This window comes from Spinacia oleracea, chromosome 3 (assembly GCF_020520425.1).
Source record: "Spinacia oleracea cultivar Varoflay chromosome 3, BTI_SOV_V1, whole genome shotgun sequence".
Taxonomy (NCBI): Eukaryota; Viridiplantae; Streptophyta; class Magnoliopsida; order Caryophyllales; family Amaranthaceae; genus Spinacia; species Spinacia oleracea.
In genome coordinates, this window is record NC_079489.1 from 97,147,169 (window position 1) to 97,219,257 (window position 72,089).

General features: G+C 38.7%; 2 protein-coding genes and 1 pseudogene across 2 annotated transcripts; all 3 read right to left on the reverse strand.

Annotated features, from left to right (window-relative positions):
- Window positions 1-18,338: 18,338 nt before the first annotated feature.
- On the reverse strand, window positions 18,339-19,802 carry LOC110795927 (uncharacterized). Its single transcript, XM_022000963.2, has one exon. The coding sequence runs from the start codon at window positions 19,800-19,802 to the stop codon at window positions 18,339-18,341; it is 1,464 nt and encodes a 487-aa protein (XP_021856655.2).
- Window positions 19,803-21,357: 1,555 nt separating this feature from the next.
- LOC110795926 (pentatricopeptide repeat-containing protein At1g11290, chloroplastic-like) lies at window positions 21,358-55,884 on the reverse strand (annotated as a pseudogene).
- Window positions 55,885-63,714: 7,830 nt separating this feature from the next.
- Window positions 63,715-64,440, reverse strand: LOC110795925 (uncharacterized). Its single transcript, XM_022000962.2, has 2 exons — window positions 63,818-64,440; window positions 63,715-63,730 (listed from the first exon to the last, which is right to left on the reverse strand). Exons 1-2 carry the CDS (start codon window positions 64,438-64,440, stop codon window positions 63,715-63,717), a joined length of 639 nt encoding a protein of 212 aa, XP_021856654.2.
- Window positions 64,441-72,089: the final 7,649 nt, after the last annotated feature.

The window sequence follows — 72,089 nt, forward strand, 5'->3', positions numbered from 1 at the left end:
CAAGGTCCGTCGGCTGCGTCTGGTAGTCAGGTGATGCCCCTTGTGCCTCGTTATTCTTCGATAGGTGCGTCGTTTGAGACGCCTGTTGTCATAGGGGGTGAAGGTTTTCATCCTCTTGCTTCGTCGTCGCCTCCAAAGCCTTTTAAGGTGTCGTCGACTGCTGTTGCTGCTGCTAGGCCTCCTGCTGCGTCGGCCAAGAAGTGTCCTGCTGACAAGAGCTCTGTCGAGGATACGGTTGTCACTCTGCCCCCAAACTTCTTGGGCGATGGGGAAGGTGCCGTTGTCTGGCCGTACGCGGACCGATTGATTCTGCCTTCGACATATCAGCGCTATCATGAGGTCGTGCCCCTTTCTGTCGCGTCAGACGCTGCTGAACTTAGTGTGCGGGTATGTTTGTTTGCTTTTTGTGTAACTTTATTTAGTTTACGGTATGCGGACGTTACTTGACGTCTAGTGACATTTTCTTTTATCTTCGCAGGCATCTCAGGCTGCCTTGGCCGTGCATAGGCAATGTTCTTTGTTGTGCGATGAGCTTACTAATTTCACGAATCAGGCGGCGGTGGCAATGAAGGCGGCGACTTCTTGGGAGGCTAAGTGGAGGGCTTCCGAGAGGAAGTTGACCGACCTTGCTACGGTCGTTAAGTCGAAAGACGAGCAGCTGAAGGGTAAGGACGCTCAGATCGCTGATGCGTCGAAGGAGTTAGAGAGAGTAAAGGGGGAATTGGCCTCGACTATGGAGGAGATGGAAGGGCTGAAGATCTTGTACGATTCTTTGCAAGAGGAGTACAAGGATTGCGAGGCGTTGGCCGTGTGGAGGACGAGGGCGCAGATGATGTTTTCATGTTTGAAGGGGGAAACCAGTGTTTGGCCATGCCAGAAGGAGGTGGATGATTATTTGGCCAATGGTGGTACCCTCGATGAACTGTCGGTGCCGGTGGTGGACGTAGAAGAGCTGGCGATGGAAGCTGACACTGCTGGTACAAGCGTAGCTGCCGTCGACGCTACTCCTCTGGATGAGGGCGTCCCTTCTGCAGATCAATTAGAGGAGGTTCTCATGGATCAACGCGAGGAGGATGTTCCTGTCGTCGTTCCTCAAGAGTTGGTTTTGGCAGAAGTGACGGTTGTGGCTGACGTCGTCGTGCCCCCAGTCCAGGAGCAAGAGACCTCGACTCCCGCCCAAGAAGAGCAAGTGTAATGGCTGGTTGGTTTTTGGCCCTTTTGTGTAATAGTTGGTAGTTTGAATTTCTGTTGGTTTTTGTGTTTTGCTTGTGAATTTCTTTACTCGTCGTTGATGGCGACGACGAGGTGGTTTGGATAACTTTGTGTTTTATTTTCGTAACTTGAATATTTTTACTCGTCGTCGGTGGCGGCGGCGAGGTGTTTGGATGATATTTGTGTTTGCATTTTGTAGGTCGTGGCCCCAGGGGTCTTGTAGTTTGTAATTTTGCGATATAAGTGTGTTCTTTTTTCTCTTGTGTGTGACTCTCCTGCAAAAAGAAAACATGGGTCGCTAGGAGGATTGGCCGTTGGGGATGCCAACGACCCTCCGATGCCTAAGTCAGTAATGGTTCCGAAAAAATAAAGCGATAAAAAGAAATGACAAAGGTAAAAACGATGGTACGACAACTGATAAAACTGGATACGACGAACGTTTAGAAGTGATAGAGTTTAAGTTGTGTAGCGTTCCAGCTTCGGGGGACTGACTTGCCGTCTTTGGTGGCGAGTCTGTATGCCCCCTTTCCGACGATTTTGTCGATTAAGTACGTGAAGGAAATAATGCCCTTGGTCCAAGTATGCATTCTATGTTAAGTCTAATAAGTGCGGTTCAGTATTAATTAACAAGTTAATAATTCAGTGAGATCAAGTGAGCTGAATGCCTAGCTAGAGGCCGCTTCAGTTCAAGTGGAATTAATGATATTAATCCACAGCTTACTCTTGACTGAACCCGTAGGGTCACACAAATAGTACGTAAACGGATCAAGTATTTAATGGCATTAAATACTCTATCTATGGATATTCGGAATCGATGGATCTTGGTTTCAGTGGGAGCTGAGATCGTCACAAGCAAGAAATGAATACTCCGGAAACGATGATATTGCCGGAAACGGAAATATGGATCGTATCGGAAATATAAATATTATCCAAGTCGTAGATGTTGCCGGAAACGGAAACATGGTACGTATCGGAAAATATTATCGGAAATGGAAATATTGCCGGAATCGGAAATATTGCCGGAAACGGAAATATTGCCGGAAACGGAAATATTGTCAGAATCGGAAATATTATCGGAATCGGAAAATAATTCCGGAAACGGAAATATCAAATATTTATTCGATACGGAAATTGATTCCGGAATCGGAAATATTAAATATTGTTCGTATCGGAAATGAATTCCGGAACCGGGAATTTAATCGGAAGCGTATCGTACGAATAAGCATCGGACGAGGCCTGCCGGACGAGGGCCCAGCACGAAGCCAGGCCATCGCCCAGCAAGCCAAGCGCGCCACACGAACAGCCAAGGCCACGCCAGGCCCAGCGCAAGGCCAGGCCCAGCAGGCCATGGCAGCGCGCGCAGCGCGCGCAGCGATGGGCTGCGAGCTGTGCTGCTGCTCGCGTGGGCTTGCGGCTCGCGTGGGCCGAGCGGCCGTGTGGGCTGTGCGCGGGCATGGCCTGCACGCTCGTGGGTCATGCTCGTGTAGAGTTTGTGTTCACATACGAAACCTAAATTGTGTAGGATTTGTTTGATGATTAAATTCCTAATCCTAAAAGGATAAAATTAATTAGTTAGAGTCCTACTAGGATTCTAGTTTAACTAATTAGTATCCTAATAGGATTCCAGTTCCTTTTCCATACCTCTATAAATAAGGGCCTAGGGTCATTATTTGCAGAAACGATTGAAGTATTCAAAGGGTAAGTTTTTGAAAGAAAAATCAGCCATACACTTGCAAACACGTAGCCGAAATTCCTAGTAACCTTAAGGGCGATTCTAGTTGGTCTAACTTGAGGCGGATCCGGACGTACTGTGGACTATCTACGGAGGGACGACATTTGGAGTCCTAAAGACTTGTTCTTGTTCGGTTCGGGCGCAGCTAGGGAAGGCACGCTACAACATGTACGCATCAATTCTATGCTAAATGATTATGTGAAAATAGTATGTTTTCCTGGCTTTATTGTTTTTCCGCATGATTTATGAATTCTCATATGTATCATAACCTAACAGTGGTATCACGAGCCTCTTATTATTTTCATAATCTAAATTGCATAAACATGGTTAAATATTACAAATTTGCAAGAATTAAAAAGGGGTGTTTATTTTCGTAACTGTTAATTAATTGCAAATTGCGTTTATTTAATTATACGTACGCAGTTTTTCAGCAGTTTCTTCGTTACTCATCCAAATCGAGTGATTTTTGTGTCAATTCCACATGTAAAAGGCATTCTAAAATTCTCAAATTCGAAGCCTAACTATGACTTTTCGGAGGTTTTAGTTTTTCGAATGCAAAATTTCGTAAATTTAAGATGTTAAATTAAATATTTGCGATTCTTGTTGATAAATCTTGAATTTTTGATTGACCTACTGTATATGTTTAACAAGTTTGAATGCCTAGCCTTGTTAATTATGCAATCTAATTTGTAATTATGATTAATTTGTTGAAAATTGGAATAATTTAGAATTAATTTGATTTTCATAATTAGTTATAATTTAATTAGATACCTATGATTAAAAACCACCATAAAAATTGTAAATTTATGTTAAATATTAAATTTTTATGACCTAGACTTGAATCCATGTTAATCGGAAATCAATTAAATAATAAATTTTCGATTTTTCGCCCTAAAATTATGAAATTAATATTATTATTAATTTGTCAATAATTTTGAATATAAATTTTTAATTTTTTATGCGATTCGCTCATATAACTTGCACGCACAAAGCAATGGACGCTACGTGTTACCCTTAAGAGGTGTTGTATAGTGCGGGCATGCGACGACGAGCAAGGGAGCTCGTCGCCCATGCGGTACGAATGCAGCGAGCAAGGGCATGGTGCACGAGCACAAGGCAGCAGCCCTGCCTTGTGTCGTGGGCTGTGAGCAATGGGCGCATGGGCAAGGGCGAGAGCAAGGCACGAGCAGTCGCGTGAGGGCAGCAAGCGTGCTGCGCCACAGCGCGCACTACCTCGCGCAAGCATGCGGAGCCTCGCGCGCAGCGAGCGCTAGTGTGCGTGCGACGAGCGCTGCGCCCAGCGATGGCGTGCAACGTGCTTGTTGCGACGTGCGACGAGCGCTGCGCCCAGCGATGGCGTGCAGCGTGCTTGTTGCGACGTGCGACGAGCGCTGCGCCCAGCGATGTCGAGCAGCTTGCTTGTTGCGACGTGCGACGAGCGCTGCGCCCAGTGATGGGCTGCGGCAGCATGCTTGTTGCGTCGAGCGCTGGCGCGCGCAGCGAGCACTGGCTCGCGTGTTCGATGGATGCCTTGCGATGGGGAGCAGCAGCGATGCGACGCAGCGCATGGGCTGTGCGCACATGGCCAGCGATGGCTGTGTGCGTGTGGCCCATGGGCGTGCGTTGCGTGGGGTTGTTGCGTTGCGATTAGATCGTTTTGAAATTGTAATTTGAGATTTTCAGTTTACGTAATTTTAATTAATTTTAAAATTAATAATTTAAATTATTTTCTTGGATTTTAATTTTGAATATTGTAATTATAATAAATTTTATTTATTCTAATTATTTTACTAAAATTAAAATCATGAATTAATTTAAATACGACTGAAATTAAATTAAATTTATGGATTCAATTATAAATTTATATGAGCTTTAAATTTTAATTAAATTTGTATGTTTCCGGTTAGACTAGAAATAAATTTTTATGTTTAAAATTAGTAAAACATATGAATTTATTGGTTTAAGTGGGAGCCCTTTTTAGTCATAAACTCTTGATTAGGTCTACAAATCCTTAAGGTTAAAACAACTTGATTAGAATTAATAAGGACTGAATAATTTGTAGATTATTGGTGCCCTTGATTAATTGCTGCAAATGTTTATGTGATGCATAATGTGTTTTACTAACCAGCTATGTGGGCCATTCATGATAATGAATGGGTGAATGGTATATATTGTATATGTACTGTTTTGCAGGTTATGAAGTGACTAGTATGGCCCAAATAGGATAGAAAATATGGTCTGCGTACCATTAATTTGAATGTAATTGGTCTAAAGTACCAAAGTTGTTTTTCAATTCAAATATGGTCTGCGTACCATCAAATAGTTGTAATTAGTTTTAATTATAGCTTATCCTATTTGAAGAAAATGGTGCCTCCCACGGAGATTTTCAAGACGGACTTTGAAGTTAAAGCTTCAAGATGATGTCGGGCCATACTAGATCACATTTATCTTATGCATGTTTTAAGTTATTTATTGCTTTTAAATATGTCTTAAAATGCATGAGATCAAAGTTTGATTATGTTGCATGATTAAGGATTTTAGTTCACTTAAAATCTAACCAAAATAGTAAGAGCCTTAAGTTCCAAACTTAAAAATTGAGTTAAAAGGTGTCATGCCAAAATATACACTTGCTTAGATATCCTTTACATCAATCTAGTAATAGTTTTCGCTCAGTGAGGTGTTACTTATTGGTCCTAAAGGGGCAAGGTACACAAATAATTGTGAGTACATGTTGGTTTTGGTGAAACTCAACGATATAAGTAAGGAGTCCTTTTATGTCGTGGCAAAATCGATAGGTTTACCTAATAAGTTCTTAGACTTACCTATCAACCAAGAATAGTTTCTAGACTATTAGCAAAAGGCTTTTGCTTACCTAAGATGTTTTAGGATTAAGTCGACAAACTGTGCTTAGTTCTTTAATGATTTTAGGATCTTGGAATCATTTTATTCACACCTGCCGGAACTCATAACTTGAATAAAATGCTTAATGAACATTGAATTATGCATGTATCACTACTAGAAAAAGGGTTTATAGCGACAAACTTTTTCGTCGTTATAAGTCTAAAAAGTCGTCGTTAAAACCTTTAACGATGAACAAAGTTCGTCGTGAGTTTTGTCGTAATAGCTTCCGACGTTATTAGCATTAACGTCAACGTTCGTCGTTAATTTTACACGACGAAATTATTGTTTGTCGTTACTTATTAACGACAAGATTGTTTGTCGTTATTTATTAACGACAAAATGATTGTTTGTCGCTATTATGTATTCAATGACGTCGAACAAACAACAAATAACGACCAACAAAGTTGACGTAAAAAGAGAATCAAATTGACACAAATAATTTTAATTATCGTCCAACAAACTATTTCGACGTTAATGTAACTATATAAAATAAATATATTTTTCGTTAATATGAAAAGTATGTATAACCTGCAATTCATTCAAAATCATAATAAGTATATAGAATAATAAACTAAATTTTCATTAAACGTAACCAATCACAAAAGATTTATAATAAACAATTTCAATGTTAGTCAAAACAACCAAACTAGTAAGATCAAATAACTTGGTTTGTACTAAGAGTTAAATCTCAATAATTCCTTGTTCTTAAACAAAAAATAAGAAAATTTGCACCAAATATCCAAAACTGATGTGAAGCAGCTTTGACCTATTTTTGCATTTCTGATCCACATTGTGAAGTTGGAATAGTAACATTAAGTTGCGAGACCAATGTCGCATCCAGATTGTGAAGTTGGAATAGTAACCCTAAACCCTTAGACTCTACCAAGCTAACACGTTCCTTCATTTCATTGTTCTCAGAATGTACTTCCTCCATGCGATTTGCAAGAACTTCATTCTGCTTGTTGGAGATCTCGAGATTTTGATTTAAAAACCTGTTGTACTGCCTAGCAGAACAAAAAGAAATTACATTAGTAACACGAAGAATACATTTGCAAATGGTTTGACAAATCTTTGTGCTATGTATGAGTCAATGAATGAGCTTGACATTTCCTTTAATCTACTGAACAAGGCACTTGAACTGCACAGTAATGAGGTTATAAATATAGATGCATTTTCCTCCTTCCCTTATTCTTCCATCTGTCATGTCATGCATGTCTCTGAGCAGAAACCTTAAGCTAAAATTTCAGTAGTTCTTACTGCAATGAAAACTGCTTGTGTAGTAATTCTGTCTTCTGACTCGTTGCTTTTCTTGTTTCATAGTATAAGTTTTTACCAAATTGTTAACAACCAAATGTGCTTCGGCTTGCAGCAATAGAGAAATAGCTACTAGCATGTGCCAAGATTGGCTTCATTCGGCTTACTAGCTACACTTATTCAACTGACTATTCAAATCCACAAGAAAATTAAATTGGCTAGCTAGCTAAGTACAACTTCAACAAGATTGTGTTAATTATTCAGTAAATCTTGGTACAGAGGATAAACGTTGGCCGGTTGCCCTCCAATTCGGGTTCAGAAGTTAGATTGTCCTACCATCAGCTATGAATAATGGAACTACTCTTGTATACTCCATACCTGGCCAGTTGTATTATTGCGCTTCGACTTTTTTAACAGTATTTCAAAAGTGTAGCTTCTGATACTTTTAGCACATGCCAATTTCCAACTATGTTGGTTTAATTATCTCTTGTTGAGTAATCAAGGCTTGAACTAGCTCCATCTAATTCCTATTTCTATTAAACTGCACTTCTGCTACTAGGAGTAAATAAAAATAGAGAATTTTCAAAATTTGCATTTTCTTTGAAGTTAAAAAAATACAGAACTGATACAAACTTCTTGAAAATTCGAAGCTAAAAAATACATAACTAGATAATTACTCCAAAAAAATTCTTTAGTACCACCAAAACTGCCAGTTAGGGCCAATTGTTAAAAGTTCGTCTTCTTTCATAAGAACACCTCTTGATAGCCTAAACAATTCAATTGCTACTGTACTAATTTTGGGACATCCATTGATATCCAAAACAAAAAGCTTCTTGAAACCCGCAATCATAGATTTTGAATTAAACCCACCAGAGTAATTCCCTACTCAGCTGATGCAGTGAGCAACAATATAGGGAATTTATCCAATTTGAGTTTATCCAGGCCAAAAAAGAAAAAAAAAAGCTAAAAAGCAAATTTCTGGAATTTGAGGGGAAAAAAATAGAACATGGATGAACAAATACTGGAAGATCTTCAACCGTTCCCAGAACTATATTTCAGCAATATAAAGCATAAAATCAACCCGAAATTATAGCACAAATTCGACAATCTAAGCACAAATTCGAAATATAAAACATAAATTCGACAATTTAAAGCATGAATTCGACAATTTTAAGCATAAATTCGACAAAATAAAGCATAAATTCGAAATTTAACGCACAAAATCGAAAATAATTATGAAATATGAGAAAACTTGCACTAGTAATCGCCTGTACCTTGTGAGAGACGACAAAAATCCACTTGAAAAGGAACCAAAATCCTTTTCTCTTTAGCTTTCGGTAGACAAACCCAATCAAACTAGCTTCAATCCTTTTCTCTTCATCTTTCGGTAGACAAACCAACTGAAATTCTCAGGCCATTTCAGTGATTTAGGAGAAGAATTGGAAGAGAATTGTGGAAAAAGAAAAATAGCAAGCTCTTGGATCTAGGGTTTAGGAAGAAGAAGATGAGCGAGTAGAGCCGCTCTGAATAAAATAGAAGCGGTTTTCCATTCTAATTTTTTTTTTTTGGGAACTCAATGTCAGGCTCTAATCCGGCGTCTTTCTTTTCACTCTTAGCAATAACGACAACTGTTAATTTTGTTTTTTAGTTTTACCTAATTGAGTTATAACGACGGTTGTCATATTAATAATATAACCTTATTTCACTAATTACGACTAAGTCATAAGTTTGTCGTTATAAGTGGTAGAGTAAAGCTATTTACGACAAAAATTTTAGTTCGTCGTTATATATTTGTCGTTAAAGATAGAAATTCTAGTAGTGTATGCTGGAATTTAAAGTTTATTAAGAGAAACTGTGGATGATTATTTATTTGCTTATTCTTTTCAATTGTAGTTTTAACTATGGCAAACAACAATCAAAACATCATGGGTTCTGAGTTTATGGTCAAGCTGAACCTGGCAAATTTTCTTGAATGGGAAGCTAAGCTAGTTGAAATAGTCAGACTCAATGGACTTGAGTATGTACTATCACATCCCATGCCAAGCTACTATGCCAGAGACATGACCCCTGAGAGATTTTTCGCCTGGGATGCGGAGCTCAAAAAGGTTATGAGTCTCATGCTGAACAATATCCCTGATGATTGGGCTAGATGGTTTTTAGCCTATGAACCTTTTACGCTCATCAAGAATCTGAGGGATATCTGTCGTGGAAACACGGAGGACAGGGACCTGAACGTCCATGAGTTGATTGAATCAATGTCTGGTCTAAAGGTTAGTTCTCCCAACAGGTGTTATAGGATGGAAGTCCAAGAAACACATGTTCAGCTCCTTCGCACTAAACAGAGGGTAGGCGTCCCACTGAGGTTCCATGTGGATCTTATGCGTTCATACTTTGATCGCCTAAGTCTACTAGGAACACCAATAAGCGAAAGGATGGCAGTCTCTATCTTGCTCAATTCACTACACAGTGGGTTTGGTCGCTTCAAGCAACTATACCTAAGTGAACCAAGAGAAGAAACAGTTGCAGAATTTGTTCACCTTGTCAGAAAGGCTGAGATAATACTGGACTGTGAAGCCAAAGATTTACTCAAGGCTAGAAGGAGACCGTTCAAGAAAAGTGGAAAGTCCAAGGGCAATGCTAAATCAAAGCAGGACAAGTCCACATCAAGCTGTCTTTATTGTGATGGAATAGGCCATTACAAAAGAGAATGTCCAAAGCTAAAGGAAGATCAGAAGAACGGAACAGTCGTTCCATCTTCAGGTATTTTCGTTATAGACTGTATACTTGCTAATTCAACTTCTTGGGTATTAGATACAGGTTGTGGCTCACACTTATGTTCCAATCCACAGGGACTAAGAAGAAGTAGAAAGTTAAGCAAGGGTGAAGTCGACCTACGAGTGGGAAATGGAGCACGGATTGCTGCATTAGCTGTAGGAACTTATTATTTGTCGTTGCCCTCCGGGCTAGTTTTGGAACTGGAAGAGTGTTTCCATGTTCCAAGTCTTACGAAAAACATCATTTCTGTTTCTTGCTTAGATGCTAAGGGATTTTCCTTTTTAATAAAAGACAATAGTTGTTCGTTTTATTTTAAAGAGATGTTTTATGGATCTGCTAGATTAGTCAATGGACTTTATTTATTAGATCACGACAAACAAGTATATAACATAAATACCAAAAAGGCCAAAAAGGATGATTCAGATCTCACCTATCTGTGGCATTGTCGATTAGGCCATATAAACTTGAAACGCTTAGAAAGACTTCAAAAGGAAGGAATTCTAGAACCATTTGACTTAGAGGATTATGGTAAATGCGAATCATGTTTACTTGGCAAAATGACAAAGCAACCTTTCTCTAAAGTTGGAAAAGAGCAAATGAACTATTGGGTTTAATCCATACAGATGTATGTGGACCAATGAGTACAAATGCTAGAGGTGGTTTCAGCTACTTTATCACTTTCACTGATGACTTCAGTAGATATGGTTATGTCTACCTAATGAAGCATAAGTCTGAATCCTTTAACAAATTCAAGGAATTTCAGAGTGAAGTAGAGAATCAATTAGGCAAGAAGATTAAGGCACTGCGGTCTGACAAAGGCGGTGAATATCTGAGCTATGAATTTGATGACCATCTGAAAGAATGTGGAATTCTATCAGAATTGACTCCTCCTGGAACACCACAATGGAACGGTGTGTCGGAACGGAGGAACAGAAACTTGCTAGACATGGTCAGGTCAATGATGGGTCAGGCCAAACTTCCATTAGAATTTTGGGGACATGCACTAAATACAGCTGCACTCACTATAAATAGAGCTCCGTCTAAAGCTGTCGAAAAGACTCCATATGAGTTATGGTTTGGAAAGCCTCCAAATGTGTCTTTTCTTAAGATTTGGGGATGTGAAGTATACGTCAAACGATTAATTTCAGACAAACTTCATCCAAAATCTGACAAATGTATCCTTGTGGGCTATCCAAAGGAAACAAAGGGGTATTACTTCTACAATACATCTGAGAACAAGGTGTTTGTTGCTCGAGATGGTGTCTTTTTGGAGAAAGATCTCATTTCCAAAATGACAAGTGGGAGAAAAGTATACCTCGAAGAAATTCGAGTTTCAACAACAAACTCTAGAGAATGCTCAAGATGACATTCAGGATGAAACTCAGAGATCTTTAGAAGAATCTGGTGAGAATCATGGTCAATCTAGAAATGTTACCCCGCGTAGATCGCAAAGATATAGATCTCAACCGGAAAGGTACTTAGGTATTTTGACGAACGAGAGCTATGACGTTCTATTACTTGAAAGTGATGAACCTGCGACTTACAAACAGGCTATGACGAGCCCTAGCTCCAAGCAATGGCAAGAAGCCATGCAATCTGAATTAGACTCCATGTCTGAAAACCAAGTATGGGATTTGGTCGATTTGCCAGATGGCTACCAAGCCATTGGAAGCAAATGGGTTTTCAAACTGAAAAAGGACAAGGATGGGAAACTTGAAGTTTTCAAAGCTAGATTGGTTGCAAAAGGTTACAGGCAAGTCCACGGTGTGGATTACGATGAAACCTTTTCAGCAGTTGCAATGCTAAAGTCTATTCGGATAATGTTAGCAATCGCTGCATATTACGATTACGAAATATGGCAGATGGATGTCAAAACTGCTTTCTTAAACGGCGTTTTAACAGAAACTGTGTTTATGACACAGCCTGAAGGGTTTGAGGATCCAAAGAATGCTAAAAAGGTATGCAAGCTAAAGAAGTCAATCAACGGATTGAAGCAGGCATCCAGGAGCTGGAATATACGTTTTGATGAAGCAGTCAGTGACTTTGGTTTCATCAAGAACGCAGACGAATCTTGTGTATACAAGAAGGTCAGTGGGAGCAAAATTGCTTTCCTAGTATTATATGTCGACGACATATTACTTATCGGAAATGACATTCCTATGTTGAACTCTGTCAAGATTTGGCTTGGGAAATGTTTTTCGATGAAAGATCTAGGAGAAGCACAGTACATATTGGGCATCAAGATTTACAGAGATAGATCTAAAAGGATGATTGGACTTAGTCAAAGCACTTATATCAATAAGGTGCTTGATAGGTTCAAGATGGCGGACTCCAAGCGAGGCTACCTACCCATGTCTCATGGAATAACTCTAAGCAAGACTCAGTGCCCAAAAACACTTGATGAGCGTAGACGAATGAATGGGATTCCATATGCATCATTAATTGGTTCAATAATGTATGCTATGATATGTACACGCCCGGATGTTGCGTACGCACTCAGTGCTACGAGCAGATACCAGTCAGACCCAGGAGAGGCGCATTGGACTGCTGCCAAGAATATTCTGAAGTACCTGAAAAGGCACAAAGATGACTTCCTGGTCTATGGTGGAGATGATGAATTAATTGTTAAAGGTTATACGGACGCAAGTTTCCAAACCGACAAAGATGATTTCAGATCACAGTCTGGGTTTGTCTTCTGCCTCAACGGAGGTGCAGTAAGCTGGAAAAGTGCTAAGCAAAGCACCATTGCGGATTCTACAACTGAAGCGGAGTACATTGCTGCACATGAAGCAGCAAAGGAAGCTATATGGCTAAGGAAGTTCATAGGTGAACTTGGTGTAGTCCCCTCAATTAAAGGACCAATAGCCCTGTATTGTGATAATAACGGAGCTATTACACAGGCAAAGGAGCCTAGACACCACCAGAGAGTCAAGCATGTACTTCGTAGATTTCACCTTCTACGAGAGTTCGTTGAAAGAAAGGAAGTCGAAATAAGCAAAATTGGAACTGATGACAACATATCAGATCCATTGACTAAACCTCTGCCGCAGGCGAAGCACAACTCGCACACTGCAGCTATGGGAATCAAGCATATTGGAGAATGGGTTTGATATCCTTGTTTAATGTTTTAAAGTTTTAGAGTTTAAATCTTTGTAAAACATTATTGGTTAATCATTCACAATAAATGAAGAGAATTCATTTTTCCATTTAATTTGTGGTTTATTAAATGATGAGTCCCTTCAATTTGGCGATATATTCAAGATAGACTGTCAGGACCAGTCCTGTGACTAAGAAATGTCTATCAAGTGAACTTGAATGTCAAAGGTTGAAAATGGTCCCTAGTCGGAGTTTTCTATAAAATTGGACGCATAGAAAACGTTAGACGATTAGAATGCAAGATGACTAGTAGTTCTGTTTCTTGAACTATGTGGACATGGCAATGTCATAATCATTTGCATAGATACTTACTTTGGGAAGACTAGTATCGGACAAGACATATGAAACTTTACTGTAAGAGATGAAAATCTGTCATAAGTAAATTTCATTAAAATTATTAGACACTAAATCCTCAATACCTGAGTGATTTGAGATTACTTGTTTGAGAACTGGTTGCTTTGACGTTGACCAACCGTCGCACCGTAAAAGGAGGCTATAAAGGCAACGCTCAGGTAATCACCTATCAAACGAAGTCTAATCTCAAGATCGCAAGATTGGGATTGTCCTCCCATAAATCGGGATGAGATGCTTAAAAGTTGTACAAGGCCACTCGGAGAGCTAGAAACTGTGAAATGCATGGCCGTGCTCGGATGAATCATAGGCTATGATTATCTGTTTATTTGATCAGTTGAACTCTGAAACCGAGGAACACCTCTGGACATAATAAGGATGACAACTCTTACCTTATGTTCAAGAGCAAGCATCGAGAGACAAAGGAATTAGGAAATGCACACTTGTCCCTAAGGACAAGTGGGAGACTGAAGGAAGTAATGCCCTTGGTCCAAGTATGCATTCTATGTTAAGTCTAATAAGTGCGGTTCAGTATTAATTAACAAGTTAATAATTCAGTGAGATCAAGTGAGCTGAATGCCTAGCTAGAGGCCGCTTCAGTTCAAGTGGAATTAATGATATTAATCCACAGCTTACTCTTGACTGAACCCGTAGGGTCACACAAATAGTACGTAAACGGATCAAGTATTTAATGGCATTAAATACTCTATCTATGGATATTCGGAATCGACGGATCTTGGTTTCAGTGGGAGCTAAGATCGTCACAAGCAAGAAATGAATACTCCGGAAACGATGATATTGCCGGAAACGGAAATATGGATCGTATCGGAAATATAAATATTATCCAAGTCGTAGATGTTGCCGGAAACGGAAACATGGTACGTATCGGAAAATATTATCGGAAATGGAAATATTGCCGGAATTGGAAATATTGCCGGAAACGGAAATATTGTCAGAATCGGAAATATTATCGGAATCGGGAAATAATTAAATATTGTTCGTATCGGAAATGAATTCTGGAACCGGGAATTTAATCGGAAGCGTATCGTACGAATAAGCATCGGACGAGGCCTGCCGGACGAGGGCCCAGCACGAAGCCAGGCCATCGCCCAGCAAGCCAAGCGCGCCACACGAACAGCCAAGGCCACGCCAGGCCCAGCGCAAGGCGAGGCCCAGCAGGCCATGGCAGCGCGCGCAGCGCGCGCAACGATGGGCTGCGAGCTGTGCTGCTGCTCGCGTGGGCCGAGCGGCCGTGTGGGCTGTGCGCGGGCATGGCCTGCACGCTCGTGGATCATGCTCGTGTAGAGTTTGTGTTCACATACGAAACCTAAATTGTGTAGGATTTGTTTGGTGATTAAATTCCTAATCCTAAAAGGATAAAATTAATTAGTTAGAGTCCTACTAGGATTCTAGTTTAACTAATTAGTATCCTAATAAGATTCCAGTTACTTTTCCATACCTCTATAAATAAGGGCCTAGGGTCATTATTTGCAGAAACGATTGAAGTATTCAAAGGGTAAGTTTTTGAAAGAAAAATCAGCCATACACTTGCAAACACGTAGCCGAAATTCCTAGTAACCTTAAGGGCGATTCTAGTTGGTCTAACTTGAGGCGGATCCGGACGTACTGTGGACTATCTACGGAGGGACGACATTTGGAGTCCTAAAGACTTGTTCTTGTTGGGTTCGGGCGCAGCTAGGGAAGGCACGCTACAACATGTATGCATCAATATTATGCTAAATGATTATGTGAAAATAATATGTTTTCCTGGCTTTATGGTTTTTCCGCATGATTTATGAATTCTCATATGTATCATAACCTAACAGTACGGTCCTTCCCAAGCTGGTGCGAGCTTACCTGCGTTTAGTTCCTTTGTATTTTGGAATACCTTGCGCAACACCCAGTCGCCTTCCTTGAACATTTTTACTTTGACGTTTTTGTTGAAGCATTTTGCCAAGTCTTCTGTGTTGTCGAGATTTTCACTAAGTTCGACGTCGTTCTGTTCTGGTGTCATGAGTCCATATCGTGCACTGGGCAGTGTCACTTCAGGGGGTAGTACTGCTTCGCACCCGGAAACGAGTGAGAAGGGAGTCTGTCCCGTCGCCGTCCTAGGCGTCGTCCTATTGGCCCATAGGATGGATGGCAGCTCTTCTGCCCATCGTCCCTTCTTATCGTCCAGCCGCTTTTTTAGTGATGCGATGATTGTTTTGTTGCTGGATTCCGCCTGTCCATTTGCTTGGGGGTATCTTGGCGTCGACGTCTTTAGCTCGATGTTCCACGTCTTGCAGAAAGCCCCAGTCTTGTCGCTGATGAATTGGGATCCGTTGTCGCATATGATTTCTGATGGCACTCCGAATCTGCATATAATATTAGTCCATATGAACGAACATACCTCTTTGTCTCTTACTTGTTGGAACGCACATGCTTCTATCCACTTAGAAAAATAATCTGTTAGAGCTAGCATGAAGACCTTTTGTCCTGGGGCGACGGGTAGTTTTCCGACGATGTCCATCCCCCATTTCATGAAAGGCCACGGAGTTAAGGTGGGGTGTAAGAATTCAGATGGTTTATGTGTCATACCTGCGTGTCGTTGACATTTGTCGCACTTAGCTACGTACCTCATTGCGTCTTTGAGCATTGTTGGCCAATAGTATCCGTTTCTTTTGATTCTGGTTGACATGCTTCGTCCTCCTTCATGTCCGCCGCATTCTCCTTCGTGGTATTGCTTTTGTAGTTTTTCCCATTCTGTTTTTTCTGCGCATCGCATCAATATTCCGTTCGCTGATCTTTTAAATAGTATACCCTGCAAAATAACATATCGTGACGCTTTGAAAAGTATCTTCCTGGCCTCGAGCTTGTCGTCGGGTAGGGTTTCGTGTGTTAGGTAGTCGAGGATGGGCTTGGTCCAGCTGTCTGTGTTTGTGGATGATAGGACGAGGTTGGCATCTTGTGGTATGTCTTTTTCAATAGCGGGTGACAATAGGTGTACTAGGGGTATGGTCGGGAATGGTGACTTTCTGAGTGCGGATCCTAGATTGGCAAGGGCGTCGGCTTGCGTGTTCAAGTCTCGTGGCACTTGTTTAATGGAGAGGGGTTTGAATTTGGAGGCTAGCTTTTTTGCTTTTTCGAGGTATAAGGTCATTTTCAGGTCTTTAGCCTCATAGTCGCCGTTGATCTGGTTGACGATTAATTGTGAGTCGCTAAATATTTTGAGTCCGCTTGCCCCCAATTCTTCAGCTAGCGTCAATCCGGCGATTAACGCCTCGTATTCTGCTTCGTTGTTTGTCGCTTTGAAATTGCAACATATGGCTTGTGCTATCATGTCCCCTTGTGGTGACTTTAGCACGACGCCTAGACATGCACCGCGAAAGTTAGACGAACCGTCGACGAAGAGTGTCCATACCTCTTCTACGTTATTGATGAGTTTGACTTCGTCGTCTGCTATTTTCTCCAAGTCGGGGCTAAAGTCTGCCACAAAGTCTGCTAGGGCCTGCGATTTCACCGCCGTTCTTGGTTGGTATTTGATGTCGAAGCTTCCTAGCGCCATCGTCCATTTCTCCATTCGACCTGTTAGTTCTGGTCTACGCATCACAGACTTGATTGGATAATTAGTCATCACCACTATTTGGTGAGTTTCGAAATAATGCCTTAGTTTTCTGGCTGCAGTAACGAGTGCTAAAACGAGTTTTTCGAGGGAGGAATACCTGGTTTCCGCTTCTAATAGTGACTTACTTATGTAGTAAATAGGTAGCTGTTGCGTTTCATCTTCTCGAGCTAGGACCGCGCTGACTGCTGTGGAGCTGACTGCTAGGTAGAGTTGTAGGACTTCGCCTTCTTTCGGCTTGGACAAGAGGGGTGGCGACATCATGTATTTTTTGAGGTTTTGCAAGGCTGTTTTGTGGTCGTCGGACCAGCTAAAACCTTTGTTTTTGCGCAAGACGTCGTAGAATAGACGACACTTGTCCGACGACCGCGAGATAAAACGATTTAGCGCCGCCACTCTTCCTGTCAAGCGCTGTACCTCTTTTATGTTCCTGGGGGATTGAATGTTGATGATTGCGCGCACCTGGTCGGGGCTGGCCTCGATTCCTCTTTGGGTGACGATGTAACCTAAGAATTTCCCTGCAGACACTCCGAAAGAACATTTAGTTGGGTTAAGTTTCATATCGTATTTCCTTAATATGTCGAAGGATTGTCATAGGTGTTCGACATGGTCGTCAGCTTTCCTTGATTTTACGAGCATGTCGTCGATGTAGACCTCCATCGTGTCTCCAAGTTGGTCTTTGAACATTTTGTTGACCAATCGTTGGTACGTCGCACCTGCATTTTTAAAACCAAAAGGCATGACTTTATAACAATAAATTCCTCTGTCTGTTACAAAAGATGTTTTCTCCTGGTCGTCTGGGTGCATAAGGATCTGGTTGTATCCGGAGTAGGCGTCCATAAATGTTAGTAGCTCGTGTCCAGCAGTGGCGTCGACCAGGGCATCGATGTGCGGCAGCGGGAATGGGTCTTTAGGGCATGCTTTGTTGATGTCTGTGAAATCGATACAGACTCTCCACTTTCCATTCTTTTTACTGACGACGACGACATTTGCTAACCAATCTGGATACTTGACTTCTCTGACTTTCCCGGAGTCTATCAGTTTTTGGACCTCTTCGTCTATGATTTTATTTCTCTCAGGTGCGAATTTTCGTCGTTTCTGCTTCACTGGCTTAAAGTTGGGGTCGACATTGAGTTTGTGGGTGATGACGTCTGGACTGATTCCTATCATGTCCTCGTGCGACCAAGCAAAGCAGTCCGAGTTTTCTCTTAGGAATGACACTATCTGACTTTTGATGTTGTCAGGCAGCGACACTCCGATCCTTACTACTTGTCCTGGCTTTGTCTGATCTAGTATTATCTCATCGATCTGTTGGTCGTCGGGGTCGTCTACCGTCGACCCTGGCTGTAATTGCTAGATGGATGACTTTGATGGTTTCAGCGCCGTTTCATAACATTTCTTTGCGTCCCTTTGTTGTCCTTTGATTTCCATGACTCCCCATTTGGTTGGGAACTTGATTGACTGGTGGTATGTCGACGGCACCGCCTTCATTTTGTGGATCCATGGTCGTCCCAAAATGACGTGGTATGCTGATGGGCAGTCGACGACGTTGAACTTGGTCATCACATTAACACCTTCTGCGTATGTAGGCAGCGATATCTCTCCTACTGTTCGTAGCGATTCTCCACTGAATCCTACTAGGACTGTCGACCTTCTGATTATACTCTTTTCGTCTAGTCCCATTTCTTGCAGAGCCTCTAGGAACAATACGTTTGCTGAACTGTCGTTGTCGATCAGTATCCTTTTGATGAGGGCGTTGCCTATTGGGAGCGATATGACTAGACCGTCATGATGTTCCTGTTGTGTGTCGGTTGAATCTAAGTCGTCGAAGGTTATTATCATCGCTGCTAATGACTTGTCGAGTGCTACTTCGTCTTCGGTCTTCCCCTCTTTGACGGCTTCAGATTCGCCTCTGTTGATTTTTTTAGCTGCAGAAGAAGTTAGTCCACATATATCTGAACCACCAGAAATAACGTTTACCACTTTTTCGAACGTGGGCGGGGCCGGTCGGTCGCCGCTTGGTGCTGGGTTGGGTTGGGAGTTGCTGTCCTTGTTGTACGTCTCCTTTCCTTTGTCGCTCAGTAGGTCCTTCAGGTGGCCTCTTTTCAGTAGATACGCTACCTCCTTTTTGAGGGAGATGCATTCCTCGGTTGTGTGGCCATTGTCGCGGTGGAAGTCGCACCACCTGCTCATGTCCTTCGTAGAGTCTGGTCTGTCGCTCTTCTTAGGCCATCTGACGGTACCACCTACACTTTGAAGGGCGTTCACCACGCCTCCGATGTCGACGTTGAAGCCATACTCGGAGATAGGGGGATAAACGACCCGTTCATTCCTGTAAACACTGTTAGTATCATCATATTGATTGACATTTTGTACCTGATTCTGGCGGTTGTATGGTTGGTGTCTCCAGCTGTTGTTCCTTGGGGTGTACGACCTCCTGTCGCTGCTGCCCCCTGCTGGTCGCTGAGAAACCATTCGTGTAATCTCGTCGTTTTCTATCCGCATCTGGGCAGTGGCCCTCGATCTGACCTCTTCGAAGGTTGCACAGGGATATTTGGTTAGTTCCCGGTACAGCTCCGAGTTGGGGACGAGACCTCTCTTGAATGCTTCGATGGCTGTCCTGACACCACAGTTTTTTATACTAATTTTCTCACAATTAAAACGGTTAAAATAATCGCGTACCGACTCGGTAGGTCCTTGGACCAACCGATAGAGGTCACTTGTTTGTTTCTCCAACTGGCGACTGCTGGCGAATTGTTGGTAGAAGGCGTTGATGAGGTCGGACAGGCAGAAGATGGATCCAGGGGTTATGTTCATGAGCCATTCCAGGGCTGCTCCGTCGAGGGTTCCTCCGAAGGATTTTCACATGACGGGCTCGACCAGGTCGTAGGGGATGCCGATCTTCCACATTCGCTGCTTGTAGAAGTTGACGTGTCTGTATGGATCAGACGTTCCGTCGTACAGGGTGGTCCAGGTAGGGAGTCGGAGCTGGTGTGGTACCGTCACCCTAGCGATTGCTTCACAGAATGGCGACGCTGTATATCCATCGGTCGGTCCGGTTTCCACGGGCGTGGGTGCCCCCGGCAGTTTGGTCATCAGCTTCATCATCAACGAGCATCGCTTCTTCATGTGATTTTCCATCTTATTTAGGCGCTTGGTGACGGGGTCCAGTGTTGCTTCACCCTCTTCCCCATGTGGCTCCTCGCCGTCGGACAGGTCCTCGGAGTCGTCAGTCATCTCGAATATCAATTTCTTCGGTTTTGCACCTGGCTTGTAACGCGATTGATACTTGGTACTTTTCACAGATTCGAGCTCCTTCTGGAGGTTTTCAATGGAGGCCCTTTCTTGGGCCAGCTCTGCTTGGGCCTTCTCGTAGGCCGCTTTCATCTCTGCGAGCGTCATCTCTTCAGTAGTCATGGTGTGTAGGGAGATTTTGTGTGAAACCTAGTTAATGTCCCCACAGACGGCGCCAAACTGTTTATGCCAAATTTCGTCTAGGGGCGACCTTTGGCTTGGGTCGACACTAACTAAACGAGGATTAAATAAAGGAAGACAAAAGAGACACGACACAAAGAAGTGTTGACGCGGAAAACCCAAGAATAAGGTAAAAAACCGCGGATAGCTATGAGGCTATCAATCCACTAAGTTTCCTATATGATTGTTTGCGTATTATTCTAGAAATCAATGTAACAAAATTAAAAGGCGAATACAAGAGTAATATGAATGCTTTTATAGCTTGAGAGTATGAGAGCTTGATTTAACCCCCCTTCTAATATCCTGCTGCTAAGCTTTTATATGCAGAAGATAACGGCTCCATTGGTTGGGAGAATCCCTATCCTTTAGGGATTTTCCCCTGATCGTCGCCCATGACCGTTTCTGGTCTCCAACGTCCTCCGTATTCCTTGGCGACTCCTTGGACCTATTCTGCTTGTGTGGCGGCGTCAGCTACCTTGGGCTTTGGGCTTCTGATCTTGACCTATTTCCACTTATCTTCTTCGTCGATCGTTGCTACTTCTTTGTCGCTAGTATCCTGTCGCTAGTCTTGTGTCGCCTGGACCCTCGTCGACTATGGTCACACTCGACGTGTTCATCCGACGCGATGTGTACCTGTGATATGACGATACCTGGAAGACACGACATGATCAATCGTCAAAGCAGTTATGTCGTTAGTACAGAAAGTGGGATAACAAACATATTGCACCAAGTACCCCTGAGGTTTGATATTATGCATGAAATACCTCAACCATTGTGTAGAGTTAAAGAAAGGCTATGAGCATTACCAAAGTTTTGACGGGAGAGGTTTAGATTAAAGGTTCATAACAATCAAATGATCATGAAATTAAACTACATACATCCAATTACCTCAAAGAATTCATTTTATACTAGTTCTCAAACAGTAGTAACAGAAGGTACAAAAGAGAAGACCGTGTTTGATGGTGCAACCATGAATATATTTCAGCTGTTCCAATGCACCAGCATTCACACAAGCAGGTAAAACACTCATTGTTAAAAATTCAGCTGAAAATCCATCATTTTTCATTCAGATAATTAAATAGACACAGAGCATCGAAATATCGTTCATGGATTACAAATCCTTTAATCATTGAACTCCAAGAAACCTCAGTCTTCTCCATTACCAAGTCAAAAACTTTTGACAACTTCTAAACTATTATCACATTTACTATACATATCTACCAAAGAATTCTGAACTTAAACTTGATTATCTAAGCCATTTCATATGCCATTTGCATGGATTTTCTTCCCCCAATTCATGTGATTTCAACTCAACAGTTGATGGTAAGACTGCAAGTCCAGTGTACAGGTTCATTCTTATTCCTTCATTCCTCATTTTCACCAATAATGCCATGGACTTTCTCGTATGCCCATGTCGAAAATTGTTGAAATCATCAAGTTCCACACGACATGATCCTTTTAAGACATTATCTTGAACATCAAACTCGCATTCTTTAAGCTACCTAGTTTGGAGTACATAGTCAACAATGCAGTGCTTGCATCTAAATCTGGAATAAGGTCACTAATAACAATTATACCATGAACCAACACCCCTAATTTCTAGGATTTCAGTTTTGTGCTAGCTCTCAAAAGATTGATCAAAGAGACCGAATTCGGCCAAATATTCTCCTCCATCATTTTCTTAAACACCCCAAAACAATTCATAGGGCCGGGTTCATATTATGTTAACTAGATCTCAACTATCAGAGAATTCCAATTATCCAATTCTCTCGAACAGTTTACGTGCATTTTCAAACTCACTAAATTCACAATAAAACTCAGCTAAACCCTCTTTCACTTGCTCATTAACATCAAACCCAAGTTTAATTTAACAAACGCCCATGTATCTTTCTACCACAACGAACATCGATTACACGCTTACAAGACCTATTATCAGAATCGTATGAAAATTCATCTGGGTACATCGAATTTGACACCATCTTTGCGTATAGAAAAATGGTTTGTGTAAATTCACTAGATTTTGCAAGAATTTGAAAGAACCCTGTTGTAAATTTTCGAATTTGGGTTGAAAATTGAATTGAAAACGTGCAAAGAGGGGCTATGGAGGCCAAGATTACTATATGATTCAACACTTGCGATATGGTAATCCCAGAGAATTTCTCACTATATCACTCTTTGTTTTAGGGATTCAAGGTCACTCTAATGGTGTAAGAGAATAGAGAAATGTCGAGGAAGGAAGTTAATTGGGAAGTTAGGTTTTGAATTTTTTTTTGGTTATGTCGCCAGAATGGGGAAGTAAAGGAAAAAAGGTAAAAACTGACTAACGAAAAGTTAACATCCGTAAGACAAAATGGCATTTTGAGATATTATATCATATGCCAGCGGTATTTGGTACATTATGGAAAGTTTAGAGGAATTTAGTGCATTAAGCTAAACCTCACGGACATTTCATGAAAAATCCATTTTTTTTTGTTTTAATGTGAGGAGATCAATTTCTCATGGGAGTTTGCACAGGTACCTCGATGGCAATCTCTCACGGAAATTTTTTCCATACCCAAGACTCGAATCCGAAATATTGGTTAAGGAGCAAGAGAGACCCTTAGCTACTCATACCAACCTCAATCGGTATTTAATTGTTTATTTTGGAGAGGAGAAAAGTCAAGTTTAATTCGGAGTTTGGAGTATGTTTTGTACATATATGGAAAGAGAGAGAAAATAGGAAAAAGTATGTTATGTTCTTGAAAAGGATCTGCCATATTGTGGTAAAAGCTCTTTTTAGCAACTTCTACGATCAGCGATCACTTTTGAATTTGTCGTGGTCAATTTCTAATTATTTAATTTTGCCGTTTTCTTCATGCAATGTTCTAAATTTTGGGTTTATCTTCCTATTCTTTTCTGCTCTCCTAATTAATTGATTTTGCCACTTTTTCCTTGGCACTTTCAATCACCGTAAAACTCCAAAGCATGCACCTCAAAGGCTCCAAATTATCCCATTAAGGAAATATCACAAATTAAAACTGGTATGAGAGGTTCAGAAACCCATTTGCATACCAATTCTCAGAATATATTCGAGCAATTTGCTTGGTTTGTAAGATTAATAATCAAACCATAATAACGCTTAAATTAAACACACAATACGATAAACAATAAGATAAATTAAAAATTAAAGGGCAAATAAGCTATCATTACAAAAATTTGTATCTTTTATGACAACTTAATAACGACGGGTAAAAATCTCGTCGCAAAAGGACTTTTGCGACGGGGATAACAACCCAACAAAGACGGGAACAACCGTCGTAAATGTTTTTTATGACGGGTTAACGACGGGATTTTCCATTAACGACGACCCCCTTTTATGACGGGTTCACGACGGAAAATCCCGTCGTTAATCAACAATTATTGGCCTTTAGAGACGGGATTTCCCGTCGTTAATAGTACAATTTCTTTTAGTGTATAATAAAGAACAAGAATTAAGACAAAATCAAGTCATGATCGAAGGGCGATTATGTTAGCATTGCTCGAGTCAACATTGAATTCGAAGTTAATTTAAGATATTATTGATATTATTCCGTCAAAAAAATATATTATTTAATTAATCCCACTTACATGGACCTCGTCCACGCTATAATTAGCGTGAACCAGGGAGTTTTTGTAAATTAACGTGAACCGGGTAATCGCCGTCTTCTATTATAGAAAATATAGGTTATGTAAAGTAACTGTATTTTCAGAATAGTAACTATGAAAAAATAATAATAAGATAGTCATTTCAATAAGAATAATTATTCTATCCAAAGAGTAACCATATCATATAGAAATGTAATTTGAACTGTAAAACAATTACTATAAAAAATAAGAATAATTATATATTCATTCTTGCAGACAAAAAGAGTATATTATAGAAACTATAGGTTCTGTAAAGTAACTATATATTCAAAATAGTAACTATGAAAAAATAACAATAATATAGTCATTTCGATAAGAATAATTATTCTATCCAAAGAGCATCTATATCATATAGAAAAGTAATTTTAACTGTAAAACAATTACTATAAAAATAAGAATAATTATATATTCATTCTTGCAGACAAAATAGTAAATTATAGAAACTATAGGTTCTGTAAAGTAACTATATCTTTAAAATAGTAACTATGAAAATAATAATAATATAGTCATTTCGATAAGAATAATTATTCTATCCAAACAGTAACTATATCATATAGAAAAGTAACTTTAACTGTAGAACAATTACTATATTATAAAATAAACAATATGATATATAGATGCTTTAGAGGTCATATAGTAACTTTTACTATTATATAGTTACTATTGTATATCACATAATCACTGAAATAAAAAAGAGTAATTATATCAAAAGTAACAGTAATTACAACTCCTGAACAGTAATAAAGAAAACATTAACTACTTGGTTAGTTGTTTTAGCTACGACATTCTAATTATTTGCATCTATTAAATAAACCAGGTTAAAATCAAATATTTTTTGAACTAAAAAATACTAATCGACACGTCCACGTCTATTTTTTCCACCAGCACGTCATCTCCTTCCTCTACCACGTCCTTGGTTTCCATTGTTGTCAGGATTTTCTTATTCTCTTGCTTTTGTTTTCCTTGCAAAATTTATTCTTTGCACGACTTTAATTCTGGGCCATCATCTTCGTATTTCTGAATCAATAATATTTAAACTAAGTTAATGATTTAACATTTAAATATGAAAAAATAACATAGTAACTATATATGTAAAACATATAGTTTCTATTATGCATCATATAGTAACTCTTAGAATTAACGATGGTAAGATACTCGCAGAATTGCCGATATAGTTATTATTATTGTTATAGTCATATAGTTACTGTCATAATAATATAGTCACTTTTATTACTAATAACATAGAGTACAAAGAAAGAACATAAAAAGAACATAAAAGAACATAATGATAACATAGTAACTATTTAAAACATATAGTTACTATTATACATGATATAGTATCTCTTAATTAATATTAATGATAGTCATATATAAGCAGGGTTGCATATATAGTTATTGTTATGATCATATAGTTATTGTGATCATAACATAGTAACTCTTATTATTAATAACATCGAGGACAACAAACAACATAAAAATAACATTATAATATACATAAAACAATATACCAAACATATAGTTACTATAATACAAGATATAGTACCTATAAATATTATTGATGGTCATTTAGTCACAAATTTGCAAACATAGTTGGTGTGATAATAATATAGTAACTCGATCCATAATATAGTAACCACATCACTAAAATTGTAGAATAACATAAAAAACATGCACATAACATAATAAACTAACATAGTACCTATTTCAAACATACAATAACTATTCAAGAAAATAAACATATGGTAACAAATCATGATAAAATAAACATAATACATATTTCAAACATATAGTAACTATATAAATATATAGTAACTATTGAAGAAAATAAACACATGGTAACAAATCATGATAAAATAAACATAGTACCTATTTCAAATATATAGTAACTACATAAACCATATAGTAACTATATAAAATATATAGTGACTATTATTATAATATAGTAACTATTGTACACATATAGTAACCATTATAATCATATAATCACTATCTAAGAAGCGGACAAAAATATAATCTAAATAACATAGTACATAATGTAATCGTATAATAACTATTATTTATCAAAAAGTTACTATAAACTGTTCATAACATAATAACTATTTTAAACACATAGTTACTGTTTTAAACTTATAATAACTTTCTAAAAAATATAGTAACTATTTTAAACACATAGTTACCGTTTTAAAGTTATAGTAACTTTTTAAAAAATATAGTTACTCTAAAAACTACTACTAACATAAACACAACGAACATTCCAGTGACAAAAATACTATTTCGCAATGTAAATTAAAGGTGACTATATCATTTATATACTAACTATGTGAAACACTAACCCTAATTTCAACAAAATAACAAACATTTCAAATCACTCAACAAAATAATAACTGTTGTACACATATAGTAACTATTGTACACATATAGTAACCATTAAAATAATATAGTAACTATTGTACACATTTAGTAACCATTAAAATTACATAGTACCTCTTTAAACCATATAGTTACTATATTACTCATATAGTTACTATTTAAAATCGTGAAGTCACTGATCAAATTCGCGAAGTGAAAACGATATTTCGGTAAAACACAAACATTAATTTCTCCAAAACCACAAATATTTTCAATTTTACATAAAAATAGACTTAAACTTCTTTAAAAAACAACAAACCGAGATGTGATCTCTAAAAATTCTAGCAAAGATTTGTAGACGAGCGCGAATTCTTCGTTTCGATTTCGGCAACGACGAACCTCCTTCTTGATCTACTACTTCCTCCAATTTTTCCTCATCTAATAGATCCGATTATAAGAATTATAAGATAATTACGAAGAAAATCGAACAAAACCTAGAAATTTGGGCTAAATTTTGAAAAGTATTGAGAGAAAATGAAGAGAGAGAAAATGAAGAGAGATAAATGAACATAATGTAGATCTGAAATTTTGAAAAATAAAAAAGTTTAAAACGTATATAAAGTGGGATAGACACAAATCGCATTGAAACTCTATAAAACACATAGTAACTCTTTAAAATAAATAGTTACTGTAATACGCATATAATTACTATTTAAAATCACAAAATAATTGTCACGTGACAGTTACACATGTTGCCCATACAAATTACTCCATTGCCCTAGTCCACGCTAACTTAGCGTGGACCAGGTTTATATTAGTGTAAATATTATTTAATTCGGAGTAGTGTTTTTTGTACAATTGAACGTGCCCTCTGTAATGATAAAAAAACAACCTATTTACATATAAAATCTAGGTTTTTGGACTAGCCGTCGCAGTCTTCTTTGTTGTTCTTGTTTCCTATTTTGCTTTATCGAGGAAGTATTATACTTCATCTGTTCCTTAAAAATTGCATGGTGGTTGACTTTACCCTTTTCAATGCATACTTTGACTTAATATCTCGAATTATGTAAAAAAAAAAACTTATAAAAGTTGATGTTTAGAAGATATATATATCGATACAAATCTAAGAAGATCTCACATGACTATAATTTTTCTTAGATAAGAGTTACAAACGGTGACTAAAGGTTTAGTATGAATAGCGTAAAAAAATAAGATGGTGCGATATTTATAGAACAGAGGAAGTATGATATTCTGGCTTACAGAATATTTTGTTGACTATCTCTATTACATAAGGGAAGAGGGGAGGGGCATTTTGGTAATTCCACTTTTCGTGTCCCCCTAGGAATAGACTACTATACCCCCATCCTTCATTCCAAACCCTAGAAATTGTTAAACGTATTTTTCTTTCGTTAATCAATTACAAAACAAACAAAATAAATAAAAATAAACCAAAGGGGGAGAGAAGAACGCCGCAGCGAAGGCGATTTTCCAACCATCAACTAGACCAATGCAGTAGCTATCTATGTCGCCGCCTCCACCGCTGGAGTTACGCATCGCTGCCTCACGCAACCGGTGAGGTCCAGTTTATTAGATCGGTCGATGTTGAGTGAGCCCACACCGGTGGAGCCCATACTACGCCAACTAGGTTGTACTGGTAAAAATCCTAGAAAGTTCAAATTTCAAATTCGAGTGAAGTAACGAATGGATCGAAACGAAGAACAAGAGAATCAGCGTAAAGTAACACACGAAAGAACAAGGTCAGTAATCGTGGATTTTTCTAACAATTTAAGCATGTTTTTGTTAATTTTGTTGATATTTATCGATATTCTTATTATTTTCGATTTTTCAAAAATAAATAAATTATTTCGATTTGATTTGTAATGACCTTAATTTCTTTTGTGCTGTGATTTATAATAATGATTTATAATAATAATAATAATTCTATTTTTGAAGTGCATAAATTGGATTTTGGTGAAGATGATGATGATGGAGGAGAGAGAAAGGGATATGACGTTTGGCTTTCGGATGTGGTACATACAGGTTAGCGGGTGAGGAGAATACACCATTGCCAAAGATTGATAAAGTAATAAGAGTGACCATGTTTCAATTCAATTTCCTATTTTTCCATTTAACCGTTGTACTATAGTCATGTAATCTGGAGATCTCATATAAGAAAATTTCAGACCCATACTCGAGAAACAAGGTGACGAAATTGTAAAGCATTCAAAAAAAGATTAACGAAATCTGCCCTAAATTCAACAAAATCGAATGAAATAGCAGTAAAAAAAACATAACAAAAGAACCCTAAAATTATCAGAATCGAATTCGCAACAAAAAACACGCAAATATCATAAAATACATAAAATCAAATGGAGAACCATAAATCAACCCTAAAAACAACCAAATCGCACAAACATTATAAATTAAAACAATTCGAAGAAAGCAAAGAGTGTGAAAATTGAATCCCTACAGCAATGAATGAATGAAGCGAAGGCAAAACGTCGAGGGCAGCAGGAGGTCGACGAATTTTTCTCTCTCCCGCCCTTTCTTTTTCTCTCTGTAGATCGGGGTTAAAGACTGACGAAAAATCGAAAGATAACGCGGTATCCTTAAAGGCTGAAGTCTGAAGCACCATTGAGAAGTTGCTTTGAGGAGAGAGAAAATGGATCTGATTGTTGAAAGAGGAGGGAGAAAGAGAAAACCAGGTCGAAGGAGGAAAGAAATGAATGGCAGAGCCAAAAGAGAAAAACGGAAGTAAAGAAAGGAAAAGATGGGAGGGCATAAACGTCTGCACACTTTCCGCAAGTTAAAGACAAAAAATAAAATAAGGCACAAAATTATGAGTAAGAAACTGATAGGTTATGATACATATGACAAAACATAAATCATGCGGAAAAACCATAAAGCCAGGAAAGCATATTATTTACGCATAATCATTTAGCATAGTTTAGATGCATACACTTTGTTGCGTGCCCTCCCTAGCTGCGCCCGAACCGAACAAGAACAAGTCTTTAGGACTCCAAATGTCGTCCCTCCATAGATAGTCCACAGCACGTCCGGAATCGCCTTAAGCTTGACCAACTAGAATCGCCCTTAAGGTAGTATAGATTTCGGCTGATTAGGGGCAAGAGAGTGGCTGATTTTTCTTCAAAATCTTACCTTTAGAATACTTCAATTGCTCCTATAAATTATGACCCTAGGCACCTATTTATAGAGGTATGGAAAAGGAACTGGAATCCTATTAGGATACGAATTAATTTAATTAGAATCCTGCTAGGACTCTATTAAATAAACTTTATCTAATAGGTTTAGGATTTAATCTTTTATCGAATCCCGATAGCTTTAGGATTCGCACACGAGCATCGCACGAGCACCGTACACCCGCGCAGGCCTTGCGGCCCACGCTGAGCGCACAACGCCTCGGCCCATGCCCGCTGCCTGTGTCCGCGCGCGCGCCCAAGGCCTTGGCTGGGCCTGGCTTGCGTTGGGCCTGGTCGAGGCTTGGCGTGTGTTGTTGATGCGTGTGGCTTGCTGGGCGACGGCCTGGCTTCGTGCTGGGCCTTCGTCTAGCGAGCCTCGTCCGATGCTAATTCGTACGATACGCTTCCGATTAAATTCCCGATTCCGGAATTCATTTCCGATACGAACAATATTTAATATTTCCGATTCTGGAATTAATTTCCGTTTCGAACAAATATTTAATATTTCCGTTTCTGGAATTATTTTTGGATTCCGATAATATTTTCGATTCTGACAATATTTCCGTTTCCGGCAATATTTCCAATTCCGGTAATATTTCCATTTCCGATAATATTTTTCGATACGTACCCTGTTTCCGTTTCCGGTAACATCTACGGCTTGGATAATATTTATATTTCCGATACGATCCATATTTCCGTTTCCGCTAATATCATCGTTTCCGGAGTATTCTTTTCTTGCTTGTGACGATCTCAGCTCCCACTGAAACCAAGATCCGTCGATTCCGAATATCCATAGACGGAGTATTTAATGCCATTAATTACTTGATCCGTTTATGTACTATTTGTCTGACCCTACGGGTTCAGTCAAGAGTAAGATGTGGATTAATATCATTAATTCCACTTGAACTGAAGCGGCCTGTAGCTAGGCATTCAGCTCACTTGATCTCACTGAATTATTAACTTGTTAATTAATACTGAACCGCATTTATTAGACTTAACATTGAATGCATACTTGGACCAAGGGCACTATTTCCTTCAGAAACTGGTTTTGAAAGATCTCCGGTTTCTTTGATTCTTTCTTAAGTATAATATTATCAAAGAAAATATATATTTCAGGTACACGGTTTCTTATATTTTTCCTAAGAAACCACCCTTCTAAGATAATTGGTTTCTTTATCTAAGTAACCTAATAAGTGACTTATGCGGTGCCCAAGCAATGGTTCCTTATCCCATTTTTGTAGTATTGTGGGGTGATCTTAAAACACTGTTTTGAATCCGATTAGGGCCAGAATAGTCGAATTTCCGACACTTTACGAATTCAGAATCACTTTCTAAAACATATCCAATAAAGCAGAAACAATTCGAAAATTCACGAAAAAATTCGACAATTATAACAAACATATAAACATGCTAATAAGGACTTTGAATACATGTAGCTCATGATACCACTGTAGGGGTTTACAGTTAAATACATAACATGATAGAGGAATAACCGCGAAGCCAGGAAGCATGTATAAAGTACAGATCAAGCATTTCTTACGTTTGTAGCGTGTTTTCCCTTTGTTCAACGAACACGAACACGAACAAGAACTCCAAATGTCGTTCCTCTACTTGGTTCACCGACACATTCACATCCGTCTTGAGATTGATGGCTTAGACCTCACTCAAGATAGTTTAGCTTTTGGGATGAACACTCTAATGGAGGCACAAAGAGAATTAGGGTTTCTCTTGGCTTAGGTTAAAATAATATGATACTATTTCCTTTAGTCTCCCACTTGTCCTTAGGGACAAGTGTGCATTACCTAATTCCTTTGTCGCTCGATGCTTGCTCTTGAACATAAGGTAAGAGCTGTCATCCTTATTATGTCCAGAGGTGTTTCTCGGTTTCAGAGTTCAACTGATCAAATAAACAGATAATCATAACCTATGATTCATCTGAGCACGACCATGCATTTTACAGTTTTTAGCTCTCCGAGTGGCCTTGTACAACTTTTAAGCATCTCATCCCGATTTATGGGAGGACAATCCCAATCTTGCGATCTTGAGATTAGACTTCGTTTGATAGGTGATTACCTGAGCGTTGCCTTTATAGCCTCCTTTTACGGTGCGACGGTTGGTCAACGTCAAAGCAACCAGTTCTCAAACAAGTAATCTCAAATCACTCAAGTATTGAGGATTTAGTGTTTATAATTTTTAATGAAATTTACTTATGAAAGATTTTCATCTCTTACAGTAAAGTTTCATAGGTCTGTCCGATACTAGTCTTCCCAAAGTCAGTATCTATGCAAATGATTTTGACATTGCCATGTCCACATAGTTCAAGAAACAGAACTACTAGTCATCTTGCATTCTAGTCGTCTAAAGTTTTCTATGCGTACAATTTTATAGAAAACTCCGACCAGGGACCATTTTCAATCTTTGCCATTCAAGTTCACTTGATAAACATTTCTTAGTCACAGGACTGGTCCTGACAGTCTATCTTGAATATATCGTCAAATTGAAGGGACTCATCATTTAATAAACCACAAATTAAATGGAAAAAATGAATTCTATTCATTTATTGTGAATGATTAACCAATAATGTTTTACAAAGAATTAAACTCTAAAACTTTAAAACATTAAACAAGGACATCAAAGCCATTCTCCAATATGCTTGATTCCCATAGCTGTAGTGTGCGAGTTGTGCTTCGCCTGCGGCAGAGGTTTAGTCAATGGATCTGATATGTTGTCATCAGTTCCAATCTTGCTTATCTCGACTTCTTTTCTTTCAACGAACTCTCGTAGAAGGTGAAATCTACGAAGTACATGCTTCACTCTTTGGTGGTGTCTAGGCTCCTTTGCTTGTGCAATAGCTCCGTTATTATCACAATACAGGGCTATTGGTCCTTTAATGGAGGGGACTACACCAAGTTCACCTATGAACTTCCTTAGCCATATAGCTTCCTTTGCTGCTTCATGTGCAACAATGTACTCCGCTTCAGTTGTAGAATCCGCAATGGTGCTTTGCTTAGCACTTTTCCAGCTTACTGCACCTCCGTTGAGGCAGAAGACAAACCCAGACTGTGATTTGAAATCATCTTTGTCGGTTTGGAAACTTGAGTCCGTATAGCCTTTAACAATTAATTCATCATCTCCACCATAGACCAGGAAGTCATCTTTGTGCCTTTTCAGGTACTTCAGAATATTCTTGGCAGCAGTCCAATGTGCCACTCCTGGGTCTGACTGGTATCTGCTCGTAGCACTGAGTGCATACGCAACATCCGAGCGTGTACATATCATAGCATACATTATTGAACCAATCAATGATGCATACGGAATCCCATTCATTCGTCTACACTCGTCAAGTGTTTTTGGGCACTGAGTCTTGCTTAGAGTCATTCCATGAGACATGGGTAGGTAGCCTCGCTTGGAGTCTGCCATCTTGAACCTTTCAAGCACCTTATTGATATAAGTGCTTTGACTAAGTCCAATCATCTTTTTAGATCTATCTCTGTAAATCTTGATGCCCAATATGTATTGTGCTTCTCCTAGATCCTTCATCGAAAAACATTTCCCAAGCCAAATCTTGAAAGAGTTCAACATAGGAATGTCATTTCCGATAAGTAATATGTCGTCGACATATAATACTAGGAAAGCAATTTTGCTCCCATTGACCTTCTTGTATACACAAGATTCGTCTGCGTTCTTAATGAAACCAAAGTCACTGACTGCTTCATCAAAACATATATTCCAGCTCCTTGATGCCTGCTTCAATCCGTAGAGTTATTTCTTTAGCTTGCATACCTTTTTAGCATTCTTTGGATCCTCAAAACCTTCAGGCTGTGTCATAAACACAATTTCTGTTAAAACGCTGTTTAAGAAAGCGGTTTTGACATCCATCTGCCATATTTCGTAATCGTAATATGCAGCGATTGCTAACATTATCCGAATAGACTTTAGCATTGCAACTGGTGAAAAGGTTTCATCGTAATCCACATCGTGGACTTGCCTGTAACCTTTTGCAACCAATCTAGCTTTGAAAACTTCAAGTTTCCCATCCTTGTCCTTTTTCAGTTTGAAAACCCATTTGCTTCCAATGGCTTGGTAGCCATCTGGCAAATCGACCAAATCCCATACTTGGTTTTCTGACATGGAGTCTAATTCAGATTGCATGGCTTCTTGCCATTGCTTGGAGCTAGGGCTCGTCATAGCTTGTTTGTAAGTCGCAGGTTCATCACTTTCAAGTAATAGAACGTCACAACTCTCGTTCGTAAAAATACCTAAGTACCTTTCCGGTTTAGGTCTATATCTCTGCGATCTACGCGGGGTTACATCTCTAGATTGACCATAATTCTCACCAGATACTTCTAAAGATCTCTGAGTTTCATCCTGAATGTCATCTTGAGCATTCTCTAGAGTTTGTTGTTCGACTCGAATTTCTTCGAGGTCTACTTTTCCCCCACTTGTCATTTTGGAAATGTGATTCTTCTCCAAAAAGACACCATCTCGAGCAACAAACACCTTGTTCTCAGATGTATTGTAGAAGTAATACCCCTTTGTTTCCTTTGGATAGCCCACAAGGATACATTTGTCAGATTTCGGATGAAGTTTGTCTGAAATTAATCGTTTGACGTATACTTCACATCCCCAAATCTTAAGAAAAGACACTTTTGGAGGCTTTCCAAACCATAACTCATATGGAGTCTTTTCGACAGCTTTAGACGGAGCTCTATTTATAATGAGTGCAGCTGTATTTAGTGCATGTCCCCAAAATTCTAATGGAAGTTCGGCCTGTCCCATCATTGACCTAACCATGTCTAGCAAGGTTTTGTTCCTCCGTTTAGACACACCGTTCCATTGTGGTGTTCCAGGAGGAGTCAATTCTGATAGAATTCCACATTCTTTCAGATGGTCATCAAATTCATAGCTCAGATATTCACCGCCTCTATCAGACCGCAGTGCCTTAATCTTCTTGCCTAATTGATTCTCTACTTCACTCTGAAATTCCTTGAATTCGTCAAAGGATTCAGACTTATGCTTCATTAGGTAGACATAACCATATCTACTGAAGTCATCAGTGAAAGTGATAAAGTAGCTGAAACCACCTCTAGTATTTGTACTCATTGGTTCACATACATCTGTATGGATTAAACCCAATAGTTCAGTTGCTCTTTCTCTAACTTTAGAGAAAGGTTGCTTTGTCATTTTGCCAATTAAACATGATTCGCACTTACCATAATCCTCTAAGTCAAATGGTTTTAGAATTCCTTCGTCTGAAGTTTTTCCACGCGTTTCAAGTTTATATGGCCTAATCGACAATGCCACAGATAGGTGAGATCTGAATCATCCTTTTTGGCCATTTTGGTATTTATGTTATATACTTGTTTGTCGTGATCTAATAAATAAAGTCCATTGACTAATCTAGCAGATCCATAAAACATCTCTTTAAAATAAAACGAACAACTATTGTCTTTTATTAAAAAGGAAAATCCCTTAGCATCTAAGCAAGAAACTGAAATGATGTTTATAGTAAGACTTGGAACATGGAAACAATCTTCCAGTTCCAAAACTAGCCCAGAGGGCAACGACAAATAATAAGTTCCTACAACTAATGCAGCAATCCATGCTCCATTTCCCACTCGTAGGTCGACTTCACCCTTGCTTAACCTTCTACTTCTTCTTAGTCCCTGTGGATTGGAACATAAGTGTGAGCCACAACCAGTATCTAATACCCAAGAAGTTGAATTAGCAAGTATACAGTCTATAACTAAAATACCTGAAGATGGAACGTCTGTTCCGTTCTTCTGATCTTCCTTTAGCTTTGGACATTCTCTTTTGTAATGGCCTATTCCATCACAATAAAGACAGCTTGATGTGGACTTGTCCTGCTTTGATTTAGCATTGCCCTTGGACTTTCCACTCTTCTTGAAGTGTCTCCCTCTAGCCTTGAGTAAATCTTTGGCTTCACAGTCGAGTACTATCTCAGCCTTTCTGACAACGTGAACAAACTCTGCAACTGTTTCTTTTCTTGGTTCACTTAGGTATAGTTGCTTGAAGCGACCAAACCCACTGTGTAGTGAATTGAGCAAGATGGAGACTGCCATTCTTTCGCTTATTGGTGTTCCTAGTAGACTTAGGCGATCAAAGTATGAAAGCATAAGCTCCACATGGAACCTTATAGGGACTCCTACCCTGTGTTTAGTGCGAAGGAGCTGAGCATGTGTTTCTTGGACTTCCATCCTATAACACCTGTTGGCAGAAGTAACCTTTAGACTAGTCATTGATTCGATCAACTCATGGACGTTAAGGTCCCTGTCCTCCGTGCTTCGACGACAGATATCCCTCAGATTCTTGATGAGCGTAAAAGGTTCGTAAGCTACAAACCTTCTAGCCCATTCATCAGGAATATTGCTCAGCATGAGACTCATAACCTTTTTGAGATCCGCATCCCAGGCGGCAAATCTTTCAGGGGTCATGTCTCTGGCATAGTAGCTTGGCATGGGATGTAACAGTACATACTCAAGACCATTGAGTATGACTATTTCAACTAGCCTAGCTTCCCATTCAAGAAAATTTGTTAGGTTCAACTTGTCCATAAGCTCAGAACCCATGATGATGTTTTGATTGTTGTTTGCCATAATTAAAACTACAATTGAAAAGAATAAACAAATAAATAACCATTCACAGTTTCTCTTAATAAACTTAAATTCTAGCATACATGCATAATTCAATGTTCATTAAGCATTTCATTCAAGTTATGTGTTACGGCAGGTGTGAATAAAATGATTCCAAGATCCTAAAATCCATTGAAGAATTAAGCACATTATGTATTTAGACTCAATTCTAAAATCTTTTAGGTAAGCAAAGGCCTTTTGCTAATAGTCTAGAAACTACTCTTGGTTGATAGGTACGTCTAAGAACTTATTAGGTAAACCTATCGATTTTGCCACGACATAAAAGGACTCCTTACTTATATCGTTGAGTTTCACCAAAACTAACATGTACTTACAATTATTTGTGTACCTTACCCCTTTAGTATCGACAAGTAACACCTCGCTATGGCGGAAAACTATTACTAAGATCGATGTAAAGGATATCCAAGTAAGTATTATTTTGGCATGGCACCTTTTAACTCAATTTTTAAGTTTGGAACTTAAGGTTCTTACTATGTTGGTTAGATTTTAAGTGAACTAAAATCCTTAATCATGCAACATAATTAAGCAACAATCTCATGCATAATTAAGACATATTTAAAGCAATAAATAACTTAAAGCATGCATAAGATAAATGTGATCTAGTATGGCCCGACTTTATCTTGAAGCTTCAACTTCAAAGTCCGTCTCGAAAATGGAAACTTCCTCTTGAATTTCACCGTGGGAGGCGCCATTTTCTCCAAATAGGATAAGCTATAATTAAAACTAATTACAACTATTTGATGTTACGCAGACCATATTTAAATTGAAAAACAAATTTGGTACTTTAGACCAATTACATTCAAATTAATGGTACGCATACCATATTTTCTATCCTATTTGGGCCATACTAGTCACTTCATAACCTGAAAAACAGTACATATACAATATATACCATTCATCCATTCATTATCATGAATGGCCCACATAATTGGTTAGTTAAAACACATTGTATGCATCATATAAACATTTGCAGCAATTAATCAAGGGCACCAATAATCTACCAATTATTCAGTCCTTATTAATTCTAATCAAGTTGTTTAACCTTAAAGGATTTGTAGACCTAATCAAGAGTTTATGACTAAAAAGGGCTCCCACTTAAACCAATAAATTCATATGCTTTACTAATTTTAAACATAAAAATGTATTTCTAGTCTAACAGGAAACATACAAATTTAATTAAAATTTAAAGCTCATATAAATTTATAATTGAATCCATTTATTTAATTTATTTTTCAGTCGAATTTTAAATTAATTCAAGGTTTTTAATTTTAGTAAAATAATTAGAATAAATAAAATTTATAATAATTATAATATTCAAAATTAAAATCCAAGAAAACGATTTAAATTATTAATTTTAAAATTAATTAAAATTACATGAACTGAAAATTTCAAATTAAAATTTAAAACTCGACAATCGTAACATGACGAGCACTTGGGCTTGCGCCCAAGCCCCATCAATTGCACGACCATCGCTGGCCCATGGCACATCATCGCAGCAGCCACGCGCAAACGCAGCAAGCCAAGCTACGCTTGCGCGCAGCCTGCCTGCCCATAGCATCGCAGTAGCTACGATGGTGCTCGCTCGCTCGCTCGCGCAAGCAAGCGCTCGAGGCCACGCGTGTTGGTGCGCTTAGCTGCGATCGCTGGGCGACCAGCTCTCGCCCTCACACGCGCGCCTCTGCTCGTGCCATGCCATTGCTGCTCGCCAATCGCCCACATGCGCGCAGCACTCGACACAAGGCAGGGCTGCTGCCTTGTGCTCGCGCGCCACTTGCCTTGCTCGCTGCATTCGTACCGCATGGGCGACGAGCTCCCTTGCTCGTCGTCGCATGCCCGCACTATACAACACCCCTTAAGGGTAACACGTAGCGTCCATTGCTTTGTGCGTGCAAGTTTTATGAGCGATTGCATAAAAATTTAAAATTTTTAATTCAAAATTAATGACAAATTAATAAAACATACTTCCTCCGTTTTTTTATAATTGCACCATCTTGGTTTTAGCACTATTATGTTATTCTTATATAGTTATTTTTTGTGATTTATATGTGAGGAAAAATATACTCATGTGGGATCTTGTTAGATTCGTCTCGAAATATACTTTCAAATTATCAAATTTTTATAATTTTTTAAAATGTATAATGAGAGATACTAGTAGTTAAAATAGTGCATTGGCAAGCGTGAAATCCCAGATGGTGCAATTAAAAAAAATTGGAGGAAGTATTAATTTCATAATTTTAGGGCGAAAAATCGAAAATTTATTAATCAATTAATTTCCGATTAATCATGGATTCAAATCTAGGTCATAAAAATTTAAAATTTAACACAAATTAACAATTTTTATGGTGGTTTTTAATCATAGGTATCTAATTAAATTATTAATTAATTATGAAAAACAAATCAATTCTAAATTATTCGAATTTCAACAAATTAGTCATAATTACAAATTAGATTGTATAATTAACAAGGTTAGGCATTCAAACTTGTTAAAACTATACAGTAGGTCAATCAAAAATTCAAGATTTATCAACAAGAATCGCAAATATTTAATTTAACATCTTAAATTTACAAACTTTTTCGTTCGAAAAACTAAAACCTCCGAAAAGTCATAGCTAGGCTTTGAATTTGGGAATTCTGGGTTCGGCCGAAAAAGACTTTTTTTGTCAAAATTTTAGAATGCCTTTTACATGCGGAATTGACACAAAAATCACTCGATTTGGATGAGTAACGATGAAACTGCCGAAAAACTGCGTATATATAATTAAATAAACGCAATTTGCAATTAATTAAGAATTACGAAAATTAATCACCCCTTTTAATTCCTTGCAAATTTGTAATATTTAACCATGTTTATGCAATTTAGATTATGAAAATAATAAGAGGCTCGTGATACCACTGATAGGTTATGATACATATGACAAAACTTAAATCATCCGGAAAAACCATAAAGCCAGGAAAGCATATTATTTACACATAATCATTTAGCATAGTTTAGATGTATGCACTTTGTTGCGTGCCCTCCCTAGCTGCGCCCGAACCGAACAAGAACAAGTCTTTAGGACTCCAAGTGTCGTCCCTCCGTAGATAGTCCACAGCACGTCCGGATCCGCCTTAAGCTTGACCAACTAGAATCGCCCTTAAGGTAGTATAGATTTCGGCTGATTAGGGGCAAGAGAGTGGCTGATTTTTCTTCAAAATCTTACCTTTAGAATACTTCAATTGTTCCTATAAATTATGACCTTAGGCACCTGAAGGAAATAATGCCCTTGGTCCAAGTATGCATTTAATGTTAAGTCTAATAAATGCGGTTCAGTATTAATTAACAAGTTAATAATTCAGTGAGATCAAGTTAATCATTCACAATAAATGAATAGAATTCATTTTTCCATTTCATTTTAATTAAATTTGTATGTTTCCGGTTAGACTAGAAATACATTTTTATGTTTAAAATTAGTAAAGCATATGAATTTATTGGTTTAAGTGGGAGCCCTTTTTAGTCATAAACTCTTGATTAGGTCTACAAATCCTTAAGGTTAAAACAACTTGATTAGAATTAATAAGGACTGAATAATTGGTAGATTATTGGTGCCCTTGATTAATTGCTGCAAATGTTTATATGATGCATACAATGTGTTTTAACTAACCAATTATGTGGGCCATTCATGATAATGAATGGATGAATGGTATATATTGTATATGTACTGTTTTTCAGGTTATGAAGTGACTAGTATGGCCCAAATAGGATAGAAAATATGGTATGCGTACCATTAATTTGAATGTAATTGGTCTAAAGTACCAAATTTGTTTTTCAATTTAAATATGGTCTGCGTAACATCAAATAGTTGTAATTAGTTTTAATTATAGCTTATCCTATTTGGAGAAAATGGCGCCTCCCACGGAGATTTTCAAGACGGACTTTGAAGTTGAAGCTTCCAGATGAAGTCGGGCCATACTAGATCACATTTATCTTATGCATGTTTTAAGTTATTTATTGCTTTTAAATATGTCCTAAAATGCATGAGATCAAAGCTTGATTATTTTGTATGATTAAGGATTTTAGTTCACTTAAAATCTAACCAACATAGTAAGAGCCTTAAGTTCCAAACTTAAAAATTGAGTTAAAAGGTGCCATGCCAAAATATACACTTGCTTGGATATCCTTTACATCAATCTAGTAATAGTTTTCGGTCAGCGAGGTGTTGCTTATTGGTCCTAAAGGGGCAAGGTACACAAATAATTGTGAGTACATGTTAGTTTTGGTGAAACTCAACGATATAAGTAAGGAGTCCTTTTATGTCGTGGCAAAATCGATAGGTTTACCTAATAAGTTCTTAGACGTACCTATCAACCAAGAATAGTTTCTAGACTATTAGCAAAAGGCTTTTGCTTACCTAAGATGTTTTAGGATTAAGTCGACAAACTGTGCTTAATTCTTCAATGATTTTAGGATCTTGGAATCATTTTATTCACACCTGCCGGAACACATAACTTGAATAAAATGCTTAATGAACATTAAATTATGCATGTATGCTAGAATTTAAGTTTATTAAGAGAAACTGTGAATGATTATTTATTTGTTTATTCTTTTCAATTGTAGTTTTAACTATGGCAAACAACAATCAAAACATCATCATGGGTTCTGAGCTTATGGTCAAGCTGAACCTGGCAAATTTTCTTGAATGGGAAGCTAAGCTAGTTGAAATAGTCAGACTCAATGGACTTGAGTATGTACTATTACATCCCATGCCAAGCTACTATGCCAGAGACATGACCCCTGAGAGATTTTTCGCCTCGGATGCGGATCTCAAAAAGGTTATGAGTCTCATGCTGAACAATATCCCTGATGATTGGGCTAGAAGGTTTGTAGCCTATGAACCTTTCACGCTCATCAAGAATCTGAGGGATATCTGTCGTGGAAGAACGGAGGACAGGGACCTGAACGTCCATGAGTTGATTGAATCAATGTCTGGTCTAAAGGTTAGTTCTCCCAACAGGTGTTATAGGATGGAAGTCCAAGAAACACATGTTCAGCTCCTTCGCACTAAACAGAGGGTAGGCGTCCCACTGAGGTGGGTTTGGTCGCTTCAAGCAACTATATCTAAGTGAACACCAATAAGCGAAAGGATGGCAGTCTCTATCTTGCTCAATTCACTACACAGTGGGTTTGGTCGCTTCAAGCAACTATATCTAAGTGAACCAAGACAAGAAACAGTTGCAGAATTTGTTCACCTTGTCAGAAAGGCTGAGATAATACTGGACTGTGAAGCCAAAGATTTACTAAAGGCTAGAAGGAGACCGTTCAAAAAAAGTGGAAAGTCCAAGGGCAATGCTAAATCAAAGCAGGACAAGTCCACATCAAGCTGTCTTTATTGTGATGGAATAGGCCATTACAAAAGAGAATGTCCAAAGCTAAAGGAAGATCAGAAGAACGGAACAGTCGTTCCATCTTCAGGTATTTTCGTTATAGACTGTATACTTGCTAATTCAAATTCTTGGGTATTAGATACAGGTTGTGGCTCACACTTATGTTCCAATCCACAGGGACTAAGAGGAAGTAGAAAGTGAAGCAAGGGTGAAGTCGACCTACGAGTGGGAAATGGAGCACGGATTGCTGCATTAGCTGTAGGAACTTATTATTTGTCGTTGCCCTCCGGGCTAGTTTTGGAACTGGAAGAATGTTTCCATGTTCCAAGTCTTACTAAAAACATCATTTCAGTTTCTTGCTTAGATGCTAAGGGATTTTCCTTTTTAATAAAAGACAATAGTTGTTCGTTTTATTTTAAAGAGATGTTTTATGGATCTGCTAGATTAGTCAATGGACTTTATTTATTAGATCACGACAAACAAGTTTATAACATAAATACCAAAAAGGCCAAAAAGGATGATTCAGATCTCACCTATCTGTGGCATTGTCGATTAGGCCATATAAACTTGAAACGCTTAGAAAGACTTCAAAAGGAAGGAATTCTAGAACCATTTGACTTAGAGGATTATGGTAGATGCGAATCATGTTTACTTGGCAAAATGACAAAGCAACCTTTCTCTAAAGTTGGAGAAAGAGCAACTGAGCTATTGGGTTTAATCCATACAGATGTATGTGGACCAATGAGTACAAATGCTAGAGGTGGTTTCAGCTACTTTATCACTTTCACTGATGACTTCAGTAGATATGGTTATGTCTACCTAATGAAGCATAAGTCTGAATCCTTTGACAAATTCAAAGAATTTCAGAGTGAAGTAGAGAATCAATTAGGCAAGAAGATTAAGGCACTGCGGTCTGATAGAGGCGGTGAATATCTGAGCTATGAATTTGATGACCATCTGAAAGAATGTGGAATTCTATCAGAATTGGCTCCTCCTGGAACACCACAATGGAACGGTGTGTCGGAACGGAGGAACAGAACCTTGCTAGACATGGTCAGGTCAATGATGGGTCAGGCCGAACTTCCATTAGAATTTTGGGGACATGCACTAAAAACAGCTGCACTCACTATAAATAGAGCACCGTCTAAAGCTGTCGAAAAGACTCCATATGAGTTATGGTTTGGAAAGCCTCCAAATGTGTCTTTTCTTAAGATTTGGGGATGTGAAGTATACGTCAAACGATTATTTTCAGACAAACTTCATCCAAAATCTGACAAATGTATCCTTGTGGGCTATCCAAAGGAAACAAAGGGGTATTACTTCTACAATACATCTGAGAACAAAGTGTTTGTTGCTCGAGATGGTGTCTTTTTGGAGAAAGATCACATTTCCAAAATGACAAGTGGGAGAAAAGTAGACCTCGAAGAAATTCGAGTCGAACAACAAACTCTAGAGAATGCTCAAGATGACATTCAGGTTGAAACTCAGAGATCTTTAGAAGAATCTGGTGAGAATCATGGTCAATCTAGAAATGTTACCCCGCGTAGATCGCAAAGATATAGATCTCAACCGGAAAGGTACTTAGGTATTTTGACGAACGAGAGCTATGACGTTCTATTACTTGAAAGTGATGAACCTGCGACTTACACACAAGCTATGACGAGCCCTAGCTCCAAGCAATGGCAAGAAGCCATGCAATCTGAATTAGACTCCATGTCTGAAAACCAAGTATGGGATTTGGTCGATTTGCCAGATGGCTACCAAGCCATTGGAAGCAAATGGGTTTTCAAACTGAAAAAGGACAAGGATGGAAAACTTGGCGTTTTCAAAGCTAGATTGGTTGCAAAAGGTTACAGGCAAGTCCACGGTGTGGATTACGATGAAACTTTTTCAGCAGTTGCAATGCTAAAGTCTATTCGGATAATGTTAGCAATCGCTGCATATTACGATTACGAAATATGGCAGATGGATGTCAAAACTGCTTTCTTAAACGGCGTTTTAACAGAAACTGTGTTTATGACACAGCCAGAAGGTTTTGAGGAACCAAAGAATGCTAAAAAGGTAGGCAAGCTAAAGAAATCAATCTATGGATTGAAGCAGGCATCCAGGAGCTGGAATATACGTTTTGATGAAGCAGTCAGTGATTTTGGTTTCATCAAGAACGCAGACGAATCTTGTGTATACAAGAAGGTCAGTGGGAGCAAAATTGCTTTCCTAGTATTATATGTCGACGACATATTACTTATCGCAAATGACATTCCTTTGTTGAACTCTGTCAAGATTTGGCTTGGGAAATGTTTTTCGATGAAGGATCTAGGAGAAGCACAGTACATATTGGGCATCAAGATTTACAGAGATAGATCTAAAAAGATGATTGGACTTAGTCAAAGCACTTATATCAATAAGGTGCTTGATAGGTTCAAGATGGAGGACTCCAAGCGAGGCTACCTACCCATGTCTCATGGAATAACTCTAAGCAAGACTCAGTGCCCAAAAACACTTGATGAGCGTAGACGAATGAATGGGATTCCATATGCATCATTGATTGGTTCAATAATGTATGCTATGATATGTACACGCCCGGATATTGCGTACGCACTCAGTGCTACGAGCAGATACCAGTCAGACCCAGGAGAGGCGCATTGGACTGCTGCCAAGAATATTCTGAAGTACCTGAAAAGGCACATAGATGACTTCCTGGTCTATGGTGGAGATGATGAATTAATTGTTAAAGGTTATACGGACGCAAGTTTCCAAACCGACAAAGATGATTTCAGATCACAGTCTGGGTTTGTCTTCTGCCTCAACGGAGGTGCAGTAAGCTGGAAAAGTGCTAAGCAAAGCACCATTGCGGATTCTACAACTGAAGCGGAGTACATTGCTGCACATGAAGCAGCAAAGGAAGCTATATGGCTAAGGAAGTTCATAGGTGAACTTGGTGTAGTCCCCTCCATTAAAGGACCAATAGCCTTGTATTGTGATAATAACGGAGCTATTGCACAGGCAAAGGAGCCTAGACACCACCAGAGAGTCAAGCATGTACTTCATAGATTTCATCTTCTACGAGAGTTCGTTGAAAGAAAAGAAGTCGAGATAAGCAAGATTGGAACTGATGACAACATATCAGATCCATTGACTAAACCTCTGCCGCAGGCGAAGCACAACTCGCACACTGCAGCTATGGGAATCAAGCATATTGGAGAATGGCTTTGATATCCTTGTTTAATGTTTTAAAGTTTTAGAGTTTAAATCTTTGTAAAACATTATTGGTTAATCATTCACAATAAATGAATAGAATTCATTTTTCCATTTAATTTGTGGTTTATTAAATGATGAGTCCCTTCAATTTGACGATATATTCAAGATAGACTGTCAGGACCAGTCCTGTGACTAAGAAATGTCTATCAAGTGAACCTGAATGTCAAAGGTTGAAAATGGTCCCTAGTCGGAGTTTTCTATAAAATTGGACGCATAGAAAACGTTAGACGACTAGAATACAAGATGACTAGTAGTTCTGTTTCTTGAACTATGTGGACATGGAAATGTCATAATCATTTGCATAGATACTTACTTTGGGAAGACTAGTATCAGACAAGACCTATGAAACTTTACTGTAAGAGATGAAAATCTGTCATAAGTAAATTTCATTAAAATTATTAGACACTAAATCCTCAATACCTGAGTGATTTGAGATTACTTGTTCGAGAGCCGGTTGCTTTGACGTTGACCAACCGTCGCACCGTAAAAGGAGGCTATAAAGGCAACGCTCAGGTAATCACCTATCAAACGAAGTCTAATCTCAAGATTGCAAGATTGGGATTGTCCTCCCATAAATCGGGATGAGATGCTTAAAAGTTGTACAAGGCCACTCGGAGAGCTAGAAACTGTGAAATGCATGGCCGTGGTCGGATGAATCATAGGCTATGATTATCTGTTTATTTGATCAGTTGAACTCTGAAACCGAGAAACACCTCTGGACAAATAAGGATGACAACTCTTACCTTATGTTCAAGAGCAAGCATCGAGCGACAAAGGAATTAGGAAATGCACACTTGTCCCTAAGGACAAGTGGGAGACTGAAGGAAATAATGCCCTTGGTCCAAGTATGCATTCTATGATAAGTCTAATAAATGCGGTTCAGTATTAATTAACAAGTTAATAAATTCAGTGAGATCAAGTGAGCTGAATGCCTAGCTAGAGGCCGCTTCAGTTCAAGTGGAATTAATGATATTAATCCACAGCTTACTCTTGACTGAACCCGTAGGGTCACACAAATAGTACGTAAACGGATCAAGTATTTAATGGCATTAAATACTCCATCTATGAATATTCGGAATCGACGGATCTTGGTTTCAGTGGGAGCTGAGATCGTCACAGGCAAGAAATGAATACTCCGGAAACGATGATATTACAGGAAACGGAAATATGGATCGTATCGGAAATATAAATATTATCCAAGTCGTAGATGTTGCCGGAAACGGAAACATGGTACGTATCGGAAAATATTATCGGAAATGGAAATATTGCCAGAATCGGAAATATTGCCGGAAACGGAAATATTATCAGAATCGGAAATATTATCGGAATCGGAAAATAATTCCGGAAACGGAAATATTAAATATTTGTTCGAAACGGAAATTAATTCCGGAATCGAAAATATTAAATATTGTTCGTATCGGAAATGAATTCCGGAATCGGAAATTTAATCGGAAGCGTATCGTACGAATAAGCATCGGACGAGGCCTGCCGGACGAGGGCCCAGCACGAAGCCAGGCCATCGCCCAGCAAGCCAAGCGCGCCACACGAACAGCCAAGGCCACGCCAGGCCCAGCGCAAGGCCAGGCCCAGCAGGCCGAGGCAGCGCGCACAGCGCGCGCAGCGCGCGCAGGAGCTACGTGGGCTTGTAGCTCGCGTAGGCCTCGCTGCGTGGGCTGCTGCTCGCACGCACGCGCATGGGCGGCCCATCGTGTCTGCCGTGTGTGTGTGCGTGAGTGTTTGTGTTCATGCACGATTCCTAAAACATGCAGAGTTCGGTTAATGATTAAATTCCTAATTCTATTAGATAAATTAATTAATTAGAGTTCTTGTAGGATTCTAGGTTTAATTAATTTGTATCTGAATAGGATTCCAATTCCCTTTCCATACCCCTATAAATATGTGGCCTGGGTTCACAATTTATAACGAGTTTCAAAGTATTCAAAGTGAGTATTCAAAGTTCACAATCACACATCTTGCTCAAAAGTGCCGAAAATTCTAGTACCTTAAGGGCGATTCTAGTTGGTCAATCTTAAGGCGGATCCGGACGTGCTGTGGACTATCTACGGAGGGACGACACTTGGAGTCCTAAAGACTTGTTCTTGTTCGGTTCGGGCGCAGCTAGGGAGGGCACGCAACAAAGAGTATGCATCTAAATTATGCTATATGATTATGTGTAAATAATATGTATTCCTGGGTTAATGGTTGTTTCCGCATGATTTATGTAATATTTTCATAATCTAATTTGCATAAATATGGTTAAATATTACAAATTTGCAAGAATTAAAAGGGGTGATTAATTTTCGTAATTGTTAATTAATTGCAAATTGCGTTTATTTAATTATACGTACGCAGTTTTTCGGCAGTTTCTTCGTTACTCATCCAAATCGAGTGATTTTTGTGTCAATTCCGCATGTAAAAGGCATTCTAAAATTTTGACAAAAATACTAATTTTCTGCCGAACCCAGAATTCTCAAATTCGAAGCCTAACTATGACTTTTCGAAGGTTTTAGTTTTTCGAATGCAAAATTTCGTAAATTTAAGATGTTAAATTAAATATTTGCGATTCTTGTTGATAAATCTTGAATTTTTGATTGACCTACTGTATATGTTTAACAAGGTTGAATGCCTAGCCTTGTTAATTATGCAATCTAATTTGTAATTATGATTAATTTGTTGAAAATTAGAATAATTTGGAATTAATTTGATTTTCATAATTAATTATAATTTAATTAGAAACCTATGATTAAAAACCACCATAAAAATTGTAAATTTATGATAAATTTTAAATTTTTATGACCTAGACTTGAATCTATGTAAATCGGAAATCAATTGAATAATAAATTTTCGATTTTTCGCCCTAAAATTATGAAATTAATATTATTTATTAATTTGTCATTAATTTTAAATATAAATTTTAAATTTTTATGCGATTCGTTCATAAAACTTGCACGCACAAAGCAATGGACGCTTCGTGTTACCCTTAAGGGGTGTTGTATAGTGCGGGCATGCGACGACGAGCAAGGGAGCTCGTCGCCCGTGCGGCACGAATGCAATAAGCAAGGGCGTAGTGCACGAGCACAAGGCAGCAGCCCTGCCTTGTGTCGTGTGCCACGAGCTATGAACAAATGGGCATGGGCGAAAGGCAAGCCAAGGCAGTCGCGTGTGGGCAGCAAGCGAGCTGCGCCACAACGCGCACTGCCTCGCGCAAGAGCGCGCAGCCTCGCGCGCAGCGAGCGCAAGCTCGCGTGCCACGAGCGCTGCGCCCAGCGTTGCTCGCGCGCACAGCGAGCGATGGCTCGCGCGCACAGCGAGCAATGGCTCGCGCGCACAGCGAGCGCTGGCGAGCGCGCACTGCGAGCGATGGCTCGCGTGCGACGAGCGCTGGCGCGCGCACAGCGAGCACTACATCGTGCGATGGCTTGCGATTGGTAGAGCAGCACGACGAGCGCATGGGCTGCGCGCATATGGCCAGCAATGGCTGTATGCGTGCGGCCCATGGGCGTGCAATGCGTAGGGTGTTTGCGTTACGATTAGATCGTTTTGAATGTTTAATTTGAAAATTTCAGTTCACGTAATTTTAATTAATTTAAAATTAATAATTTAAATTATTTTCTTGGATTTTAATTTTGAATATTGTAATTATAATAAATGTTATTTATTCTAATTATTTTACTAAAATTAAAATCATGAATTAATTTAAATAACGACTGAAATTAAATTAAACTTTTTGGATTCAATTATAAATTTATATGAGCTTTAAATTTTAATTAAAATTGTATGTTTCCGGTTAGACTAGAAATACATTTTTATGTTTAAAATTAGTAAAGCATATGAATTTATTGGTTTAAGTGGGAGCGCTTTTTAGTTATAAACTCTTGATTAGGTCTACAAATCCTTAAGGTTAAAACAACTTGATTAGAATTAATAAGGACTGAATAATTGGTAGATTATTGGTGCCCTTGATTAATTGCTGCAAATATTTACGTGATGCATAATGTGTTTTACTAACCAGCTAAGTGGGCCATTCATGATAATGAATGGGTGAATGGTATATATTGTATATGTACTGTTTTGCAGGTTATGAAGTGACTAGTATGGCCCAAATAGGATAGAAAATATGGTCTGCGTACCATTAATTTGAATGTAATTGGTCTAAAGTACCAAAGTTATTTTTCAATTCAAATATGGTCTGCGAACCATCAAATAGTTGTAATTAGTTATAGCTTATCCTATTTGAAGAAAATGGTGCCTCCCACGGAGATTTTCAAGACGGACTTTGAAGTCAAAGCTTCAAGATGAAGTCGGGCCATACTAGATCACATTTAATCTTATGCATGTTTTAAGTTATTTATTGCTTTTAAATATGTCTTAAAATGCATGAGATCAAAAGCTTGATTATGTTGCATGATTAAGGATTTTAGTTCACTTAAAATCTAACCAACATAGTAAGAGCCTTAAGTTCCAAACTTAAAAATTGAGTTAAAAGGTGCCATGCCAAAATATACACTTGCTTGGATATCCTTTACATCAATCTAGTAATAGTTTTCGCTCAGCGAGGTGTTACTTATTGGTCCTAAAGGGGCAAGGTACACAAATAATTGTGAGTACATGTTAGTTTTGGTGAAACTCAACGATATAAGTAAGGAGTCCTTTTATGTCGTGGCAAAATCGATAGGTTTACCTAATAAGTTCTTAGACGTACCTATCAACCAAGAGTAGTTTCTAGACTATTAGCAAAAGGCTTTTGCTTACCTAAGATGTTCTAGGATTAAGTCGACAAACTGTGCTTAGTTCTTCAATGATTTTAGGATCTTGGAATCATTTTATTCACACCTGCCGGAACACATAACTTGAATAAAATGCTTAATAAACATTGAATTATGCATGTATGCTAGAATTTAAGTTTATTAAGAGAAACTGTGAATGGTTATTTATTTGTTTATTCTTTTCAATTGTAGTTTTTAATATGGCAAACAACAATTCATTCAACATTCGATCAATTCTCGAAAAGGAGAAGTTGAACGGGAAAAACTTCCTTGACTGGCAAAGGAACTTGCAAATAGTTCTTATGCAGGAAGAAAAGGAGTATGTCCTAGATGAGGCGATGCCCGAAGCTGCAGGCGACGGGGTCACTCAGGCAGCCCTCAATCGTTGGATTGATGCCAACAAGGATGTGAAATGTCTAATGCTCGCCACCATGAGTGCGGATCTGCAGAAAACGTTCATCAACTCAGATGCTTTCACAATCATCAGTGAGTTGAAGAACATGTTCCAAGATCTGGCTCGAGTCGAAAGATTCGAGACTCATAGGCAAATTCTTGAGACCAAGCTTAAGAAAGGCGAGCCCGTAAGTCCACATGTTCTCAAAATGATTGGACTCATTGAGAATATGAGTCGGCTGGATCAGCAATTTTCTCAGGAAATGGCTATAGACACCATCCTCCATTCTCTTCATAGCGGGTATGATCAGTTCAAACTGAACTACAGTATGAATAGTCTGGACAAAACGCTCACTGAGCTTCACGGTATGGTGAAGACCGCTGAAAAGACGCTCAAAAGTGATAAGCAGGATGTGCTTATGGTGCGTGGGGGCAAGTTCAAGAAATCTGGAAAGAAGAGGAATGCTAAGAAAGGTGGCAACAAGGCCAGCCCAACTAAGCAAACTGGCGCCAAATCTGTAAAGAGGAAGGTCAGTCAACCCACTTCTGAATCCGAATGCTTCTACTGCAAGAAGAAGGGGCATTGGAAGAGAGATTGCTTGAAGCTAAAGGAAGATCAGAAGAACGGAACAGTCGTTCCATCTTCAGGTATTTTCGTTATAGACTGTATACTTGCTAATTCAACTTCTTGGGTATTAGATACAGGTTGTGGCTCACACTTATGTTCCAATCCACAGGGACTAAGAAGAAGTAGAAAGTTAAGCAAGGGTGAAGTCGACCTACGAGTGGGAAATGGAGCACGGATTGCTGCATTAGCTGTAGGAACTTACTATTTGTCGTTGCCCTCCGGGCTAGTTTTGGAACTGGAAGAATGTTTCCATGTTCCAAGTCTTACTAAAAACATCATTTCAGTTTCTTGCTTAGATGCTAAGGGATTTTCCTTTTTAATAAAAGACAATAGTTGTTCGTTTTATTTTAAAGAGATGTTTTATGGATCTGCTAGATTAGTCAATGGACTTTATTTATTAGATCACGACAAACAAGTATATAACATAAATACCAAAAAGGCCAAAAAGAATGATTCAGATCTCACCTATCTGTGGCATTGTCGATTAGGCCATATAAACTTGAAACGCTTAGAAAGACTTCAAAAGGAAGGAATTCTAGAACCATTTGACTTAGAGGATTATGGTAAATGCGAATCATGTTTACTTGGCAAAATGACAAAGCAACCTTTCTCTAAAGTTGGAGAAAGAGCAAATGAACTATTGGGTTTAATCCATACAGATGTATGTGGACCAATGAGTACAAATGCTAGAGGTGGTTTCAGCTACTTTATCACTTTCACTGATGACTTCAGTAGGTATGGTTATGTCTACCTAATGAAGCATAAGTCTGAATCCTTTGACAAATTCAAGGAATTTCAGAGTGAAGTAGAGAATCAATTAGGCAAGAAGATTAAGGCACTGCGGTCTGATAGAGGCGGTGAATATCTGAGCTATGAATTTGATGACCATCTGAAAGAATGTGGAATTCTATCAGAGTTGACTCCTCCTGGAACACCACAATGGAACGGTGTGTCGGAACGGAGGAACAGAACCTTGCTAGACATGGTCAGGTCAATGATGGGTCAGGCCGAACTTCCATTAGAATTTTGGGGACATGCACTAAATACAGCTGCACTCACTATAAATAGAGCTCCGTCTAAAGCTGTCGAAAAGACTCCATACGAATTATGGTTTGGAAAGCCTCCAAATGTGTCTTTTCTTAAGATTTGGGGATGTGAAGTATACGTCAAACGATTAATTTCAGACAATTTTCATCCAAAATCTGACAAATGTATCCTTGTGGGCTATCCAAAGGAAACAAAGGGGTATTACTTCTACAATACATCTGAGAACAAAGTGTTTGTTGCTCGAGATGGTGTCTTTTTGGAGAAAGATCACATTTCCAAAATGACAAATGGGAGAAAAGTAGACCTCGAAGAAATTCGAGTCGAACAACAAACTCTAGAGAATGCTCAAGATGACATTCAGGATGAAACTCAGAGATCTTTAGAAGAATCTGGTGAGAATCATGGTCAAACTAGAAATGTTACCCCGCGTAGATCGCAAAGATATAGATCTCAACCGGAAAGGTACTTAGGTATTTTGACGAACGAGAGCTATGACGTTCTATTACTTGAAAGTGATGAACCTGCGACTTACAAACAAGCTATGACGAGCCCTAGCTCCAAGCAATGGCAAGAAGCCATGCAATCTGAATTAGACACAGCCTGAAGGTTTTGAGGATCCAAAGAATGCTAAAAAGGTATGCAAGCTAAAGAAGTCAATCTACGGATTGAAGCAGGCATCCAGGAGCTGGAATATACGTTTTGATGAAGCAGTCAGTGACTTTGGTTTCATCAAGAACGCAGACGAATCTTGTGTATACAAGAAGGTCAGTGGGAGAAAAATTGCTTTCCTAGTATTATATGTCGACGACATATTACTTATCGGAAATGACATTCCTATGTTGAACTCTGTCAAGATTTGGCTTGGGAAATGTTTTTCGATGAAAGATCTAGGAGAAGCACAGTACATATTGGGCATCAAGAATTACAGAGATAGGTCTAAAAGGATGATTGGACTTCGTCAAAGCACTTATATCAATAAGGTGCTTGATAGGTTCAAGATGGCGGACTCCAAGCGAGGCTACCTACCCATGTCTCATGGAATGACTCTAAGCAAGACTCAGTGCCCAAAAACACTTGATGCGCGTAGACGAATGAATGGGATTCCATATGCATCATTGATTGGTTCAATAATGTATGCTATGATATGTACACGCCCGGATGTTGCGTACGCACTCAGTGCTACGAGCAGATACCAGTCAGACCCAGGAGAGGCGCATTGGACTGCTGCCAAGAACATTCTGAAGTACCTGAAAAGGCACAAAGATGACTTCCTGGTCTATGGTGGAGATGATGAATTAATTGTTAAAGGCTATACGGACGCAAGTTTCCAAACCGACAAAGATGATTTCAGATCACAGTCTGGGTTTGTCTTCTGCCTCAACGGAGGAGCAGTAAGTTGGAAAAGTGCTAAGCAAAGCACCATTGCGGATTCTACAACTGAAGCGGAGTACATTGCTGCACATGAAGCAGCAAAGGAAGCTATATGGCTAAGGAAGTTCATAGGTGAACTTGGTGTAGTCCCCTCCATTAAAGGACTAATAGCCCTGTATTGTGACAATAACGGAGCTATTGCACAGGCAAAAGAGCCTAGACACCACCAGAGAGTCAAGCATGTACATCGTAGATTTCACCTTCTACGAGAGTTCGTTGAAAGAAAAGAAGTCGAGATAAGCAAGATTGGAACTGATGACAACATATCAGATCCATTAACTAAACCTCTGCCGCAAGCGAAGCACAACTCGCACACTGCAGCTATGGGAATCAGGCATATTGGAGAATGGCTTTGATGTCTCTGTTTAATGTTTTAAAGTTTTAGAGTTTAAATCTTTGTAAAACATTATTGGTTAATCATTCACAATAAATGAAAAGAATTCATTTTTCCATTTAATTTGTGGTTTATTAAATGATGAGTCCCTTCAATTTGACGATATATTCAAGATAGACTGTCAGGACCAGTCCTGTGACTAAGAAATGTCTATCAAGTGAACTTGAATGTCAAAGGTTGAAAATGGTCCCTAATCGGAGTTTTCTATAAAATTGGACGCATAGAAAACGTTAGACGATTAGAATGCAAGATGACTAGTAGTTCTGTTTCTTGAACTATGTGGACATGGCAATGTCATAATCATTTGCATAGATACTTACTTTGGGAAGACTAGTATCGGACAAGACCTATGAAACTTTACTGTAAGAGATGAAAATCTGTCATAAGTAAATTTTATTAAATTATTAGACACTAAATCCTCAATACCTGAGTGATTTGAGATTACTTGTTTGAGAACTGGTTGCTCTGATGTTGACCAACCGTCGCTCCGTAAAAGGAGGCTATAAAGGCAACGCTCAGGTAATCACCTATCAAACGAAGTCTAATCTCAAGATCGCAAGATTGGGATTGTCCTCCCATAAATCGGGATGAGATGCTTAAAAGTTGTACAAGGCCACTCGGAGAGCTAGAAACTGTGAAATGCATGGCCGTGCTCGGATGAATCATAGGCTATGATTATCTGTTTATTTGATCAGTTGAACTCTGAAACCGAGGAACACCTCTGGACATAATAAGGATGACAACTCTTACCTTATGTTCAAGAGCAAGCATCGAGCGACAAAGGAATTAGGAAATGCACACTTGTCCCTAAGGACAAGTGGGAGACTGAAGGAAATAATGCCCTTGGTCCAAGTATGCATTCTATGATAAGTCTAATAAATGCGGTTCAGTATTAATTAACAAGTTAATAAATTCAGTGAGATCAAGTGAGCTGAATGCCTAGCTAGAGGCCGCTTCAGTTCAAGTGGAATTAATGATATTAATCCACAGCTTACTCTTGACTGAACCCGTAGGGTCACACAAATAGTACGTAAACGGATCAAGTATTTAATGGCATTAAATACTCCATCTATGAATATTCGGAATCGACGGATCTTGGTTTCAGTGGGAGCTGAGATCGTCACAGGCAAGAAATGAATACTCCGGAAACGATGATATTACCGGAAACGGAAATATGGATCGTATCGGAAATATAAATATTATCCAAGTCGTAGATGTTGCCGGAAACGGAAACATGGTACGTATCGGAAAATATTATCGGAAATGGAAATATTGCCAGAATCGGAAATATTGCCGGAAACGGAAATATTATCAGAATCGGAAATATTATCGGAATCGGAAAATAATTCCGGAAACGGAAATATTAAATATTTGTTCGAAACGGAAATTAATTCCGGAATCGAAAATATTAAATATTGTTCGTATCGGAAATGAATTCCGGAATCGGAAATTTAATCGGAAGCGTATCGTACGAATAAGCATCGGACGAGGCCTGCCGGACGAGGGCCCAGCACGAAGCCAGGCCATCGCCCAGCAAGCCAAGCGCGCCACACGAACAGCCAAGGCCACGCCAGGCCCAGCGCAAGGCCAGGCCCAGCAGGCCGAGGCAGCGCGCGCAGCGCGCGCAGGAGCTACGTGGGCTTGTAGCTCGCGTAGGCCTCGCTGCGTGGGCTACTTCTCGCACGCACGCGCTTGGGCGGCCCATCGTGGCTGCCGTGTGTGTGTGCGTGAGTGTTTGTGTTCATGCACGATTCCTAAAACATGCAGAGTTCGGTTAATGATTAAATTCCTAATTCTATTAGATAAATTAATTAATTAGAGTTCTTGTAGGATTCTAGGTTTAATTAATTTGTATCTGAATAGGATTCCAATTCCCTTTCCATACCCCTATAAATATGTGGCCTGGGTTCACAATTTATAACGAGTTTCAAAGTATTCAAAGTGAGTTTTTGAGAGAAAAATTCAATCACACATCTTGCTCAAAAGCGCCGAAAATTCTAGTACCTTAAGGGCGATTCTAGTTGGTCAATCTTAAGGCGGATCCGGACGTGCTGTGGACTATCTACGGAGGGACGACACTTGGAGTCCTAAAGACTTGTTCTTGTTCGGTTCGGGCGCAGCTAGGGAGGGCACGCAACAAAGAGTATGCATCTAAATTATGCTATATGATTATGTGTAAATAATATGTATTCCTGGGTTAATGGTTGTTTCCGCATGATTTATGTAATATCATATGTATCATAACCTAACACGTACCTCATTTTTTTTCGATTTTTCAAAGTTCTGTTGCGCAATTTTAGGGTTTAGGGTTTCTGAAAATTTGATGTTGGAGATGAGTTTTATGTTTATGTTTTGATGAAAATAAGTAGGAATTAGTTGTATGATGTTACGCATGTCGATTTTTTGATGGAAATTTAAGTTTTTTTCTTGATGATTGTGTGGTAGGATGTCTGCTACCTGGTTGTTGCTTCATTATAAAAGTCATGACTTTGATGTGAGGGTTGTGGACACCGATAAATGTCAATTGATTGACATATTTCTGGATATTTTTGAGGAGTCAAGTAAGCAAAATGTTTTTTTGCCTGAGAAGTTTAGGTTGTACACTGACTCACCCACTGGGAGGGTAGAATTGGTTGATGATAGTGTTATGATTAGAATGTGGGGGTGGAATATGGGCAATGAGACAGTAGAATTGTGTATAGAGGATTCAGATTCTCCAGGGCTAGCTTTTAGGTCTGCTGTAGCTCTACTTGAGAGGCAAAAAAAGGAGGAGGAAAGAAAATTAAGGGAGAGACAGGAAGAGCTCTTGAGGATGCAAAGAGAGGCCGAAGAACAGAGGGGGAAAGAAGAGGAAAAGGAGATGGTTAGGTTGGAACTTGAGGAACAGAAGAAGTATACAGTGGTGGATGTTGAGAATGATGGGGTTGAGTATGTGAGGGTTATTACCTCAGATGATGCTGATGAAGTCTTTCCTAGCCAATCTCAACCACAACCACAAACACAAGACTCCCCCCCCTCCTAAGAAACCTACAAAGTCTAAACCTAAGAAGAAATTGACTCATAAGAAGAAGAAGACACCAAAAAATGCCCCCCCAAAACCAACTGAAACCACCACCACCCCAGAATCAACAACACAAACACCTCCACCCCCTCCTGAGTCAAGACAACACACACCTCCACCCCTTCCTCAGTCAACACAACAAACACCTCCATCCCCTCCTCAGTCAACACAAAAAAAACCTTCACCCCCTCCTCAGTCAACACAACAAACACCTTCACCCCTTCCTCAGTCAACACAACAAACTGAAAATGCACAACAAGAACATACACAAACTGAAAATGCAACACCAACTGAACCACAGACAAACATACCTAAACCTAGTGTTCCATCCAAACCAAAAAAGGCAGGGAGAGCTAGACCTAAGGGGTTTACGGTGGGAAAACTAACACTAGTGAAACTGGGAACATATGTTCCTAAAACCAATGCTAGTAAGGTTAAGAGAGGTGCTGGAATGGGATGTAAAGGCAAGGGTGTTGCTATGTTATCTGATATTGAGGATGATGATTTTGAGGGGGAGGTGAGTGATGATGACAGTGAGGAAGAGGAGGACATAGGGGATTTCATTATTGATGAGGAAGGGTTAGAGGACTTGCAGGATGATATCCCTGAGAAAAGATTTGAGGATTGTCTTGATGATAGTTCTAAGATGGACAGGAATTACAAAAATGGCAAGGTTTATGTTGAGAAACCATATGGTTCTATTAGGCTAGAGCCCTGGCTAATATTTAAAGATAGGGAGTCCTTTATGAATGTCCTTATGGACTACTGCATTCAGGAAGGGTTTGGCTTGAGTGTGAAGAAGTCAGACAACCTGAGATACACTGCTGTTTGTGCAATTGAGGGGTGTGATTGGAGGATTCATGCCTCAAAGATGGTAGATAAGTGCAGTTGGGCAATAAAGTGTATGAGTGGGGAGCACAAACTGTGTGGTAGGCTTGAGGTCAACCCAATAGTGACCACCAATTGATTGGTGAGGAAGTTGTTGCCAGACATTGAGGCAAACTTAGAAATACCTGTGGTCACACTCCAGAGGTATGCTCAGGAGAGGTTCCAGATTGAGGTGAAGCAAATGCTTTTCTATAAGGTGAAAGCAGTGGCTAAGGAGATCATCCATGGTAGTTTTAGTGAGTCATATGCACTCTTACCTAGGTATGCAGAGCTGATCAAGGAGACTAACCCTGGGAGTTATGCACTGGTCACATGGCATAGTGTTTATGGGGATGTGCAACCAAGGTTCAAGGCCTGTTTTTTCTCATTTGCTGCAAAGTTCAGGGGATTTCTGAAGGGGTGTAAGCCCATTATTGGAATTGATGGCTCTCACCTAAGTGGTTATTTCAAGGGGATTCTTCTGGCTGCTTTGGGGATTGATGGAAACAATGAGATTTTCCTGCTAGCTTATGGAGTGGTGGATGCTGAAAGTCAAGAGAGCTGGAACTACTTCATGAGGAACCTAAGGGCAGTGTTTCAGCAAGAAGGATGCAACATGGATGACTGGACCTTCATCAGTGAAAGAATGAGGGTAAGTTATTTCACCAAATACCCTCTTGCATATTTAATTTTTACCAAATACCCTCATAACATAAATTAATTTCACCAAATACCCTCATAACAAATTTATTTTCACCAAATACCCCTACACTTAGTATGTTATTTTCATCAAATACCCTTTTACTTCACTGACTTTGTTGTTTCATTCACTGATTAGGGGGTGGATTTAGCTGTGCATGAGAACTTCCCAAGGGCCACTAGAAGGTGTTGTAGTCAACATATATACATGAATTGCAAAAATGGTGGTTGGAGTGGAGAACTTTTCTACAAGTTGTTCTGGATAGCTGCAAATGCGTTCAACCCGTATGTTTTCAACAAGGCAATAGAGAAGCTAAATGACTTTGATCCAAATGCAACAAAGTACTTGGACACATGTACTGAGCAGTGGTCCAGACATCAGTTTGACCCAGAAGTTTGTTGTGATCATAACACAACTAACTTTGTGGAATCATTCAATGCTCTGACCAAGCCATACAGAGATTTACCAGTTTTGACCCTGTTTGAAGGTAAAGCCTCTGTTTCTATTCTTCTTTCCTTATTCTGTCTTATTATTACATGTTCTCTGCATCTTATGTTTCCCTGGTTGTTTCCTGTTTGATTTACGCAATAAGACAATGGGCCATGCAGAGAATTGGGGTCAGATTTGACAAAGCTGCCAACATGGAACCTCACCAGTTAACTGAGTATGCCAGACAGGAACTTGAGCTCAGAGGTGCAGAGTCCAGGTTTTGCTACTCTACTACTTGTGGAGGTGGGGAGTATGAGGTGAGGGATGGAAATGTGCACTTCCCAGTGAGGATTGGCACCAGGAAATATGGATGTGGGGTATGGCAGGTCTCTGGAATCCCTTGCAAACATGGTTTGAGGGTGATTTACAACCAGAGACTTAGCCTTGAAGATTTTGTGTCTGGCTATTTCAAGGGTGCTTCCTATAAACAGACATACGCAGAGCATATGCACCCAATGCCTGACCCCAGTCAATGGCCTGAGTACTCCCTTCCCACCATTAATCCCCCTGGGATCAAGAGGAGTGCTGGAAGGCCCCCTAAACAGAGAAAGAGGAATGCCATGGAAGCTAAGAAGAGGAAGAGGCATAGCTCAGTCAGGTGTGGAAAGTGCAAGGAAATGGGCCACAATGCAAGGAATTGTAAGAATGGTGCTGGCAGTTCCAAGGCTCCACCAAAGCAGAGAGCTCCTACAAAGAAGAGGAAGGTATCATCTGATGGTGCAAGTACATCTAAGGAACCACCCAAGGGGAAAAGGGCAAAGCAAGCATAAGGCAGTGTGACTTTTGGGGGGTAGAATGACTTTTTGAGGATTAACATAGAAAACAACAGCCCATGTAAATGGTGCACATATTTTTTGTAAAGTAAGCTAAAACAGGAATGCTTCCCAAATGTGGGTTTTTTGTGCATATGTAATTATGCAAAAACAAGTAGTTTCTCTTAGATTGTTTCACTTCATTATTACAAAAAGTATGATTACAAACATCAATATTCCCATTTGAATTACAACATTCACTACTTTCTGTTGTTGTTTAAGCTTCTTCTTCATTTTCTTCAATTCTTCTTTCATCTTACATTTCCCCCGATTTTCGACACTTTCTCCTTCATCAATGTTTCCCCTATTTTCTTGCTCAACTATTCCCTTACACCATCTAAGATTGTTGCATGGATCACACTTGTAGTATAGCCTTTGTGGGTTGAGTGTCGTATCGGAGCTCCGGATTGCAAATTTCCTCCCACAATAACAAAATTGGTTAGGAACTCTAATATATGTGGACTCATTGTGTGTGGATGAAGATTTTGATTGAAAATCATGACTAAAATGAGATGACACTACAACAAACACTCAGACCAGGCTTATTTATAACCAAACAACAAGCAACGGCTACTTTTCAAACCCCAAAACAAGCCGTTGGAGTGTAAATACCTATTTTTCAGTTTTGGGTATTTGATGAATAAAATTAAAATTTAGGGGCATTTGGTGAATTAGAAAGCAGGCTAACGGAGGACTAACTGCACGTCAGTAGTAAGGGTAGTTTGGGTATTTTAGTGAGAGTGAGGGGCATTTGGTGAATTTCTGAAAGTCGAGGGGCATTTGGTGAATTTCGTGAAAATTCAGGGGTATTTCATGAAAAATCCGTTTAATCTTTACTTGTTCATGTGACCTTGGTTATGGTGAATGTTTCTGCGTATATTAATTGGATTAGCATTTATTCCCAACATCTAATGCATCTAGTTTAGTTTATAATCTGCATAAAAGTGATGTTTACCTTGCTGGTGTGCCTGATGCTCTTGCTGATCATATTGTTACTGATTTGGGTATTACTAGGGGTTCATTCCCATTAAAAAATTTGGGAGTTCCTCTCAATACCAGGAAGCTTGTCTTACTGATTGTAAACCTGTTATTGAGAAGACTGTGGAAACATCAAAAGTTGGACATCTAAAGTGCTCTCTGATGCTGGCAGATTGCAACTCATTAGAACAACGATCTTTGGTATGCAATTATAGTGGTGTAGATTTTTTTGTGCGAAAGAAAGTAATGAAAGAAATCCACAGGATTTATAGATGCTGCTACCAGGAAAGCTCTTGTTTCATGGGAGCAGATGTGTCTACCCAACATTTGCGGTGGTTTGAACTTCAGGAATTTGATTTTGTGGAACAAGGTTGTTGTGTTGAAACATTGCAGGTGCGTATTGCATTTTCGAAGAATTGGCTGATCATGTTGATGAATGTAGCTAGTTGAAAATACGTTTTTTCTGTTCGGTTATGAATAATCTAATTTTCCTACAGAATAAATCTAAAGCGCCAGGAAATATGTAAATTCACATAATCAATTAACATAATTAGGATTATATACAATATGATGCATGCCTTCCCTTGCTGTTTCCGAATCGAACAATAACAAGTATTAGGACTCCAAATATCACCCCTCCGTAGTAGTCCACAGTATGTTCAGATCCCCCTTAATTCGATTAACTTAGATCTCAATGTAATGTATAGATTAATTCGGGATCTCACTTTTAGGGATAGGAAAAGGTGTGAAAACTCCCGTACGTATATTATGGACATAAGCCTATGTTATAGGAATAGGAAAACCCTAGGATACCTAATCCCTATTTAATTAAGTTTATAAAATCTCCCTAAACCCTAGGTGGAAAAACCGGCCAGATCTAACTTGTGGACGAAGTTGCTTGCCTTGAAAGAAAGCTTGGCGCACAAGTATGGCGCATGGGTCAACCCATACGCGTTGGCTTGCTGTGTAGCTAGGCGTGCGCACCCTGCATGCAGGTAGCACGCCCATAAGCGATGTGGGCTGGCGCTGCTCGTTGCATGCCCATGCTAGTTACTTTACGTTAGCGCTAGGATGGATGCATGTTGGCCCGTAAACTGGCACCTGCCTGGCGCCCTGCTCATGGCATTCCCATGGGGTTGCCTCTCCATGGATGTGATGCACCCGAGCTTTGGCCTATGTTTCTTGCTCATGGATTGAGCTTCCCATTTCCGTTTCGTTTTTCGGTTTCGGCAATATTTCCGACTCGATCAATATTTTAGTTTTCGATAATATTGCCGATTACGACAATATTTCCTATTTGAAAAATATTTCCGATTTGAACAATATTTCCGATTTCGAAAATATTTCCGACTCCAACAATGTTTCCAGTTCTTGCAATATATATATTTCCGATAATATTTCCAATTCGATCCGTATTTCCGTTTCCGGCAATATCTTTGATTCTGGTAATATTTTCATTTCCAATAATTTTTTCAATTCAAACCATAATTTTGTTTTCGGCAATATCTCTGATTCTGAAAATATTCTCGACTATACCTTTTGATGATTTGTTTAGCTGCCACTGAAACTAACATCCATCTTATCCGAAATTCCATCTACTGGAGTGTTTATTGAACATAATATATTCACCTAAACACTTGATCCCTTCACGTACTATTTGTGTGACCCAACGGGTTCAGTCAAGAGTAAGTCGTGTCATCAATATTAATATTAATTGCACTTGATCTGAAGCGGTGTCCAGCTAGGCATTCCGCTCACTTGATCTCACTAAAATAATTAAATTTTGAATTAATCTGAACCGTATTTATTAGACTATTACATACATACTTCCTTCAATTCTCACTTTTCCTTAGGGATAAGTGTGCATTTCCTAACGTGAGGGGGGTCGGAAAAGACGGTTGTAGGATCTTTCCTTACTTCTGCCCTCGCGGATGTGTGGCAAGCAATATTAAATAAAATCGTATTAACTGTAGGTAATTAGCCTCATTTTAGTAGTTTATAGAGTTGACATTCAGATTACAAAACTAGAAAAACCTGGCTATTGTGATATGTGCGTAAAAGCTTGTGAGATCCAGGCACACGTATTTGACCACAACGGCCTTAGGTTCCCTTGTGATCCCTGCTGTGGATATCGCTCAACTTACATCCAGCGGAGTAGAGATTGAGGGTTCGGGAGACATTTACTAATACGGAAAGTGCCCAATATTAACCCACAAAGTTGTCCTTACTAGTTAAATGTAACGAAAACGGGACATGCATTTAGACTACATTACTAATCTTGGTTTCTTTTAACGCACAAGTATTAACTAAAAATATTCAAAGGGTGATTTAGATTGATTTAAGGTACCAAACAATAATCCGTATTGTCCAAAGATTATCTTATTAGGCGTGATAAAAAATCAAATTAGGTATGACAGATTTATAATGGTCATTAAAGCAATAAACAGATCTAGGCACGTTACAATATATTTTTTGGATATATTGCGGTTCTCAGGAACTAACCACTTAGATTTACTCGCTCTCCTTTTATTCAATGAACGTTCCTCGATTTGACTAGACTCTTGGGAAGGATCCAGGCTTAATTCGGGTTCTTATACGGACAACATTCCGCTTAACAAGAGTTAAGATGACGGAACTACCGGACGTACAAAGCGATTATAAGGACGTATGGGGATCTTTGGCTTAGGCTTAGAGCTTGTGGGTATTATGAGAATATAATTGGTGCCCTCTACTCGACCGCTTTGAGGCCCTATTTATAGGAAATAGGAGTCGATTGAGATTGGAATTGTGAGAGTTTAAAATGCACTGAAAATCATTTACGCGTAAAGGAACTTTCGCGCGTGGCACCTGGGCATGATAAATGTCTCACGCTCAAGAGTCAGCGCCAGAATCATTCAGCATTTGAGTTTGAGTCAAATTAGGATTGTTACATGAGAATTTTGTTGCGAATAAGCACTGGCGCGAGTGATAAGTGGCATTTGGCCCTGTGCGCAAAACATTTCTTGCGCACAAATCAATTTTCATGCGTTTTCTCAGTTTTCTGAATTCAATTCGGTTTTATGTCGTATTAAATTCTTTTAATCCTTGTTTTCTAATTCTTTTCAATCAAAACTCTTTTTTTTTGGCAAATAAAGTTGATTATATTACCAAAGTAAGGATAACACCTAGTCACAAAAAAACAACACTAAGTTCCCAACAACCTGGGAACACAGCAACTAAACACAAAGCCAACAAGCACAAGCTAAACTCTACAAGCCACACAAAACAGAATTCTACTTACAACTGACTCTATAGGATCATAGTGATCATTAAACACACTAGAATTCCTCTGAATCCACACAGCATAGACTGTCTCAATGAAGGCAATATTACACAGTTTGGCTCTTTCTTTGGTGCTCCTGCTCTGTACAGCTGCCCATCTAACCTCATCATCCCAGGTCTGAATTGTTCTCTGCATCCCCATTTGAGTAAGAACTCTACTCCAAATCTCCTTTGAATATTGACACTCAAAGAACAAATGTGTCAGTTTCTCTTCATGTACCAGACAAAATTCACATTCACCACTAATGTCTATGTCCCAGCTGATCAATCTGTCTTTGGTAGGAAGCCTGTTTTGTAAAGCCAACCAAGTAATGAAGGTCCCTTTAGGACTAGCCTTGCTGTTACAAGTGATTCTTTTCCAATGCACATGACTGGCTCCACTCTGAAGATGCTTATACATTTTACTGATTTTGAACTTGTCATTATGGACAAATTGAGTCACTCCTCCTGCTTGCATTAGAACATCTCTATACTGCCAGATCTTCCTTAGTGAACAAGTTAGCCCATATGGGATGGGCATGGTCCAAAAATCCATCTGCTTCACATAGTAAGTATGGATCCATTTCACCCACAGTCTGTCTTGTTTCATAGATATGAAGGAAATAATGCCCTTGGTCCAAGTATGCATTCTATGTTAAGTCTAATAAATGCGGTTCAGTATTAATTAACAAGTTAATAATTCAGTGAGATCAAGTGAGCTAAATGCCTAGCTAGAGACCGCTTCAGTTCAAGTGGAATTAATAATATTAATCCACAGCTTACTCTTGACTGAACCCGTAGGGTCACACAAATAGTACGTAAACGGATCAAGTATTTAATGGCATTAGATACTCCATCTATGGATATTCGGAATCGACGGATCTTGGTTTCAGTGGGAGCTGAGATCGTTACAGGCAAGAAATGAATACTCCGGAAACGATGATATTGCCGGAAACGGAAATATGGATCGTATCGGAAATATAAATATTATCCAAATCGTAGATGTTGCCGGAAACGGAAACATGGTACGTATCGGAAAATATTATCGGAAATGGAAATATTACCAGAATCGGAAATATTGCCGGAGACGGAAATATTGTCAGAATCGGAAATATTATCGGAATCGGAAAATAATTTCGGAAACGGAAATATTAAATATTTGTTCGAAACGGAAATTGATTCCGGAATCGGAAATATTAAATATTGTTCGTATCGGAAATGAATTCCGGAACCGGGAATTTAATCGGAAGCGTATCGTACGAATTAGCATCGGACGAGGCCTGCCGGACGAAGGCCCAGCACGAAGTCGGGCCATCGCCCAGCAAGCCAAACGCGCGCCCAGCCAAGGCAGCGCCCAGGCCCACCGCAAGGCAGGCCCAAGGCGCGCCTAAGGCCATGGGCCTCGCTGCGTGGGCTGCTGCTCGCATGCACGCGCATGGGCGGCCCATCGTGGCTGCCGTGTGTGTGTGAGTTTGTGTTCATGCACGATTCCTAAAACTATTAGAATTAGTATATGATTAAATTCCTATTCCTAAAAGGATAAATTAATTAATTAGAGTTCTTGTAGGATTCTAAGTTTAATTAATTCATATCCTACTAGGATTCCGATTCCCATTCCATAACTCTATAAATACGTGCCTAGGGTCACATATTTTCAGAGATTAATTCAAGTATTCAAAGTGAGTTTTGAGAGAAAAATTCAGCCATATTTCTTACCTAAGAGTGCCGAAAATTCTAGTACCTTAAGGGCGATTCTAGTTGGTCAATCTTAAGGCGGATCCGGACGTGCTGTGGACTATCTACGGAGGGACGACACTTGGAGTCCTAAAGGCTTGTTCTTGTTCGGTTCGGGCGCAGCTAGGGAAGGCACGCAACAAAGAGTATGCATCTAAATTATGCTATATGATTATGTGTAAATAATATGTATTCCTGGCTTAATGGTTGTTTCCGCATGATTTATGTATTGTCATATGTATCATAACCTAACAGTGGTATCACGAGCCTCTTATTATTTTCATAATCTAAATTGCATGAACATGGTTAAATATTACAAATTTGCAAGAATTAAAAGGGGTGATTAATTTTCGTAATTGTTAATTAATTGCAAATTGCGTTTATTTAATTATACGTACGCAGGTTTTCGGCAGTTTCTTCGTTACTCATCCAAATCGAGTGATTTCTGTGTCAATTCCGCATGTAAAAGGCATTCTAAAATTTTGACAAAAATTATTTTTTCCTGCCGAACCCAGAATTCTCAAATTCGAAGCCTAACTATGACTTTTCGAAGGTTTTAGTTTTTCGAATGCAAAATTTCGTAAATTTAAGATGTTAAATTAAATATTTGCGATTCTTGTTGATAAATCTTGAATTTTTGATTGACCTACTGTATATGTTTAACAAGTTTGAATGCCTAGCCTTGTTAATTATGCAATCTAATTTGTAATTATGATTAATTTGTTGAAAATTAGAATAATTTAGAATTAATTTGATTTTCATAATTAATTATAATTTAATTAGAAACCTATGATTAAAAACCACCATAAAAATTGTAAATTTATGATAAATTTTAAATTTTTGTGACCTAGACTTGAATCCATAATAATCGGAAATCAATTGGATAATAAATTTTCGATTTTTCGCCCTAAAATTATGAAATTAATATTATTTATTAATTTGTCATTAATTTTAAATATAAATTTTAAATTTTTTATGCGATTCGTTCATATAATTTGCACGCACAAAGCAATGGACGCTTCGTGTTACCCTTAAGGGGTGTTGTATAGTGCGGGCATGAGACGACGAGCAAGGGAGCTCGTCGCCCGTGCGGCACGAATGCAATGAGCAAGGCATGGTGCACGAGCACAAGGCAGCAGCCCTGCCTTGTGTCGTTGGCCACGAGCTATGGACGAATGGGCATGGGCGAAAGGCAAGCCAAGGCAGTCGCGTGTGGGCAGCAAGCGAGCTGCGCCACGACGCGCACTGCCTCGCGCAAGCGCGCGCAGCCTCGCGCGCAGCGAGCTCAAGCTCGCGTGCCACGAGCGCTGCGCCCAGCGATTGATCGCGCGCAATTGCTCGCGCACAGCGAGCGATGGCTCGCGCGCACAGCGAGCGATGGCTCGCGCGCACAGCGAGCGATGGAGCGCGCGCAGCGTGCGCTGGCGAGCGCGCACAGCGAGCGATGGCTCGCGTGCGTCGAGCGCTGGCGCGCGCGCAGCAAGCACCAAAGCGTGCGATGGCTTGCGATGGAGATGCAGCAGCTATGCGACGAGCGCATGGGCTGCGCGCACATGGCCAGCGATGGCTGTGTGCGTGCGGCCCATGGGCGTGCAATGCGTAGGGTGTTTGCGTTGCGATTAGATCGTTTTGAATGTTTAATTTGAAATTTTTCAGTTTACGTAATTTTAATTAATTTTAAAATTAATAATTTAAATTATTTTCTTGGATTTTAATTTTGAATATTGTAATTATAATAAATTTTATTTATTCTAATTATTTTACTAAAATTAAAATCATGAATTAATTTAAATACGACTGAAATTAAATTAAACTTTTTGGATTCAATTATAAATTTATATGAGCTTTAAATTTTAATTAAATTTGTATGTTTCCGGTTAGACTTGAAATACATTTTCATGTTTAAAATTAGTAAAGCATATGAATTTATTGGTTTAAGTGGGAGCCCTTTTAGTCATAAGACTCTTGATTAGGTCTACAAATCCTTAAGGTTAAAACAACTTGATTAGAATTAATAAGGACTGAATAATTGGTGCCCTTGATTAATTGCTGCAAATGTTTACGTGATGCATAATGTGTTTTACTAACCAGCTATGTGGGCCATTCATGATAATGAATGGGTGAATGGTATATATTGTATATGTACTGTTTTGCAGGTTATGAAGTGACTAGTATGGCCCAAATAGGATAGAAAATATGGTCTGCGTACCATTAATTTGAATGTAATTGGTCTAAAGTACGAAAGTTGTTTTTCAATTCAAATATGGTCTGCGTACCATCAAATAGTTGTAATTAGTTTTAATTATAGCTTATCCTATTTGAAGAAAATGGTCCCTCCCACGGAGATTTTCAAGACGGACTTTGAAGTTAAAGCTTCAAGATGAAGTCGGGCCATACTAGATCACATTTATCTTATGCATGTTTTAAGTTATTTATTGCTTTTAAATATGTCTTAAAATGCATGAGATCAAAAGCTTGATTATGTTGCATGATTAAGGATTTTAGTTCACTTAAAATCTAACCAACATAGTAAGAGCCTTAAGTTCCAAACTTAAAAATTGAGTTATAAGGTGCCATGCCAAAATATACACTTGCTTGGATATCCTTTACATCAATCTAGTAATAGTTTTCGCTCAGCGAGGTGTTACTTATTGGTCCTAAAGGGGCAAGGTACACAAATAATTGTGAGTACATGTTAGTTTTGGTGAAACTCAACGATATAAGTAAGGAGTCCTTTTATGTCGTGGCAAAATCGATAGGTTTACCTAATAAGTTCTTAGACGTACCTATCAACCAAGAGTAGTTTCTAGACTATTAGCAAAAGGATTTTGCTTACCTAAGATGTTTTAGGATTAAGTCGACAAACTGTGCTTAGTTCTTCAATGATTTTAGGATCTTGGAATCATTTTATTCACACCTGCCGGAACAATAAATTCGAATAAAATGCTAATAACTTGTTGAAATTGCATGATTGCTTTAATTTTCAATTTATTACTCACGATAAATGTTTAGACTTTGCATGCTTCAATGTATGTTTTAATTATTGTTTATAATTAAATATCTTGCACTGCAATAAATCCTTTTAGAAAGGTAACAGTAAATTTCCTCGATTGGTAGTGAATCCAAGAATGATTCACGGAAAAGAGAGAAAGTGAGCAATTTAAAATGTACGTTTCTTATATCGACTTTTATGGTTGTTTTCGAATATCAAAATCGAATGGCAAACCAATTGGTGCTTGTGAATTCAAAATACAATGTAGTTTTGAGATCATAAAGCATTGAGTTTAAACGCTCAGCCTTACCAATGGTTAACAACCTAATATCTTTGTCCATTTAATTCTCGAATGAGTCTAGTCACTAGACATTCGAATAGATCGATACTTAGAGAACTTTAGAAGCTTCTGGTAAGATCATCTAGTTGAAACAAAATATTCAACATAAATTAAAATGGTAAAGAACCTTGTTGGTGACATTGGACATGTCTAACAAAGTATAAAAGTCAACACTAAAGAATTCAATTCTTAAGACTATAAGAAAGGGTACAAGAAATAGGAAAACGAGGAACAAATGAAAGGAATTTACGATTCCGTTTCTACCTATAAGTTTATGTTTAAAGAGAAGTGACCTAGCAATCAAACTTCCTTGGTATCATATACCGCTTGAGGTTCTTACTTCGATAATAACTCAAACAATGGAAGCTAGGATACACTAATGACCTACAAGTGGGAAATGAAGCATGGCAATGCTACATTAGTTGTAGGGTCATCTAGTTTGTTTTAAGTCCTTTCAAAGGCTGGAACTAAATGGCTATTTTGTTCCATAATCAGCATACCTAAATTTCTGCTTCAAACACAGAAAGACTCACATTCAAGAAAAACAAAAACAATGTTTGTTTGTTTATTTGAATGAAATGGTCATTTACAGAATGAGTCAATATGCTTGATTAAAACAAACAACTCTTTAAAGAACTTTACTAGGTTCAAATCAACCCCTTGATTTGAGTTCCACTAATCTTTGGCATTGTTGCTTAGACCATATCAACAAGTTAACATTCAAAAGCTCTATTTTAATGGACTTTTGAAAGTTGGTTGATTTCTAGATCAACTTAAGACAAGCTAGTCTTACTTGTTGAAAGTAACAAAAGATATGAACTATTGTTAGAACGCCTAGACGATAGAGTTCAAAGCTAAAGAAAGATTTTATGACTTTATTATTTCACATGGATTTGAGTGAATATAGGTTTATTGACTCAAATGTGATATAAGTTGAATCTGTTTGGGTAGTTCCAAGATTCAGAAGTATAAAATCCACTTGGCAAGAAATCATAAAGATCTAGGTTAGATCATGTTGATGATTACTTGAGACCAAATATGATCATCAATGATTGTGTGTTGTAATTTCACAATCTAGGTCCATAAGATATGGCATATCGTAGTTGGAATAATCGAAGTCAATTAGTACTTGATTCGATCAATGATGTATCATAAAGAACTTTCCTACAATTTCTAAAACAAAATGCTCAACTACCACCAAACTAAACCAAATTCGTCAAAGCTATTGAAAAGTAATTTCAGGATATCTTTTCAATTATATATATCTAAAGAGTTGCTAAACTCAGTGGGAGCTTAGTGTTTGTTATTCAACAAACTAAGGCCCAAGTCTAGATATATGTTTCATTGTGATTTATTCAAATGAGACACAAGGGTATTGTTTCTACCACGAATTTTTGAGAACATAATGTTTGTTTGCTCGAAATAATGTCCTTTTGGAGATTCGTTTCCAAAATGACAAGTGGGAGAAAATAGACCTCGAAAGTCTTCGAGGCGAACAACAAACATAAACGGACATTCCGGAGGCTTTTCGAAGTGCTTCAGAAAAACCGAACTTATTCTTTAAGGACTTTAGAAGTGGCTTTAAAGAATAGACATCTCTTAGAAGACTTTACAAGTGCTTCAAGGAGAACAGAATATTCAAAGGACTTTTAAGTGGCTATTGATATTCTATTGTTTGATGTTCTATACCCTTGTAGGCATAGAGTTCAAGTCACTGAAACTATGAGATTCTTCTATTAGATAGTGAAGAAACATGGAATTCAGGTCACTGAAACTATGCAATTCTTCTATTAGATAGTGAAGAAACCTACAACTTGCAGTCAAACTATTATCATGTAGATTAATGAGTTTGTGACCTGTAAGAAAGCTATGACGAAACCCAGATTCCCTAAAATGGTTAGAGGCCATATATAGACTCAAATGTTTTAAATGGTTAGAGGCCATAAAACATACTCAATGTTTTGATGACAAAATTGAAATTTTGTTGATTTGCAAGAATAGTTTCACACCTATTGGTTGCAAGTTTGTTTTAAAGGATAAAAACCATCAAACATTGAATTGTGTTCACACACAAAGCTAGATTAGTTGCTAAAAGTTACAAGCAAATTCACGGTGTGGATTGTGTTGAAACCTCATGCATAATCGTAATGCTCAAGTCTATAATTCAAGCAATGATGGCATATTGGTACATATGGCAATTGGATGACAAAACAATTCCTCAATAAAATGTTGGAATAAACTATGTACATGGTATGTCATAGGATTTGTAGATCCAAATAAATGCTTGAAAAGGAAAGCTAGCTTATAAAATCTAAGTACAGATTTAAGCAAGCAATTGGGAATTGGAACTGTATTTTAAGTGAAGCTAATAAGCATTTTAGTTTCATAAAATATACATGATTCTTATAGATATATAAGAAGTTTAGTGGGAGTACTTAAAACTTAATTGGTCCTATGTGTATTACACACATATCTCTCTATTGTGAAATAACATTCAAATGCTAATGACTTAGATTTGAAATAATTCATCAATGATGGACCATGGCGAAACTTAGTACATACTGGGTATTAAGATCTATTTACAAAGATCTTATGATATTGTTTTGGATTAAGTAATGGCATTTACTAAATCAAACACGAAAGTCTCCATTGGAGATATTCGACCCATGTGAATAAATCTAAGTAAAGGATGTTTGAACTATGTATAAGCATTTACTAAGTTAAACATCAAAGAGTCTAAATGAGATTCTTAACCTATATTATATGTCAAAGAATTTAGCTTAATTTAGTATCTACTGAAACTAGATAAGCTAAAGTTACATGAATATAATTCAATTGGGAATTATTCTGCAAAAGAATTTATCATGTATGATATAATATGAGGATCGCCAAAAATGTATCGTATGACTTTAGGCATGACGAACATATACCAATCTCTATTGATCTAAGTGAAGATCAACTAGATTGAGATCAAGAATACTTATGGTACTTGAAATGGTACATAGGAATAGTTCTTGATTCAAGGAAATAAAGATATGCTAAATATTGATGCTACACGCATAAACACTGGCAAAGGATCAAGCAAAACCCTTTGGAGTTAACCATTGATAAGGACGAGCTATAGAGCATCGTGTTTTGAAAATGGCAACATGGATTGGAGACCATGAGTTGTTGCGTGGGAAATTAAAATAAT

Bases quoted from the DNA above. Each gene is read 5' to 3' on its own strand.
- LOC110795925 (XM_022000962.2), bottom strand. From the start codon at position 64,440: ATGAAACAAGACAGACTGTGGGTGAAATGGATCCATACTTACTATGTG.
- LOC110795927 (XM_022000963.2), bottom strand. From the start codon at position 19,802: ATGAACATAACCCCTGGATCCATCTTCTGCCTGTCCGACCTCATCAAC.